Source organism: Benincasa hispida, chromosome 7, assembly GCF_027475165.1.
Source record: "Benincasa hispida cultivar pf3 chromosome 7, pf3_genome.v1.1, whole genome shotgun sequence".
NCBI lineage: Eukaryota > Viridiplantae > Streptophyta > Magnoliopsida > Cucurbitales > Cucurbitaceae > Benincasa > Benincasa hispida.
The window spans coordinates 23757174-23829262 of record NC_143484.1 but is presented as its reverse complement, the minus strand read 5'-3'; the positions used below and the strand labels follow the sequence as shown (position 1 = coordinate 23829262).

The window sequence follows — 72089 nt, the reverse complement described above, 5'->3', positions numbered from 1 at the left end:
AGAGTGAGGCCTCATTGTTTAAGACTCAAAATCAACTATTAAGGGAGCAATGCATCTATCTTTTTTGAAGAGGGGAAGGAATGAATTTCATCTTGTGTAGCTGCGTTTCCAGCTCTCAACTCGAACAAATCTCCAAAATGGTAGGCTTATTGAGTCAGCGAAACTGGCCACTCTCACCCATAAAGATCAAAGGATTACCCTCATAGGCGTTCACAGCTCACTTAGGATTAAGATCAAGTCTGCTGGGGTTGATGCCCTAAAGTCTCGTGTCCTGTAGTTTGTAAACAGTTTGTACGAACACTTGTGTTGTTAATATATGATATTTAATTCACATCTTGTATTTTTGCTCAGTTACTTGTTTTATTTGTTTTACCACAAACCAATAAACATAAAATCCCTGGTTATCTATATGTGACTCAAGCATGTATGTGATGACATACAAGTGGATAATGTCTTGAGTGATAACCAAAATGGTCTGTAGTATATGGATATAGGAGGGAAACCTTATCCTGGTAATGCTACAGATGCGCCCGCTTTGTGGAATGGTCACAAGTGTTGTGACTTGTCACAGATGGTCTGATCCTGATCATTCGTGTTGGGGACATGCGAGCAGGGGCGTTCTATACAAAGAGTTTGTATAAAACCTAAACATGAAGTGTTAACGTCTCGTTATATAACACCGTTCATGACAGAGACTTCACTTCACTAGGATAACCATACATAACATGACCTCAATCCTGAGTGGGCTGGGAACTCCTACCATTGAGGGCGGTCCTTTTATTTGTATGGGTACGAGTGGCCAGGTCACCGATTCAAACCTACCATTTTGAGAATTCGTCTGATTTGGGAGCTGGGAACTCAGCTACACAAGATGGAATTCACTTCTTCCCCGAGGCAAGGGTAAGTAAATAGATAACTCCCTTAAGAGTTGATTCCGGAGCTTGAACGATGTGGCGCCACATACCTTCTCTTACCTCGAGAGGTGTTCGCACATAGTTGGACTATGTTGTATTGTTCATTAGAGGAATCAGTGGTATTTAAGGAGTGAGATGTAACTACAGGGGCATAACGGTAATTTGGCTCAACTGTACTTACGAGTATCTGTGAAGGGTCATCGTATTCATGATTGGCTATATCCGATGAACACAGAAATATATCGGTGGTAAGAAGAGTTCAGCTGTTGGTCTTTAGTGGAATACTTGATAGTTAACGGATGGTGGATCTCGTGGCTAAAGAGTTTAGTCAGCTATTCACGGACCGTTAGAGCTTCAAGCCACAGGTCCATTAGGTCCCTTAGGTAGCTTGGATAAAATCGAGAACCAGTATTTGGGTTAATTTGAAATGTTCAAATTGACAAGAGGAAGCTCGATTATATATGATATAATTGGACTGGTTAATTATATATGATATTATTGGCTAAATGTATGAGATACATTATTTTGGAGGAAATTAGATATAAATATGATTTATATCAAGTAGAGGAGAAAATACTATAGTAGATATGTGATATCAAACTATAGGATAAAAATATAATATGATTATATTTATTAATAATTTTATTGATTAATTATATGATAATTAATCCAAAAATCACGTTTGGACGTGGGTTAGTGGGATCCGTCAGTTATTGTAACCGATGAATTAAAATGAAAAATGTTTTCATTTTGAATTACCCGTCGTTCAATCGCCCGAAGAGAAAAAAAGAGCGCACGTTGGAGAATTGTAAACGATCGCTTACGTAAAATGAGAGCCTATACGATAGTCCTCTCCGCCTAAACGATCCTCTACCTCGCGCCTAAACGATTGCATACTGTCGCCTACACGATCGCATAGCTTCTCTAAATGATCGTATAGTGTGCCGATTTTGCTAAACGATCGTATATATTTTCCTAAACGATCGTTCAGTAAATCCTACACGATCATGTATCTTCTCCTAAACGATAAGCAGTCTACTATGCGATAACATCTTTTTCCCTCTCACTTGCTTATCACCTACAAGATTTGTGTTTCCTCCTTCCTCTACCAAATTCACCAAAGACCACCCTTTGGGTTTTCACTCCGAGAATACCCGGGACTCTTTAGTGGTGGTGTCGTCCCCACGGCGTTCGTGTTCGTGCGTTGTTCGTGATGTCGTTGTCGACGCTGCTATTGGGTGTTGGTAGATCGCGTGGAGGTTTCTGCTGCATTGGAGTTCCGAAGTGTTGAAGACTATCTTCAACTGGTATGGAGTTAATTCTCTCCCGTGTTATTTTTGTTGTTCATAACATGCCGTTAATTAAGATTTGTTTGCATAACTGTATGTTGAATGTATATTATTGTATTTCGATCACTGTGAGATTGGAGCGATTCGAACACGCTCATGGAACTCTTTGGTAAGAGATCCTTCAATTGGTATCAGAGCCAGGTTTTGATACTCCAATTTCATCTGTTGCAACGAAATGAGATTTACATTCATGGTGGGTGCATTTCTACACTGATTTAATGGTTAAATTTTTCTGTGGATGTGCGAATTAATGGATGTTTTCGGGATGATTAGCCTTGGTTTGATTTAGATCCTTTACATTTGCGATTGTTTGTAAAGGCCCCTGCGTTTTTGGGCATAATAATCGTTATCGAGTCTGTATTCAAAGTTTGTTTGAAGTTGAGTCATTCGAAGAAGAAGATCTGTGCAAGCGTTGCATAAGAGTGGTACGCGATCTGGGCAAGCATTGCAGTTCTTCGTAGAAGGAGGCGATCTAGGGTTGATCGCATCGTGCAGAAGATGTTCTATGTGATCGCTGTTGATCGCATCATAAAGCTGAAGGAGTAATGCATCGGTTAAACGATAGGGTATGCGATCAAGAGTTGATCGTATCAATTTGACGATCGGGTACGCGATCGTTGAGTATCACTTTGTGTAGATGATGAGATGCTCGCATATCGCTAAATGCGTGTACGCTAGACGATCGTTTAGCATCGCAAGGTAAATCGTTTACCTGGTTGCACACATCGTGTAGACGATGAAATGCTCACGTATCGTTTATATAGGATACCCCCGCTCACATGTCTCCATATGAATGATATGGATCATTTCGTTTGTAACTCTTAAAATTCTTGTAACACTTACAAAGTAGGCCATATCCATAGTGCCACCAGAATAAGGCACCCAACCTTATCCATATACTGCAAACCTTTTAGGTTATTACTTGATCACGATCCACTTGTATGTCTACCACATACTGTTCAAGCTACATTAAATAACCTTGGATCTTAGTTTATTGGATTGAGTTAGTGCAATCTAAATGTTGAATAAAATATTTATTATTTTATTAAATAAATAATTTGTATTTACAAATAACAGACTTTGGGATCTACGAGATTTAGGACACTAAATCCAACAATTTCCCACTTATTCTAAAGCGAGTGTAGTGTACAGAAAAAAATACAATATAAAATAATGAACAAACAGTTTATAGTTCAACTATAAACTAACCCATCTCGGGTCTCCTCATTTTTCAAGACCCGAAATCAGCTACTAAAAGAGCAATTGATCTACTTTCCCTAAAGACAAGAATGAGAAAATTTCATCTTGTGTAGCTATGCTCCCAGCTTTCTACTCTGATGAATCCCCAAAATGGTAAGCTTATTGAGTCGGCAAAACTGGTCACTCTCACTCATAAAAATCAAAGGATTACCTTCATAAACAAGAGTTCACAACTCACTTAGGATTAAGGTCAAGTCACCTATGGTCATCCTGATGAAATGTTATTATCTTCAAGTAACGAAGTTATAAAGAGAAACCAATCATTTTGCGGTCCAATCTTATACAAACTCTTTATACATGATACCCCCCCACTCACATGTCTCCACGTAAATGATTGGATCATATCGCTTGTAACTCTTAGAACTCTTGTAACACTTACAAAGTTGGTTTTTTTTGCAGTGTCACTAGGATAAGGCACCCAACCTCATCCATATATTGCAAACCTTTTAGGTTATTACTTGATCATGATCCACTTGTATGTCTACCACATATTGTTCAAGCTACATTAAATAACCTTGGATCTTAGTTTATTGGATTGAGTTAGTGCAATCTAAATGTCGAATAAAATGCTTCTTATTTTATTAAATAAATCATTTATATTTACGAATAAAAAACTATGAGATCCACAAGATTTAAGACACTAAATCGAACAATCTCCTACTCGTTCTAAAGCGAGTGGGGTGTACAATATAAAATACAATATAAAGTAATGAACAAACAGTTTATAGTCCAACTATAAACAAACCTCTCTCGGGCCAATGGGAGGGTGAGGCTTCATTGTTTAAGACCTGGAATCAACTTTTAAGGTAGCAATTCATCTACTTTCCCTAAAGATGAGAAGGAGGAATTCCATTTTGTGTAGCTGTGTTCCCAACTCTGTACTCAGACAAATCCCCAAAATAGTAGGCTTATTAAGTTGGCGAAACTGGCCACTCTTACCCATAAAAATCAAAGGATTACCTTCAGAGGCAGGAGTTCACAACTCACGTAGGATTAAGGTCAAGTCACCTACGTCATCTTGGTGAAACGTTAATCTCTTTAAGTAATGACGTTATAAAGAGAAACCAATCATTTTGCGGTCCGATCTTATACAAACTCTTTTATACAAGATACTCCCACTCACATGTCTTCACATGAATGATATGGATCATATCGTTTGTAACTCTTACAACTATTGTAACATTTACAAAGTGGATTGTTTCTGCAGTGTCACCAAGATAAAGGCATCCAACCTTATCTATATTTTGCATACCTTTTAAGTTATTACTTGATCTCGATCCACTTGTATGTCTACCACATACTGTTGAAGCTACATTAAATAACCTTGTATCATAGTTTATTAGATTTAGTTAGTGCAATCTAAATGTCTAATATAATACTTCTTATTTTATTAAATAAATAATTTATTTTTACAAATAACAAACTATGAGATCCATGAGATTTAGGACACTAAATCCAATAATCTTCCACTTGTCCTAAAACGAATAGGGTGTATAGTACAAAATACAATATAAAGTAAAGTACACAATATAAAAAAAAAAAAAAAAAAAAAAAAAAAAAAAAAAAAAAAAAAAAAAACTAGAGTATATTCTATACCCCATAATGCTACCACTTGCCCTAGACAAGATCACGCATATCATGTAGACCCAGACTCTTCAAGTGACCCTCAAATACTTTAGCTGTGAGAGCAATGAATCAGCAACATTGTGCTCTAAAGTGATCTTTGTGACAATCACATCTCCATGTTGCACAATCTCCCTAATGAGACGATACTTGCACTCGATACGCTTTCGTCATTTGTGACTCCAAGGCTCCTTGAAGTTTGCCACAACACCACTATTATCACAATAAAGGGTGATGGACATTGATATATTCAAAACAACTTCCGAGTCTGTCAAAAACTTCTTGAGCCAGACAATTTCTTTAGTGGCTTCACAAACAGCTACACACTTTGCCTCCATGGTCACATCAGCAATATAGCCTTACTTGATGCTACGCCATACTATAGCTCCTCCGTTGAAAGTGAACACTGATATGAAGTAGATTTCTTAGAACCCTTAACAATCTGAAAATCAGAGTCAATGTATCCTATAAACGGGCACATAATTCACTCAACTCACACTTCGTGCATTCACTTTACTCCGCATCATTTTATTTTTTGCAATTTACGTTTATTTAGCATCACCAATCACAACCCCCCCCCCCCCCCATTACTTACTATAAAGTTTGAGGTTCAGAAATCTTAACAGCTCTTTGTCGACCGACTGTATACTTTCATTTGCTATACTTAGTGGAGTAAGGCACGAAACATTATTGGCTAAAATCGTAGCATCTTACGATGCCCTATCAACCCCAACCATGATTATGCTAGGATGAACATTTAATTTACAATGGCCTAATTAAAAATCAGTATGTTTTTCCCTAGGTCAATAGGACAATACTTTTCGTTATAGACAACAATTGCAAGCCTATCTAACCTATTCTATCTTAAAGATTGACCAACAATTTCATATCACATATTGTAAGTTAATCATAAGCATTCAATCACAAATCCTAAAGTGGTATGTCAGACAATTAATAGAAAATGCAAAGTAAATAGAGAGAAACCCATAGCCAAGATATAAAATTTACATTCAAACAAAACTCCTAAAATTACATAGAGTTCATCCCAAGATCCTCTAAACTTGAAACCAATAAACCTTACCTTCCCATGGAGATTAAGAAGACAACATCTGGCATTGTCTTTATCAATTATATGAGGAAAAAGGAAGAAACATACAAGTGGAAGAGAGTAAATAGAGAGAACATGGCTAAGAGCCGAATGAGAGGATAAAATCTACCTTAAAATGAAGATTTCGTTTATAAGTCACGGCAGCGCCACACGGGAAAGCGCCACAGCGCTAGGCCATAAAAGGCCTCATTGTCGAAGTACAACATTACACTCCCCAGGAGACAGCGGTGCTGTGTGAGTGCGCACACGTTCTTATTCTCAAGAGCATTGAGGCACTATGCGCTTTGCGCAGCTACTACCTTGCAGCGCCATGCATGGGTGCCGTAATGTTGCACGACCCTTTGGCTTATAGTCCGATTTGCCCGCCTTGCTCTACTTAGCTCTATTTTGCTTGCTAAATGCTCTGCTTAAGTCCGAAGCAGTTCATAATGCCCCAGAATGCATGAATTATTAGAGATCTTACAAATACAATCATATAGGAACTTTAAACAACATAAAACAACTAGATAAAGACACTAAGATAACACATTTTGAGTGTTATAAATCCTTTAGGGGGTTTTTAGGGTAATTAGTGGATTAGTGAGCTTTAAGGAGTTATGAAACTAGAGAGTTGTAAACTCTTGGGGCCCATAGTGTAAGGAGTTGATAAGGTATAAATTTGATGTGTTTTAGTAGTAGGACCCACAAACCCCTTGAGCCAAAATAAGGAGTGGACTTCACAACTTCTACTTTCCAACTAATTGGACCAAATACGCCCTTCAGAGCTCCAATGAGGTATGTATATGTCATGGAAACGATAGTATAGATAAGATTATTTCTGAGCATGAGTTTGTAATGATTATTTGATGTGACGGATGACCCTCCATATTATATTAGTTACTTACCCATTATGTAGGATTGTTATGATTATGTGATTCCAATATGTGAAGGTAATAATGATAGACCGAAACCACATTGAGATCTGACATGAAGCAAGTGAAGGAACATTTGAAGGTCCTTGAGCGGAAGCGTGGAGATTGATCCAAAATTTGTTTTCACAAAATCAAAATTACAGAGTACAAATGTTATGCATAATCATAAATTTACAACATGCAAACAAAAAGGAAATGAGAGAATTAGGATGAGAGAACTAACCCTTGAAGAACCATCTTCTTCGTATATCCTCTTCTCCAAAAATCACAAACTCGAAACCCCACAATGGACACCACCACTTGATTACCTCTGTATTCTCTGGGATGAAAATCCAGAAGTGTGTGGGCTCTGGCTTTTTGGTAAGGAAGAGAATTAAGAGAACTGGGAGATTTTTTGGGAAATGAAAGATAAAACAAATTACAAAACCTTTTCTGTGAAAACCCTTAAAGAGGAAGAAGATCATAAAAACCCAATTCAACCCCTCTGGATTCCCACTAATGTAGTAAAGAGAAAAAAAGGGGACTCCCTCCCTAAAATTATTTTTAAAAAATAAAAATAATGTTAGTAAAAACTTTAATATATATTTATATGATAACTACTTTATCATATAGTATATATTAAACTATATGTTATATCAAATATAACATATAACTATAGTTTAATATTGTATCCAATACTATATAATCTATAGTTTAATTCTCTCAACCAAGATATTTAATATAAATCTCATTTATATAAAAATTTAATTATATGAATCTAATTCACATAATTAATATTTGAATCATATTCAAATATTTATTTCTTCTCAAATAAACTTTCTATTATAGTGTATCAAATACATTATAGTAATTATATTATATATAATTAAATTAAATTAAATTAATTATATCACATATAATTAAATTAAATTAATTATATCACATATAATTAATTCTCTCAATTAATTTGAACAATTCAAATTAATCCAAAATTGATTTTCATAAATCCCCGTTGAGTTACAGAGGGGACCTCATGGTCCTGTAACTTGAAGCTCTAACGGTACTTGAATAATTAATTAAACTCTTTAATTAATTTACTCGACATCCATCAACTGTCGGGCACCCTACTAAAGGACAGCTACACTCTTCGCACCATAGATATTTTTTTGTGTCAATTGGATATAATCAATTAACAGTGCGATAACCCTTCACAAATTGCTCGTAAGTACTAGGCCAAAATTACCGTTTTGCCCCTGTAATTACATGTAAGTACCACTAATCCCTCTAATGAACAAATCATAGTCCAACTATGATTAAACTCCTCTCGGGCCAGGAGAAGGTGTGGCACCACATTGTTCAAGCCCCAGAATTAAACCTTGAGCAATTTATCTACTTACCCCTACTTCAGGGAAGGAGTGAATTTCGCCTTGTATAGTTGTGTTCCCAAGTCCTCAATTAGACGATCTCCAAAATGGTAGGCTTGTTGAGTTGGCGATCTGACCACCCTCACCCATACAAATCAAAGAGCCACCTTCATAGGCAGGAGTTCACAACTCACTCAGGATTTAGGTCATGTCATCTATGGTCATCTTGGTAAAATGTAAGTCTCTATTATGAACGACATTATATAATGAGACTAATCATTTTGTAGTCCAGTCTTATACAAACTTCTTTGTATAGAATATCCTCGCTCACATGTCTCCACATGAATGACCAAGATCGGATCATTTGTAGCACTTACAACAATTATAACATCTATAAAGTGGGTCATACTCGTAGTGTGACCAAGATAATGTATCCAACCTTATACATCTACTACAAACCATTTAGCTTATCACTTAAACTTGATCTACCTGTATATCTTTACATTCTTGTTTAAGCTACAGAAGATAACCTTGGATATTAGTTTATTGGTTTGTGGGTTTAATGCTACAAAATGTTAAATAAAATATCTCATATTTTATTAAATAAATAAAATATTTGTACAATACAATTACAAACTACAGGTCCCTACGAAATTTAGGGCACCAACCTCAACAGCAAGAGCCTTGTCTAGCTTAAAAACATTAAACTCAGCGTTCCTTGAGAGGCAACCCACAATTGAGGGGGAGTGTTAGATGATATATAATTAAATCTACCTTTACTCATGAGCTTAATGTTGGAGTTAATGTCCTAAACCAAGTCTATCTTGTAGTTTGTAAAGACAAATTACATATCTAATAAAATGAGAGGTATTTTATTAATGTTTAGACTGCATTAAATCAATCCAATGAACTAAGATCCAAGGTTATTTTATGAAACTTAAACACGTATGTGGAGACATACAGGTGGATCACGTTTAAGTGATAACCTAAACAATCTGTAGTAGACGGATAAGGTTGGGTATCTTATCTTAGTGACACTACGAATACAACTTGCTTTGTAGATGTTACAATTGTTGTAAAGTGCTACAAATAATCTGATCATGGTCGTTCATGTAGAGATAAGCGAGCAGGGGTATTCTGATAAGAAGCTGACCATCCTAGGAGAACATGAAGTTTTACAAGAGAAAAATGAAGCTCAACAAGCTCAATCGAAGCTCATGCTAAAAATTCTTGGGAGAGCTTCCCAAATCAATCCAATCATGAGGCAATCGTTATGCCTCAAGGACCGATGACAAGAGCTAGAGCTAAAAGATTTTAAGAGAGATTAAATCTTGCTTCCAAGCTAATTTCCAGCCCATCATGAAGAGTTGCAACCCTTAAAGTTTCAAGAGTCACTTGGACACCCAAAAGTCATAATGAATCTGGAAATTCATATTCATCCATAATTTAATGCTTGATGTATTAATTTATTTCAATGTATTTACATTTATTAAGGTTCATGTATGTAGTTGAAGAGTTTTTGTTGAACATAGTCAATTAGGTGAAAAGTTGTGTCCTTTCAAGTTGTCTTTTCGATTAGTTTAAATACCTATGTACTTTTGTCGTTTGAACAACACTTTGAATTTGAATGGAATTTTCTTAGAGTTTATTCTCTGAAGCTTTATGCTTTTTCTTTGTATTCTTGTGTTTAGAATGCATGTTTTAGGACTTTTAATCTAGTTTGATCAATTAGATTGTGAAAAGTTCGAAATCTTAAAGTTAGGAACAAGTTCTCTTTTCTTCTTGATCAGTTGCATATTAATGAGATTAATATAATATGGTTTGTTAGAGAAAAATATTTGAATAAGATTCAAATATTAAATAGATGTATACATATAAATATATGATAATTATATGTTGATTAACTCTATATTAAATATGATTTAGTATAGTCACTTAATTGATTAATTAATAGTTAATTAATTAATTATTTAATTCTTGAGAAGTAGAGATAAATAAACATGTGATGTTTATTTAATATATATATATATATATTAAATTGGATTTAATATATATGATTATTTAATTATTGGACCAATATTATTTAATCAAATTAGAACTAGAGTAGAAATATGAAAGACTAGGAGAAGGGGGTCACCCCTCCTCTCTATAAATAAGTCTTCATGACCCATGTTTGTGACACAATGAATTGAGAATTTTGAATCTTAGTCTCCTACTACTTCTCTCAAAATCTCTCTTCTTTTCTCTACTACTTCTTCTTTCTCTTCCAAGTCTTGGAGACCACACATCTAATTCTTGGGATCTTAGAGAATAACAAAGTTTCACTTACAATGGTGTCCCTTGATCATTGAAGAGACGTTCTGAAGAAGACGCAGATCGAATCGTGAAGAATTTAGGAATCTACAAAGGAAAGTGTTAGCTCTTCACTCTTTTCTTCTCTTACATGCATACTAATCTTGATTGTTTATCAATTATGTTACTATTTTTATACCGTATTTTGTTTATGTGAAAACAAAATTGCAAGGCGATCACACGCTTCCACCTGGGATTCAATCCTTCAATTGGTATTAGAGCCCAATTTGTGCAATTTTTATTTTTAGTTTTTTAGAAACAAAATCAAAATAGAATGGTGTATTGCTTTTAAAATATGTGCATGAGATGTATGTGATTTTAACTGTGGTTTGCGGGTTGACTGTTTAGGCTTTTGGCATTTAGATTTATAGTTTTAGTTGATGAGATCAATGTAAAATCCAGTGTTTATGGGTTTTTTTTTTACTATAAATAGAGTCTATAAGTCCGTGTCTTTTTTGGCAAAAAGTTTCTGTGAAAAGAACCCGGGAAAATAAAGGCAAAACAAGAAAAAACGGAGAGAAACAATGCAGTTAGTTCAATTTTTCAGGGACAACTTTTACAAATTTGTCGACAACTAAAGTTCTAACCGTTGGATCATGCTGAAATTTGGTAAATATGGTACAAACACCTAGGGTCTTGTTTTAAACGGTTGGATCGTCGTTTTGAGTTCTGGTTTATTTGCCGTTACCACTAAATAGAAGTAGTTTTTTTGTCTTTTTTTCCGTTTTCTTTTAGGATTTTTAGAATTTATTTGATTTTTTAGGAATGCCAATAGCTGGTCAACTTAGCTAGTTTGTTAATTTAATTATGTATGAGATGTATGATTTAAATTATTTTTGAATGGTGCATAAAGTATGCCATTTATATTCAAAATCCCACCTTATGATAAACATGTTCATGCATCATGTCAAAATGTAATTGTTATATTTTTGGGATACATGATTAAATTAGCATACTCATTCATCTTAGTATAAATGTTATATAATTTTAGATGTATGGTACATTAAGCATGTTCATGCATCCTACTAGGTTATATTTGTTATAATGTATGATGACATGATGGATATGTGTGCTTAATAATTGTTAGATATAAGTGCTATATTTTTCAATTAAAATAAATTTTGCATTGAGCGTGACATTACTTAGATAAATATAAATGTTATATTTAATCAATGTCTTTGAATGCAATTATAGATTTTATTTTTCATTATTTTATAATGGTTATAACTATAATGAAATTAGAATTAGAATCTATAATTAAGAGTTGCATGCAAATATATGTCAATTTTACTTTTAAATGGTTTAAAATTAATTCACCTAGACTTATGTTAAACACGTTTCTAATGAGATTAGAAATAAGTTAATCTTTTAATTCTTTTAATAGGATTAAAATGAATTTCAATAAGAGATTAAATTTATAAAATAATTCCCCATAAGGGACCTTTGTCTAAGGAAAAATCTGTCTGGGTTGAGGTATTTAAACTGACGAAAATGAAACATCTCTACCTGGGAACCAACTTGGAAGGTGAATTGGGTAAATATTTTATAAGCATACAATAAGTAATTGACTTCCTTAAAAAGTTTAACGAATGAAGTCACATATTGTTGAAATATTCAATATAAGCGTTATATTGAGCAAATTAACAAAGACTTAGTTAATATTAATTAGTCATTATGTTATTATTTTTATACCACATTTTATTATGTAATATCGAAAAGAAAATTGCAAGGCATGCTTCCGCTTGAGATTTGATCCCTTCACTTAAGCTTTTTGGTCATTCGGTGATTTAAGATGATATCAGAGTGGAACCTCTCCCAATAGAATGTGGTTTGGGGACGAACCAAGCGAAAGTTGGTGGACGTGTAATGCCCCTTGAAATAAAAATAAATTTCATGACGCTTTATAAATAAAAATGTTAAACAATAGAACTCTAAGTTCAAACATCAAGACTAGAATTTAAAACATCAAAACATGAAAACATGTGCAGAAGCATCTTTCTGATTCCAATGGCACGATCACGGATTCCTTCTATCATTCACCTGGTGTGTCCTTATCCTACTTAAAAAACATAACATAATAAAGAATGAGTATAAAATACTCAGTAAGTATCCCCACTACTGGGGTCAAGCTATGCATTTTTGTCCAATAAATGCAACTTTCTAATGAGACATGCAAAAACCTCTATTAATCTTTGATGGCCATCTAAGTGAATAGTTTAGCCCGACCTACCGTAGATAAGATGTATCCACAAACCTTTGGTGAAATTCTGAAAGAGATCACTAACCTTTGGTGAATCTCAAAGGAGACATTAACCTCTGGTGAATACCATAGGAAACACAAATCTCTAGTGAAATCTCAAAGGTGGTCACTAACCTCTAGTGAAATTCCGAATGAGATCACTAACCTCCGATGAATCCTGAAGGAAACACAAACCTCTGGTGAACCCTGAAGGAGACACTAACCTCTAGTGAACCTTGTAGGAAACACAAACCTCTGGTGAATCCCGAAGGAAACACAAACCTCTGATTAGTACATGTCTACAGGTAGGGGGTAGCTATCACTAACATAAATATCATGCATCATAAAATAGAGTCCCACACATAAATCATAACATAAAGCTCATTCATCCTCATACATGTCAAATAAGATCTAGATTATGCTCATACATTCTTGTAAAGTATCTTATAAAATAAGATCATGTTCATTCTTATCACATACATCAAACGGGACGATCATATGTTCATATTTTTTCTCTAATCAGGCATCATGATTCATACAGTCTTAGAACCATCAAAATTATCCTTAATTTTATCGCCCGCCACGAAGGCGGTTCCAGTAGTAAAATTACTTACCTCAAATTGAAAAAATTTATCCAAGAAATCAACCTCCAATAGAAACTTGAATTAATGTCTCAAACGTTTTGTTTACTCTAAATTTATTCCAAACTTCACTCAAAGATTCAAATCAATTATGCGCCACAAAGCTTCGAAACTTGTTAAATAGTTCACTAACGACTTTCAAAAACTTGAATTGATGCTCCAAATCTTATGGGTAAATCAAGTTTGGTCCAAAATTCTGTGTGTACTAAAGAATGAATCTTGAAGTATTTTTATTTATTGAGTTCACATCTCAATGAGTGTTAAGAATTTAGAAAAGTACATGTGTCGTTGAATTGTGAAACAAAAAGTTAAGAAAAAAAGCAAAAACGAAAAAACAAAAAGCCTATAAAACTCATAAAAATGCAGGCTTTTTTAGATTACAAAAAAAAAACTAAATAAGATATCCATGACTTAAATCTAACTATACAATTCAATAATACCTACATACTATTATTACCGATTCAACTCAACCTAACTCTCGAGAGTATCCCATTATTATTATTATTCTCTTCTTCTCATCATCGGTCCATGACAAAATTACCCGCGCAAATGTGGTCCTCTCTTCCCCATTATCAATTCTCAAACCGACTTTACCTGGACCTGAGGCCAAGAAGAAAGCAGAAGAAAGGCGTTCTTGAAAGCAAACTTTTTATTTATCACTTGTTCATTCTTATTTCTCACAGTCGAACCCTTCACCAGTCCTCGCCCTTCAATTCTCTCTGAATCTCCCTTGCTCTCTGCTCGCTTTTCAGTTCCCCTTCGCCCTCAATTTCTCTTTATTTCTCTCTCAGACAGGCAATATATTCGTCAGTTTTCGGCATTTCCACAGTTGGAATTACTCATCCACCGCTGGCAAGGTGATTTTCTCTTCACTTTCTAGATTCTTCATGTTCAAATAGGTCTAAATTTGCATTTATCATGATTCACAAGGTCTTGCTTGTATTCATACTCATACACGCGCATTATTTGTATTTGCAGACTCGTACAATCGCAATTCTACTTTATCTGCACAGTCAAGTAAGTCATTTGGGTTGATGTATATACTGAATTTGTATAGACCCTCTTTCGGGCATCTCTGGCAATGCTGTGGACATAAGGAATTGCGGGGCTGTTCTAGAGGGTTAACATACATTCCAATCTCTACTGCTCGCGGCTTAGGTTCCAGGTATTTGCATGGTGTCCTGGAGTCATCATGTATGTTGCAAAAGAATTTCTACTTGGCTTATGCAATTTGGGATAAGAAAAAGAAAGGGTTTAAGACGGAATGGGAAACTCAACCGTTATGGGTTGGCCTAGTAGTCAAAACGGGCCATGGGTTTAATAAAAGGGCTTGGAGGGAATGAGTTTAATACAAGGTGGCCACCTACCTATGATTTAATATTTTACGATTTTCTTTTAGTAATTTAAATTTTGTACGGTTAGTTAGGTTTTCCTGTGAGATTAATCAAGGTGTGCGTAAGCTGGTCCAAATACTCACATATGCAAAAAAAAAAAAAAAAAAAGAAAAAGAAATTCAATGCATGTTAAGTACATTCTATAATGAGGATGTTTTTTTTTCAAAACCAATATAATAAGGAAAACGTTAGGAACTAAAGGAAAAGTTGGCTTCTGTTTGTGTTGATTGTTATTTAGTTTGGATGATATTAACATGTACACTCATGTGTTTTTTGAATGATTACTAGTTAATATTTTTTTATAAGAAACAAAGGTGTATATTCATCAAGAGAACCAAAAGAACAACCTAAGGGTAGGGGGTAGAGGGAACCCCCTCCCGCAAGACTAAACAAGAAGAGTCCCCCACTTGTTAATAATCATGAGAAGGCTATGATTAAAAAAGAATTTTTTGTAATTTGTCCACCGTCAAGACACTTATTCTGAACAAGATCCCAAAAAGAATCAAAAGACATAAACACATCTTCAAACAACCTACTATTCCTTTCTTTCCAAAGGCACCACAAAGGTGCACGAGTAGCATATCTCCAAAGGATTTTTCCTTTTCCGCAAAAGCTCCTACAATCAAGACCCTCCATCATGCAATCATCAATCTTCTTGGGGAGACAACTAGCCACCCCAAAAGTACTAAAAGGAAAACGCCACCCTTTAGAAGCAAACTCACAATGCATATATCTTAGAATGTAAGATCGTTGACATGTGTTCAACCTCAATCTCAATTACTGTTGATGGTGTATCAAACATTAGAAGAGTTTGTCAAAACTCCTGATCCACTTTTTAGTACTCTCTTATTCATACTAATACAATAACGAGTTAAAAGAAGTAAGATTTCTTAGTTTGGCCCAACTTTTAATTGGTTTTATATCTTAGCTAGGCCCAACTTCCATGTCTCAGACATTAAAAGAGTTTGTCAAACTTGTTTTTATGGGTGAAAGGAACGGAAGAATTTTTAATGATACGTGTTCTTCTAATGCTCGATTTTTAGAACTTGTTTTGTCTACTGCTTTTTCTTGGTGTAAATTAAAGCACCCTTTCACTCACTTCAGTTGATCTTTTTTAGTTAGTAATTGGAGATATTTATTGTAATATCTTTGCTTGGGGTTCTCCCCTTATACATATCAACAAATTGTTTCTTTTACCCAAAAAAGAAGAAGAGTTTGTCAAACTTGTGATCCACTTTTAGTACTATCTTGTTTGTAATGATGTAATGAAGCACTTTATGTCAAGAAAATTTGACGTCCTGTAAAATTTTCATGTAATGGTTCTTTTATTATAATGTAGAACTGATCTGTTTGTGCTGTAAAGATTTATGGTGACTTGTTAGCTTTTCCATTTGTTAATGACTCAACAACTTCAGAAAAATTATCGCAATGTCTACATCTGTATCAAAAGATTCTGGGATATCAGTTGCATCAGTAGCAATCCAGCCTCCATCTCACCCTACCTATGATTTGCGTGGCATCATCAAGTTAGCCCTTGCAGAAGATTCTGCTGATTTTGGTATAATAGATTACTTGATATTAACTTTTTGAAAGATTCTATGGTGATGTTTGGGATTACCTCCTATTCATTTTGATGCAAATTGCACCTGAAGAATATAAAAAATGAAAAAAAAAAAAAAAATGAACTAGTTGCTGAAATTTTCATTTGCCAAGTAACCCCTAGCATAGTTTTTGCTTCCTAGGTATGCTTTCGATTTTAAGTCCTATTTTGGTTGGATAAGAAGTTTACGGAAGCATTCAAATCATCAATGTGAGCTTCTGTGACTGAGGTCCAGCAAGACAATAAAATTCTAAGCAATTTCCATTCAAGTATCTCCTAGCCAATGCTTGTAGATCCAAGTCTTAGCATGATATTCTACTATTTTCTTTATCACTTTTCTATTGTTTCCTTTATGAATACCATTCTCAAATCTGATTTTAGATCAATCTCTAATTCCCAACAACCATTCTAATGGGCCAACTTCCAATGACATAGACCTAGCCGCCTGCGTCAGATTGATTACATCTCCTGCATGTTATGTCATGCCTGGGATGCTCTTTTAAGATCCAATTCCTGAGGCATCACATTTGTATCAGTTTTACAGGAACCACAGAATTGAAATAGAAACCAAAGAGTTAAAATAGAAATTGTATTGATATCTTGAAGTATATGGAAATACGGAAAAAATAACACCCCCAAATTTAAGCAAACTCAAGCACAAACAACTAATTAATTGCTTACCTTCACCCCTTCCCACTCAGTCCTTTTGTAATCATTTTCTACTGATAGACTCCCTAACCAATGACTAACATATCAATCCTTAGTATCCTTTTAATATTTCTAACATTTATCCTGATAGTATTCTCAACACAATTGTAGGTGATGTAACATCTCTAGCAACCATTCCCTCTGACATGGTAGTGGATGCTTTCTTTTTGGCCAAAGAGGATGGCGTTGTCGCTGGTATTGCTCTTGCTGACATGGTGTTCCAGGAGGTTGATCCTTCAATTAGGGTAATGTTGATGTTCTTTCTCATCCCTCCCTCCCCTTCTTTTTTTTGGTTCTTATCGAGTTATTTATGAGATGGATGTGTTCCCATTCATCCGAATCCACATTTTGTCTTCAGGTGGAATGGTCTCAAAAGGATGGAGATTATATTCATAAAGGACTGCAATTTGGAAAAGTTTCTGGTAAGAATAGAAACTCTCTAGGAAGCCTAACAAAACTCTGTTGTTGGGCATAGTGTTGTTATGGGATACTCCAAGCACATGATTTGAAGTGCTCGATTTTTTATATTTAATTTTTTATTTTTAATTTATTATTACTTTTATATATGTTTGGACATGCTCATGAAAAAGGGTTGGGTGGCTGTTTGGCTTGGTTAGCTTTACAAGGCACTTCTTCTTTGACACTTTATGTAGGAATTTCCCCAACACTTCATCCTTATCCAAGTTTTTCAATGGGGAAGATTGAATATAGGGGATCTAGCTAGTAGGATCCTCTTCCTTTATGGAAAAATTTATGTGGTGCTCTTAGAGCCTAATATTTTGTGGCATTGCAAAATATGATCTAATATGTTTGTTAGTGTGCTGAGTGGGCTTTGACCTTTGTGACTAAAGACACAATCAAGGGACCTTGGTAATATCAATAACTTTATTAGGTTTTTCGTTGGAAAAGTCTCACGTTTGTTTTTAGAAGGACCATTAGATTGGTATAAAATCCCTAATTTGTTTTCCACACTCTTAATTTTCCTCCTCCAAAGCGTTTATTATCTTCATGTCAGTGTTTGAAGGATGATTTTCCTTTCCCTTTCCACCATTTCCATTTCAGAGGACTGCTTTTGAAAGCAAAGCAATGATTCACTCATTCTAGCTTATCTTTTTTAGCTAGTAATTAGCGCTTGCTTTTGTAATCACTTTGTGATGTTTGGGGTTCACCCTGTTTTCATATATTGATGAAATGTTTCTTTGGACTTATTCATTTTGCCCTTCTTGCCACATAGAGTTTGTCTCTTTCTCTACTTTTTAGACTCGAGTCTTCGCCCACATCCTCTTATTTTTTTTGAAAAGGAAACACCACTTTTCATTGATGAAATGAAAAGAAACTAATACTCAAATTACAAGAAACTACTAAAAATAAGAACTAGGGATCAGTAGATGCACCTGGCTATCTCAATTAGGTTGACGCACCTATAGCATCCTCATCATACCCCAACACGAATATTTCAAATACAATAGAAAACCGTGTGTCTAAAAATACTATGTAGAATGAATGAAAGCATTCCAATTAAGACATATCTTGAACTGAATAATTCGAAAAATTCTTGGATAGTGAACACCAAGAAGAAGCTTTAACTCTTGCAATCTCATAACGGTCAAACCATTGAAGAGACTTTTCTTGAAAAATATACTGATTTCTCTCAATCCAAATTTCTGTCAAAACTGCTTTAATTGCATTAATCCATAACTGAAGTGAGTGAGCTTTTAAAAAAGGACCGATGATAAGCTGAGCCACATTCTTCTTGAAAACATTGCTGAAAACCCGGTGAAGATTGAATGTTGCAAACAATTTCCTCCATAATTCCAAAGAATAATGACATTCAAAGAAGATATGTTGTCTGTCTTCAAAATTCCAAATTATAATATTTATTTTCCTTGGACAGCTTGATTTCCATAAGTTTTTGTACAACAGACTATCTATTGGTGAAGATGATTTCAAATGCTTGAATAATGATTTCACCGAAAAAGTATCTGAAGCATCTAAAGACCAAGATCTACAATTTTGCACATCAGCTATCCTCTTACCTTCTAATAACAGTAAAAGATTTTAAAAATCCTGAATTTCATTATCTTTTAGTAATCTTTTGAAAGTAATTGACCATGATAAAGTAGTTGAATCCCAATGTTAAAAAACTGAACTTTCAGAAGACAAGGTAATTCTATATAATTTTGGAAACAAAGAACTCAGGGGAGAGGAACACAACCAATAATGCTGCCAAAAAGAAATTTTAATGCCATTACCAAGTTTAAAGGATGCAAATGATGCAACTTTTTCCAAATTTGGGAAATAGTAATCCAAGGACTTCTAACGCTTCTCCCTTCTTTTCCAGCTGTGTGCCATTCAAATGAATCACTACCATGAATACTTTTTACTACCTTACACACCAAGGAGCTTCTTTCTCATGTATAGACCTCCAAGCCCATTTTGCCAAGAGAGCCACATTTTGGTTCTCTAGATCACCAAAACCAAGGCCTCCATGTTTTTGTTGTTTGGAAACTAACTCCCATCTGATAAGGTGATTAATCTTGCATCCATCTAAACCTTCCCAAAAGAACTTTCTCATAATCTTCTCTAGTTCTGAGATCACTTTCGAAGGCATTGCAAAAGAAGACAAGTATTAAATTGGAATACTTGAGAGAACTGCCTTGATCAAAGTGTGTTTACCCCCCCTTGACAAATTAAAACGGCTCCATCTGTCCATCTTTTTCTGAATTTTATCAAATTATTGGCTGCCAAAAAGAAACATTTTTTGGATACCCTCCAAGAGGGAGACCAAGATAAAGAAAAGGTAATGTTTTGTTTTGCAATTCAAACTAGAAGCAGTGACCAGCACCCTTTTTCATCAATATTAACTCCACATAAAGCAGAGTTTTCCTAATTAACCTTTTGGCGCGAACACCATTGAAATAAATCAATGGCATTAATTAATGCATTCAAACTTTTGTCATCATCATTGCAAAATAGTAATGTATCATCAGCATATTGGAGGATTGGAACATGAACTTTTTCCTTGCCAACTAAAAAGCCTTTATAATCCCCTTTCTCATGTATTACATCAACAAGGATACTCAACAGTTCGTTAACCAAAAGGAAAAGGAAATAAATCTCTCTTTGCCCAGTTGATTGCTAACCTACCTTTTCATGCACCATTTTCTTTGTCAATCTTTTGAAGGATGTCGTCCAAAGATAAGATTTTTCTCTTGATTTGTCACTTGAGAGGATTAACATTATGAGTTTTGTCCAAAGATCTTCATCTATTGCTTTGGCTCAGTATGTTTTGTGAAAGAGGGCATTGAAAAATATGGATTGTGTATTAGGGGGAAGATTTCACATTCACTTTTCAGCTTGCAATGAAAACTGGGATATATCTCTTAAAATATTTGATGGTAGTTTGGCTTCCAATGGAGATTATCAGGACATTATGGAAGAGGTGCTTATTCATCCTCCCCTTTGTCATAGGGGTTGGTTCCTTTGCTAGGCGGCTTTCTTGGTGATTTAATGGATCTTATGTTCTTTCTGTGGTACTCTCTTTTGTATTTTCTTCTCCTGACTTAATTTTTGTTAAATTATTATTATTATTATTATTATTATGTTTTTTTAAAAAAAAGACTTCATAAGACCCAAGTGTGATGAATCATGTTTAAGACTTAATCTTTTCCGCCGTCTACTTTTTTGTGATTCTTAATGGGAGGCCCCATGGAAAAATCTTTGGAGCAAGAGAGTTGAAGGAGACTCTTTTAGCTGTTTGGTAAATTATTGTTGTGATAGGAGAATTTTGAAAGGTTTTTCAGTGGGTGAGTAAGTAGTGGTTGTTTCATGACCTTGTGCCAGATAAAAGATGCCTTTCCAATTGGTGGTTGATTATTTTCCTCTTTCTTTATGGGCCAGGGTCAACCCTGTTAAACAATCCTTGTTGGCATCAGAGTAAGAAACAAAAAGATGAGAACTTTTACACCAGGAAATAGCATAATAAATAACAAGGTCAAAGAACGTTTTGAATGGATGGTCCTTCGCCATTAAGATTCTTTGGTTTCTTTCCTTCCATAGAACCCAAAAATAGGTGCAAACTATATGGAAGCACAAAAGAGCTTTGACATTTCTGAAAGGGTGACCCAGGAGAATGGAGCTAGGGTGAGTATCTCTTGGGAGCACCAAAGACCAATTAAAAGCAATGCATAGTTTACTCCAAAATTTCCGAGCAAATGAGCGATGAAGGAAGAGGTGGTCTTGAGTTTCATCATTTGTCCTACACATAGAACACCATCCGGGAGATAATGCCATATTCAACATTCGTTTTTGGAGGGTATCTTTAGTGTTTATGCCCTTGTGAGCTAACTCCAAAAGGAAACATTTGATCTTCTTGGGTTATTTGTCTTTCCATATACCATGAGCCAAAGAAGACTCCAAAAAAGTGGTTCTATCACCCATATCTGCTAAGAGAGATTTAGTGGAGTGAACAAAATAGATTTGGTGCAGCTTGGAGGGGGACCGGACAAAGTGGCTTGGTCCTTTGATTTTTTTGAGCAGTTTTTCCTCCATGTCAGGCTTCCCAAAACTTACAGAAACTATGCCCTAGTTGAAATCTCCCCATGTTAACTAGATACAGAAGTTTAACATTCCTAAGAAAGTGAAGGTCTTCCTTTGATCTCTTTCTCGTGGAAGACTAAACACCCATGGGAAGATCTTAAAAGGATGTAGCCATTGCGTGGTTTTTCATCTTCATTCCACCTTTGTTATAAGAGGGTGAATCCTTAAACCGCTTATTTTTTCACTGTTCTTTTGCCTATGAGGGTGGGGCCTTTGTTCACAAGGAATTAGGTTTCTTAGCCTGCCTGCCTAAACATGTAGATGTGTGCTTGTTAGGATTCTAAAAGGATGGCACTTGAAAGAAAAAGCTGAGATTCTAATGAATTGTGTTGCTATGGTGCTTTCGTGGGGCATTTGGTTGGAAAGGAACCAAAGAGCATTTGAAGTAAAGCATCTTCGTTTGTCTTGGAAATTCGTTTGTGGGGCATGTGGTTCGTTTTTCTTGGTGTAAAGATCACCTCTTCATCATAGTGCTACAGACATAGGAAATTCTTATAATTAAACTTTTCCATGATCATTCGAGATTGGAAAGCGCTTCTTGATGTGTCTGCATGACTTAAGTGGAAAATGGTAAACTATCATATCCATATCATGGGTTTGTTTTTGTGATATTAGGAGAATACAAAGGAAAAAAATATTCTTATCAATTAAAAATTCCTAATTTTTTTTATACGCAGGGCAAGCACAAAGCATCCTTGTAGCCGAACGGGTGGCACTAAACTTTATGCAGAGAATGAGTGGAATTGCAACTTTAACTAAGGTTCTCTTGTTTCCCTTGCGATATGATGCAATCATGAAGTAGCTTGATTGTATCGATTTCTTCCATGTCATATATAAACTATCTCATCTTATAGTTTGCTCTATTATGTTTACTTGTAATCTGAGCTTTTGACTATTTTCATTATATCAATGGAGATTTTCCCTTTTCAAAAGAAAAATAATAATAATAATAAATAAATATAAGGACACAATGGGGTGAGGCAGCCAATGGCATCAGACGCTGACTGTGCTATGCACACTATGTGTGTTCCAACCACATGTTGTGCTTGCATGGGCTGTGCCTATGTGCGCTTGACATTGTTGGGGCCTCACCCCACCTACGTCCCGTAGTGGTGACTTTCCAATGGACCCTGATGTATTAAGCAGCCCTACTCAACTTTTGAAAGTTTTATATTATTAATTTGAAAGTTCATTACACTTACGAAAATTGCTTTTTTGCATGGTGGCTCATGCGCCTTAGCCCGCCCCCTGAAAGGGTTGTGGATTTGAGCCTCTAAAACACCACTTGGGTGAATACTTTTCTTCTTTTTTTTGTGTAATATTCAAAAAAAAAAAAAAAAAAAAAGGAACGATGACGTATTATATTTTTAAAATGTAAGTACTTAAAATATATCTTCAATATTTTTTTCCTTTCCAAATGGTAGATGTATATTCATTGGATCAAGCCTCCTCAATCTGTATGTGGTAGTGACCACAAAATTTGTAGTTTGAATCCTCCCAGCCCCTATTGTACTCAAAGATATGATTGACAAGATACATAATGTGAGTCTTATAGTAGGAAACCAAAATTTGCTTGATAAGATAGATAATAAAGTCACAAGCAGCGATTTTATAAAATGAAAATTTGTAGTGGAAAATTCAAATTTATTGTTCAATTTTATAAATGAAAATTTTGGATTGTTTACTGGTAGATTATTTTCAACGAAATTTTAAGTGAAGCTCTCTGGAATGAAAATTCTAGATTTGGCATAGATCCTTATGTGCATGCCTTTGGCACATGCACACGTGTGTTGCCTTGCATGATTGTGGCCATCTTGCCCGTGTGTGGTTGCTTATCATCTTCTATGTGCACTCTTAGACTCAAACAAGCCCATGGAACACACGCTTGTTTCCCATCTTGTCTTGTGAAAGCTTTGTCAGATCAGCCCTTAATTTTTAGTACACTTGGATTTTGTGTTATTTTGCATTAAAAAAAATTACCTGCTATAAATTATAATTGTTCATTTGCTGCAATGTAACTGATTCTTTATATAATGATTTTAAACTGATCGCTGTGACCATTTTCTTAAAAGATCATGAAAGCATTGTCAGACTAGCCCTTAATTTTTAGTACACTTGGATTTTATGTTATTTTGCCTATTTCTCATGTTAGGTAGTATTAATAAGTACATGTCACTGGGAATTTTGCAGGCAATGGCAGATGCTGCAAGCCCTGCATGCATTCTGGAAACAAGAAAAACTGCCCCAGGTTTACGTTTGGTGGATAAGTGGGCGGTGTATATCACTTCCTTGGTTCACTTTTTACAGTAACTTTTTTGACCTTCTACACTTATTCTTTACTGATGTTTTTACAGGTATTAATTGGTGGAGGTCAAAACCACAGGATGGGTTTATTTGATATGGTGTTGATAAAAGATAATCATATATCAGCAGCTGGAGGCATCTCAAATGCCATTAAATCTGTCGACTTGTATCTGCAACAAAGAAATCTTAAAATGAACGTTGAGGTACTTTCCCAAATTTTAAGTTTTTTTTTTTTTAATAAGTCCAATAAATTGTTTTTTTTAGCTATTCTGAGTCCTTTTTGTTAGTTTATCTTTTGTACATGATATTTGTGCTCAATAGTTTTAGAGAGAATAATGATCTTATTCCATTAATCAGGCTTGAAGATACATACACATACACACACATATATATAGGCAATTAAGAAACCCTAATCTAGGAGATATAAAATTACAATAAAGGGCAACTCATTATAATTACAATATAAATATATATTATAACACTCCCCCTCAAGCTGGAGCAAATATGTCATTCATGCCCAGCTTGTTACACAGATAGCTTATTATTGCTCTGTTTACTGCTTTAGTAAGACTATCTCTCAATTGTTCTCCAGTCTTCACATATCCTGTAAATATCAAACCTTCTTGTATTTTCTCGCAAATAAAATGACAGTCCACTTCAATATGTTTAGTTCGTTCATAAAATAATGGGTTGGATGCAATATGGAGAACAACTTGATTATCACACCATAGTTTAGCTGGCACAATAACACTGAAGCCCATCTCAGACAGAAGTTGATGTATCCACACTATTTCACACACAGATTGTGTCATAGCTCTATATTCTGACTCAGCACTCGAACGGGAAACTACATTCTGTTTCTTACTTTTCCACGACACCAAGTTTCCTCCTACAAAAACACAATATCCAGAGGTCGATCTCCTATCTTTTCGAGATCCAACCCAATCAACATCTAAAAAACATTCAACCCTTGTATGACCATGATCTTTATATAAGATCCCACGTCCAGGTGCAACTTTTAAATAACATAGGATTTGTTCAACTGTAGCCCAATGATTTACAGTCGGGGAAGACATAAACTGACTCACAATACTCACAGAATAAGCAATGTTAGGTCTTATCACTGTTAAATAGTTCAATTTTCCAATTAATCTTCTATATCTCTCAAGATCTTTAAACAATTCTCCTTCATTAGCAAGTTGCAAATTTGGTATCATCGGAGTACTACATGGGTTTGACTCCTAGTTTACTTGTCTCAGACAACAAATCAAGTACGTATTTTCGTTGGGACAGGTAAATACCTTTCTTGCTTCTCATTACTTCAATACCCAAGAAATACTTCAATGGCCCCAAATCTTTGGTATGAAATTGACCTGGAGAAAAGTCTTGAGAGAGGATATACCCAATACATCATTTCTAGTGATAACATATCATCAACATATACAACAAGCAAAGTAATACCATTGTCAGATCGTCGATAGAAAACAGAATGATCAGACTTACTTTTCTTCATACCAAAACATTCGAGTGCTTAGACTAAACTTAACAAACCATGTACAAGGACTTTGTTTCAGTCCATACAAAGATTTTCGAAGGCGACACACCTTATCATTCTCCCCCTGAGCAACAAACCCAAGTGGTTGCTCCATATAGACTTCCTCTTAAAGATAACCATGAAGAAAAGCATTCTTAATATCAAGTTGATGCAAAGGCCAATTGTTAGTAGCAGCCATCAATATAGAGAATTGAATGGAAGTTAATTTAACAACAGGAGAAAATGTATCAGAATAATCAGTTTGTAGATTTGGGCATAACCTTTGGCAACAAGATAAGCTTTCAACTGAGCCACTATTCCATCGGGATTGACCTTTACAATGAACACCCATTTAAACCCAATAGCCTTCTTTCCACCTAGATGCGAAACGAGATCCCAAGTACCATTATCATCCAAAGCAGTCATCTCTCAATCATTGCACTACACCACCCGGGATGAGATAAAGCTTCATTAACAGAGTTAGGGATAGAGGTGGAATCAAGCGATGTAATAAAGGAATAAGTGGGAGAAGACAATTGGTCATAAGAAACAAACGAAAAAATAGGGTAAGTACAAGTGCATTTACCTTTTCGAAAGGCAATGGGAAGATCATCACTCCGTTTCGGATCAAATGTCGAAGAAGTCAGTGGTGGAGGACATGGGTTTGAAGGTGGTTGTGGAGGACGCCTGGAGTAGACTCGAGTAATCGGAGGGTCAAAAAGAAGAGACACAGAGGAAGGTGGGGGAGAAGATGATGTAAAAGATGTAATCTCATAGATAAAAAGATCTTCATCCTCCCTCTGACACAGACTCAATGGTGATAGACTAAAGAGTATATCTTCGAAAAATGTAACATCAAGAGATACGAGAAACCTGTTCAGAGTAGGACAATAACAACGATAACCATTTTGAACACGCGAATAGCCTAAGAAATTTCATTTCAAAGATTTCGGATCTAATTTGATACGATTTGGATGAATATGCTGAACAAAACAAACACAACCAAAGATCTTAGGAGCAACAAGAAATAAAGATTTTGTAGGAAAAAGAGTATGATAAGGAATCTCTCTATTGAGGATAGAGGAAGGCATTCTATTAATCAAGAAGCAAGCAATAGACACAGCATCAATCCAAAATTGCTTTGGAACATGCATTTGAAAGGATAAGGCGCGGGCTGCTTCAAGGAGGTGTCTGTTCTTTCTTTTAGAAACTCCATTTTGAGATGGAGTGTCTGTGCAAGAGGATTGATGAATGATGCTATGACCACATAAGTAAGATCCAAGTACATGAGAGAAATATTCACCAACATTATCAGTTCGCAAGGTTTTGATAGAGGCATTAAATTGATTTCGAATCTCAGCATAAAAAGCATAAAAATGAGACAATAACTCGGAACAATTTTTTATTAAGTATAATCAAGTCACACGAGAATAATTATCAACAAAAGTAACAAAGTAACAAAAACCTGTTTGGGACACGACTAGACAAGGACCCCAAATATCATAATGGACTAACTCAAAAGGAGCACTAGCTTGTTTATGAACTCTACGACTAGAATTAAGACGATGAAATTTAGAAAACTGACATGAATCACAATTCAAAGACGATAAGGATTGAAATTCTAGATAAAGTTTCTTCAACACAAACAACGATGGATGACCCAAACGATAATGGACTTCAAACGGGGATGTAACACCAGAGCAAGCCCCAACTTTTGATATTTGATGGTCAAAAATGTAAAGACTCCCCGACTCATGTCCTCTACTAATAATCTTCTTCGTCATACGATCCTGAAACAAACAATAACCAGAAAAAAAACGAGACAAAACAATTAAGGTCACGAGTAAGCTGGCTAATAGAAATTAAATTAAAAAACAATTGATGCAAATGTAATACAGAGGACAAGAAAGTAATGGAGTGAGAGAAATGGTGTCGGATCCAATAACAGAGGAGGTTGATCTATCTGCCAAAATGACAAACGGAGATGAGACAGGAGACAAAGGCATAGAAAATAAGTTAGAATTACCTATCATATGAGTGGTGGCACCAGAGTCTATGACCCATTTGGTAGATGATGTAAGAAGACATTTCATATTACCTATCTTGGCAATGGTGGCGATAGGATTTGATGAAGAAGATGCCTGCAAGGATTCCTTGAATACTTGAAATTTAGCAAAGTCATCAACAGACAACAGATAAGGTAACAGACTTCTCAGCCATATCATTGGTGGAAGCTATTGAGCATGTTGAGATTGTTGAGTCTTATACAACTTTCAACAATCATGTTTCATATGTCCTAGCTTATGACAATAGTGACAAACGATCTCCTGAAAATCTGATCTTCGATTATCATAACTAGGCTTCTGTTGTTAGTCATCCCTAAAGTAACGTGGGAGTTATTATTATTCTTACTCATAAGAACACTGTTAGGTTGAGAAACAGACGAACTAGATTGAGAACTCTCAATACGAAGAACACGACTAAAGGCTTCTTCTAAATGACGGAATTTCAAAATCAGAAAGAATTTGTGTTATAGCCATTCCAAACTCAGGTAAAAGTCCATTAAAAAATATCATAACAACCATCTTTTCTCATTGAGGTTATCGAACTTTGATATCGGGACTAAATGACAATAGTAAAGCAAGTTCAGCAACTGTCTTCTTAAGTCTCATAAAGTAACTTGTAACAGATTTTGCTTTCTGTTCAACTCGAAAGAATGGCATACAAACATCAAATATCCTATGAACGTATTTTTTTTCAGAGTATAGAAATTCTAAGAATTCTAAGAGTTCTTTCACAAAATCACAATGATCTACCAAACCAACAACCTCACTTTCAATAGAATTCTTTTCATCTTTTGGTGGCTCCTCAGTCACATAATCATCCATATCTATACTATGCAAATAAAATTGAATCGTCTGACGCCAATCATAGTAATTTGATCCGTTTAACTTGTGTTCATGGGTTGGGTTGGGTTGGGTTGAAAGACTTTTTAGACCCAACCCAATTGTTCGGGTTATAAATTTCTTCAACCCAAATAACCCTACTTCAACCCAATTGTTCGGATTGGTTTGGGTTAATCGGGTCATTTATTTAAAATTTTGTTCTAAAAAGAAGCAAAACATAAATATGTAAAAATCTAATTTAATTATTTTCATATATTGAATTAAGATTAACAACTCAATTTCAATTTAAGTGAAAATTTTCTTTCTAAAGTGCAAAAAAAACTACTTTTAAGAGTTGTTGAAGAGTAAATTATTAAAAAAATATTGGAATTAAATAAAATTAAAATCAATATATGTATAAATAATTGTGTTATAAGTAATAAAAAAAATATATATTAAAGTTAATAATAAATTCGGGTTGGTTCGGGTTATATTAGTTGAACCCATGAACCAACCCAACCCAACCAGGATTGGGTTGGGTTGATCGGTTTTTTCGGGTCATCGGGTTTTTTTAACACCCCTAGTGTTCAATTATCTTCGATGCTAGGGGAATTACATTAGATACTACCATATGCTTAACTTCATCCATTGTGAGCTAATAAACATGCTAAAAAAACATTATTTTTTCTCTTATTAATCTTCAGAGGAAAGAGTTTCTTAAATAGAAGAAATACTCAATTACAAATAAGAAAAGAATAAAATAATTACAAATAAGGAAAGAATAAAATACTGCAAATATAATACAATAAGTACAATATAAAATTTCATAATAAAGGAAATAATCAACAAAACAATTTGTAGATCTCACGAGCGGAGAGAACAAACTAGAATTGAAATCAAAGGTGAACCAAAAGAACAAAACAACTCCAAATTGAACAAAACAGCACCAAATCCTAAGCAAAAAGGGTATTTTTCCCAAATAACTCAACCGAGTAGATTTCAATGGAACCAAATGCACAGAACAATCAGAAAAGATGAGCCGAGAAGAACCCAACTGACAGAACGTGGAGAAGTGGTCCCACACACCGGCGCATGGCGACGGAGCAGAGTTAGAGTGGCAGCACATAAGCTTCACGCACGGACGTTTCCGATGGCTGACGACGGCAGACTTGATCAAACGACGACGCGCTTCTCCTGGGATGGGTGGTGTTGACAAACGGCCATTCAAACTTGATGAAATCAACTCAAATCCTAACCTTGTGATAAGCGTAAACCCTATTGTAACCGTCAAACGAAAATTCTAAATCCTAGACTGCTCTGATACCATGTACTCAATAGTTTTAGAGAAAATTCTAATCCTATTCCATTAATCAGGCTGAAGATACACACACATATATAGGCAGCTAAGAAACCCTAATCTCCGAGATATAAAATTACAATAAACGACAACTAATTATAATTACAATATAAATATATATTATAGCAATATCTTACTAGCAAAGTTTTCCAATTTGTTAGGAGTTCCTTCTGACTAGTTGATGCTCCAAGTACTGCTCTTTTCTTGATAAGGAACACAAATACACTTCATTGAAGAATTTTAAAAGAGCAAACAAAGATAACATATCCACCCTAACAAGGGAAGGAGGTCATATAAACACTTCTCCTTAAAGATCCTCCTACTTCTTTTCCATCTTTCATGCCAAACCTTCCAAATTACCTATTAATGAACTAGTCCATGAACTTGTCCTTGGTCTTTCAAGGGGTTGACATATCAATCTTAGAAAAAAAGCAACGTGAAATCCATCTTTTCTTACAAGAGTTATAAACAGATTAACAGAGAAAGTAGAAAGCCTGCTGGAGAAGAATTATAATAGCGTAATTTATATAAATCTATCACCGCTTGGACGACATCCTATCTTTTGCTGGCCATATTGGTTTCAGTATAAGACGAAAATTACCTTGTCCTCTTTCAATCTCCTTTACTAATTACACTCCTTTTGTTATTAATTTGGGGGGGTTTCTTGTAGGGTTTTTTTTTTTTTTTTTTTTTTTTGGGTGAGTTTGTATCTGTTCAGTTGAAGAATGTGAGCAATTGCAATATTTTATACCTATAAGCTGCATGTAAGAATAATTAGCCAGCATACTTCCCACTTCAATTATCCTTCACTAATTAGCATTTTTTTAACCTTTTTTTTTTAATACAAAACATATGGGTATATAACTGGAAAAAAGGGGACAACCTGAGGTCAGGGGAAGAGAGAATCCCCTCCCAAGAAGCTGCTTACAAAAAAGTTCCCATCCCTGAAAAATAATAGAGATAGGGTAATTGCAAAAGAATTTTGAATTGGTATGGCACCACCAAGAAGCATCATACTGTACAATGCTTACAAAAATTGCTAAAAGATTTTTAACTTTGGTTTCTTTCAATCTGGCACCCCCATAATAATGCCCTTGAAGTACCCCCCTAGAATTTTGGCCTTCTTAAGTTTCCACCTACCAACCAGTCCTCTATTCCTCAAAGGAATACATATAGAAAACCCAAACAACTTCAGAAGCTCCAGTCAATCTCAATGAAGAAACAAGTGGCCTGACTTTTCCTCATAAATAGAGGGAGGGCACCCGGCCTTCACACTTGTTATGCATTTTCTCCGAAGTACTGAGACCCCTATGGGCAAGGGCCACAAAAAAAAAAAAACTTATACCTTCTTAGGGACTTCGAATTTCCAAATGGCATTGATTAAAGGTGTTTTAAGAAGGGATCTTGTCTCCACCAAGTTTAGGAAGGCTGACGTGGCTGTAAACTTCCCTGACTGGTCAAGGAGCCACACCACACAATTCTCAACGTCTCCTTACTGAAACATGTCGATGACCTCTACCAACTCAGCCCAATCTGACAACTCTATCAAATAAGCCTCTGCGGAGGTGAAGGTCCCAGTTCTTTTGTTCTTCACTCAGCACTCAGCTATAGACTCATTTCTTTTTGAAGGAAATGGCAAAAATATCAGGAAATCTCTGTTCAAGAGTGAAATTACCAGCGCATTTATTCTTCCAAAAACTGATCCTCTCCCCCTTGCTAACTTTATACTTGGTGAACTTTGCAAATGTCGAAGAGTTTCTGACGTCAAACCAAGTTCTGCCTGAAGCATATGCATTAGTAGGAGTACTCCAAGAATAAGGCTCCACCCCGTAGATACTCACAATTACCTTTTGCAACCGACTGTCCTCTTGCCCAAATCTCCAGAGCCATTATAAAAGCAGGGCACTCTTTCTATGCTTGAAAGACCCTATGCCGAGGCCACCATACTGAACTCCAAGAGATGCCCACTCCCATTAACAAGGTCAGGACACTGTCTGAGTTCTCCTCCATCCCAGAAGCAATCCCTCACTATTTTTTCCATGTATTTTGTAATGTTGACAGGGGCATTAAAAAAGAGTGATTTTTTAAAATAAGATTCTGCATTTTTTTATTTTACTTTAATGTACAGATTTCATATATAGTAAGCAAATATTTGGTTTAAATATTTTGTAAAACAAATTGCAACAAGTCCTACATATTAGAACCATCAATCCTTTTCCTGGACATCTGAATACCTGACATTTTTTTTCCGGTAATATTAGTTCCCAAGCATCCATGGTAATGATCTTAAAATGAACACCCTTTAAAGAGTCAAGTATAGTGGCCTTCATGGAGTTCCATTTTTTTACATTAGAAATAAAATTTACCAAGATTTCCATTTAGAAGATACAGAAGTTAACAAGGCAGTAACATACATCTCAAAAATGTATATAGTAGATTTAGTTTTTTTCCTTGTTGTCTCATGGTTTCTTTTCCTTTTGGCTGATGACAGATATAAGCTTTCATGAAACTTAGCAAAGCTTTATAATGCAAAACAAATCCCGTGAAACTTTTTTAGACATCGCTTTTCTCTCAACAGTTTGCTTAAACTAATGCTCTGGCATTGGAAGCAGTGGTGATCCTACCTTTCTTGATCAAGAGCAATAAATTAATCAATTGCAAAAACAAACAAATAAATAAATAAAATTGTTGAAAATAGGGTTATTAACCTAGGGGCGTTTATGTAATTGTGTAGACCCCTAGGGTTGTCTACTGTCTATTTGTACAGTGTGTCCCTGTGTATTCAGTGTATCAGATTTAAAAAAATAAGAAAAAGTCTTCATATCGTGGTTTTTCTCCATGTACTAGGGTTTCTACGTAATCTTGTTCTTCTCTTCCCTATTTTTTATTTTTAACATGGTATAAGGTGACGAAACCCTGGCCGTTATAGAAGAGAATCAACCCCAATCTTCTTCTACTGATGGGTCTTCGAGTTTTGACATAAAAACGGCTATCCGAGCAGCTGTAAAGGAGTGTTTTCAGGCAGCCTTACTTGAGTTACTTTCTGCCGTCCAGTTTCAGTCATCGAAGAGTCGCCGTCAGTGGGAGCCACCGCATCAGACTGCGCCAATCGGGCTTCTCCACATAGAAACGAGCCGAACCCGCGAACGACAGATGGATCGTTCGGTCGCGATCGGAGCTGGCCGTGAAGAGCAGACGAACAATGATCTGGGAAGAATCGACCAGCAGATGGATCGTCCGGCGCGATCGGAGCTAGCCGCGAAGAACCGACGAACTACGACCTGGGTAGAGTCGACCACGATCTGGGCAGAGTCGGCGACTTTGGCTGCGAAGAACAGGCTCATCGGTCTAATCTGAGCAGAATTGGTACTGATCTGGAGCAAACCAGGTCATTTCGGGTTGAACAAGGGTAGATCCGCGATGGACAGACCCGACCCTTCGACTTCCGCCCCAATCCAGTGGGTTTTGCGCCGGCCAACCCTTCCACGACAAGGCCTTCGCTTCTGCAAGGAATGACGTCGGGCGGAGAATGAGCTGGCTATCTTGAACATCCCAGCCGACCGGCAACCTCCTTCCAGTCAACAGTGACAGCACCGTTCCCAGCCGCTTGTAGTTCAACCCATTACCTAGACGATGTGAGATAACGGTTGGCTTACCTATAACAACAGATTTTTGATTTGGATACAATGTTCGATGCAAATGCCCAACCAGTTTATTCAGAAAATCCGGTAAACTCGTTACCTATTTTGCCTAATGTTTCCTACTTATCTGGTTCGATGGGTAATTCTGCAGGATTTATTGTAGGGGAAAAATTAAATAGCCAGAATTATTTCTCCTGGTCCCAATCAATCTGAATGACCTTGGAAGGGCGTCACAAGTTTGGATACTTGACAGGGGAAATTCCAAAGTCGGCCCCAGGTGATCTACAAGAACGAATTTGGAAAGGAGAAGACTCGTTACGTTCTGTTTTGGTGAATAGTATGGAACCCCAGATAGGAAGACCACTGCTATATGCTGCAACCGCCAAGGATATCTGGGAGGCAGCGTAAGATCTATACTCTAAAAGACAGAATGCCTCTCGGCTATATACGCTCCACAAACAGGTCCATGAATGCAAACAAGGGTCCATGGATATTACTTCTTATTTTAACAAACTATTAATATTGTGGCAAGAGACGGACTTGTGTAGAGAGATTGTCTGGAACTGTCCACAGGATGGGGCCCAATACTTGAAGATTGAGGAGACAGATCGTGTTTACGTGTTCTTGGCTAGATTGAACCCTAAATTTGATGGTATCCGTAGTAGGATATTGGGCCAGCGGCCGACTCCTTCACTTAGAGAAGTCTGCTCTGAAATACGGCTGGAAGAGGATCGGTCGTGTGCCATGAATAATCCCATTCCTACTACTGACGCAGCTGCCTTCGTCGCCAAGTCGTCCAGTGCTGATGGTGATAAAAAACCCCCCACCTGTTTGTGAACATTGTAAGAAGCTTTGGCATACAAAGGACTAGTGTTGGAAATTGCACGAGAAGCCCCCAAACAGCAGGCGACGATAGTCTCATGACAAATCTAATACTAGTTGTGCTCTGGTAAGTGACTCAGTAGATGAACAGACTCAGAAGCAATCTTCCGGTGACAGTAAGCACAACTTGAGTACAGTTGGGTTGAGTGCGATTGCACAGTCAGGTAATTTCCCTTCTTTTGGCCTGATTAGTATAAATGGGAAAAAACCATGGATTGTGGATTCAGGGGCCACCGATCATCTTACGAGTTCCTCAGAGTTATTTATGTCATATAACCCAAGTGCTGGTAATGAGCGTATTCGTATTGCAGACGGGTCTTTTGCCCATATTGCGGGAAAAGGCAATATCTCTCCATTTAATGGTTTAATTCTGCGTGATACCTTACATGTGCCTAAAATATCGTATAATTTGTTATCTGTCAGTAAAATAACAAGAGATTTGAAGTGTAAGGCGATTTTCTCACCAGATTCCGTTTTGTTTTAGGATCTGAAATCGGAGATGACGATTGTCACTGCCCGACACGATAGGGGACTATACTTCCTTTCTGACGAAGCTTCCTCTAGGAATGATCATCAAACTGGGTTTATATCTTTAAATTTCTTTGTTTCTGAACATGATGTTATGTTATGGCATTTCCGTTTAGGACATCCGAATTTTCAATATGTGAAATATTTATTTCCACATTTATTTCGCAATGTTAATACTTCTTCTTTTAATTGTGACGTATGTATTCGTGCCAAGCAACATCGTGTTTCTTTCCGTTCTCAGCCTTACAAACCCTCGAGTCCGTTTTCTCTTGTTTATAGTGATGTATGGGGTCTCTCACCGATTACTACTTCCACTGGAAAACGGTGGTTTGTCACATTTATAGATGATCACACCCGCCTTACCTGGATTTTTCTTCTTACTGACAAATCTGAAGTATCATCTGTTTTCCAACAGTTTTATACAACTGTCAAAACTTAGTTTAAAACAAAGATTGGGATTTTACGAAGTGATAATGGGCGAGAATTTTTTAATGCCTCCTTCAGGGATTTCCTTGTTTCTAAGGGTATTGTCCACCAGAGCTCGTGTGCTTATACTCCGCAACAAAATGGAGTAGCTGAGTGTAAAAATCGGCATCTGGTTGAAGTAGCCCAGTCTCTTATGTTATTTGCTACTCTTCCGTCATACCTTTGGGGAGATGCAGTTCTCACTACTGCCTACCTCATTAATCGGATGCCCTATCGTATTCTTAATCTTCATACTCCTTTAGAATTGTTTAAAGAGTCCTTTCCAACTACTCGATTGATCTCTGATGTTTCTTTCGGGTTTTTGGTTGTGTTGCTTTTGTTCACTCCCATGGTCCAAACTGCACGAAATTTACTCCTCGTGCTCAGAAGTGTGTCTTTGTTGGATATCCATTCCATCAACGTGGATACAAATGCTATCACCCGTCGTCTCGTAAATACTATGTCTCCATGGATGTCACCTTTCTCGAGGATCAATCGTTTTTTTCTGTTAGTCATCTTCAAGGGGAGAACATAAATGAAGAGACTAACTGGTCATCTTATGCTATTCCTTTAGAGTCAGCGTCCATTCAAACCTTGTCTAACCCTAGTCCTGAGCATGATAGTCTGGTCCTTCCTACCAATCAAGTTCCTTGGAAACCTTACTACTAAAAGAATCTCAGAAAGGAAGTAGTGTCACTTGTTGAACCAGAACTTCCGGCTCCAGTGCAAGAGTCAGACCCGCCATCAGGTCCAGGTATGTATATTCCTTAAATTAATGATGTTGATATATGTATGGAGACTGATGAAGGCAAGCAAGACAAGGGAGAAGGAAGCAGTAATACTAAAAGAGTAACAGAAGGGGAAACTGTAGAGGATGAAATGATTAAAACTGCAGAGAATGAAATGATTCTTGCCAATGATGATGTGGAAGATACTACTAAAGTTTCTGATACACAGATAGTCGATCATGGTGAGGAGCCTGGAGAGGTGAAAGAACGTGATGCATCGCTTGATCTTCCTATAGCTCTGAGGAAAGGTACTCATTCATGTACTAAATACCCTATGCATAGTTACATGACGTATAGTAATCTGGCATCCGAGTTCAAAGCATTCACTACTAGTTTGGACACTGAGGTGGTTCCAGATGACATAAGTGTTGCAATGAAAAAAACCAGAATGGCGGTTTGCTGTTATGGAAGAAATAAGAGCTCTAGAAAAGAATAGAACCTGGGAACCAGTGGCTTTGCCTGAAAGGCACAAGACAGTTGGATGTAAATGGGTGTTTACTATAAAGTACAAGTCAGATGGGACGATTGACCGGTACAAGGCTAGACTTGTTGCAAGAGGGTTCTTATTTGTACAAATGGTACTTCGAACTTGGAACGAGCATGAAGAAATTAACGATCCTCCTAGCCATTATCCGACTGCAATAATTCTTGCTAAGAAGAACGCCCATGTTGTGGCAATTCCACCCAGAAGGTAATGGGTTACTCCTACAGCACGTCCTTGGACAATGCTCAAGGCTCAGGAAGTTTTATTTTCCCAGAATGTATCCTAATTTTTGGCCTAATTCTTCTTCTGATGATCGATTCAATCAGATTATTCTGAAACTTTTTCACCTGTGGCTAAATTTAACACTATCCGAGTGCTCTGATCAGTCGCTGTGAATAAAGATTGGCCTCTACACCAACTTGATGTTAAAATGCTTTTTTGAATGGGGAACTTGAGGAGGAAGTCTATATGAGTCCCCCTCCTGGGTTCGAGAGTCAATTAAAAAACAAGGTGTGTAGATTGAAGAAGTCACTATATGGATTAAAACAGTCTCCAAGGGCCTGGTTTGACAGGTTCACAACTTTTGTGAAAGTACAGAGGTATGTTCAGGGGCATTCTGATCACACTCTTTTTATAAAAAGATCAATATCAGGGAAGATAGTTGTTCTTATTGTCTACGTTGATGACATTGTTTTATCTGGGGATGATGATGTAGAGATCATGAGGCTCAAAACAGAGATGGCTAGAGAGTTTAAATTAAAGACCTCGGGAAGCTATGATACTTTCTGGGAATGGAAGTGACTCGCTCAAAAGAAAGTATATTAGTTTCTCAACGAAAATATACTCTGGACTTGCTAAAAGAAACAGGTATGACTGGGTATAAACCTGTTGACACACCAGTAGAATATAATGTGAAACTCGGTGATAAGAATGATAGAATTCCTGTTAATAAAGAAAGGTATCAGCGGTTAGTCGGGAAGTTGATATACTTGTCTCACACAAGACCTGATATTTCTTATGCAGTAAGTGCTGTGAGTCAGTTTATGCAAGCTCCTTGTGAAGATCATATGACAGCAGTTGAACGTATTCTTCGGTATCTAAAAGGAACTCCTGGTAAAGGCTTAATGTTCAGGAAAACCAATAAACGATCTGTTGAAGCCTACACTGATTTTGACTGGGTAGAGTCTGTTATTGATAGAAAATCGACGTCTGGGTATTGTACGTTTGTCTGGGGAAATCTAGTCACCTGGAGAAGTAAGAAACAAGAAGTTGTTGCTAGAAGTAGTGCTGAGGTTGAGTATCGGGCCATGAGTTTAGGGATTTGTGAAGAAACCTGGTTGAAGAAAGTTTTATCAGATCTCAAGCAAGATAATGAGCTTCCGATGAAATTGTTTTGTGATAATAAAGTTGCCATCAGTATTGCAAACAACCTAGTTCAACACGACAGAACTAAACATGTAGAGGTAGACAAACACTACATTAAGGAGAGGTTGGATTGTGGAAACATATGCATCCCTTATATTCCTTCAAATCAACAAGTTGCTGATATACTTACAAAAGGGTTACTGAGACAAAGTTTTGATTATTGTGTAAGCAAGTTGGGCCTTGTCGATATTTATGCTCCAACTTGAGGGGGAGTGTTAAAAATAGGGTTATTAACCTAGGGGCGTTTATGTAATTGTGTAGACCCCTAGGGTTGTCTACTGTCTATTTATACAGTGTGTCCTGTGTATTCAGTGTATCAGATTTAAAAGAATAAGAAAAAGTCTTTATATCGTGGTTTTTCTCCCTGTACTAGGGTTTCTACGTAATCTTGTTTTTCTCTTCCCTATTCTTTATTTTTAACAAAAATCAGCAGAGAAAATAATAGAATTAGACTTTATATAAGTTTATCGTAACTTTTATTGCTCCTTTATCTATCTTTTGCAGAATTTGCAGTCTGCAGAATCCATTGTTAAGATGTAGACAACAGAAAAACAACGTAGAACTTCAAACAATCTCTCACAATTATGCTCCACCTCAAGAATCCTTTAGGGGACATTTGAGGCAAGAAGTGGCATTGTGAACTCTAGGAAGTTCTAAAGTCTAGGGAGTTGTGAAGTTGTGGGTCCACAGAAGTGTTATCAAATGATTTCCTGAAGTTCTATATAAAATGCATTGGACTTTATCTTTCTTTTGGTTGGTGTAAGGAGTTAATAAAGCATAAAACTCATGTTTTTTAGTCGTATGGTCTACAAACTCCTTGAATCAAAAAAGGTATGGAGTTCATAACTCCAACTCCCGATGCCAAACACCCCTTTAATGATCTCTTCCAATCTACTCAAAATACCCCTCTATTTTCCCATTGTTTGTCTTGCGCCTGTACAAAAATATGAATAAAGAATAAATTATTCTTTCCTTTTCCTTCGGGTTTTGTCACACTTTGACTAATCAAGAAGTGATATATGTCATCTCTCTCTGTTGTCGTTTGGGGGAGTTTAACTTTAGGCATGGGAGAAAGAATTTGTGTGTCTGGAATCCCAATCCTGTGGGAGGATTTTCCTAATTTCCTTTTTTGTTTGTTGGATCCTTATCCGTCTAGTAAATCTGTCTTTTCAGTCCTTTTGGGGATTGAGATTCTTTATTTAGAAAGTTCTATATCGACGTGTGAACACTCTGGATAGACTCTCGAGGAGGTTGTCGTCATTACTATTAGTGGGTCTTTTTTGTTGTATTCTCTATCAAAAGGCGGAGGAAGGCCTAGATCACATCCTTTGGAGATGCGAGTTTGCACACTCTATCTGAAATTTGTTCGTCCAAATGTTTGGTTTGATGTTTGCCCGTCAAATGGACATTAATGTTATGATTGGAGAGTTCCTCCTCCATCTGCGTTTCCATGAGAAAGGCCATTTCTTGTGGTTGACAAGGGTGTGTGCTATCATGTGAAATCTTTAGGGAGAAAGGAACAATAGTGTTTAGAGGGTTGGAAAAGGAGCCTAGTGATATTTGGGCCCTTATTAGGTTAGTTTCTCATTGGCTTCTGCTTTGAAGTTTTTTTATAAGTATTCTTTAGGCACTATTTTGTTTGATTGGACCCCTTTTCTTTAGCCATGTTCCCTTTTTGGGTTTTTTTTTTTTTTTTTTTTTTGTCTTGGTATTCTTTCATTTTATTTTATTTTTTAAATTTAGTGGTTGCTTTATCCAAAAAATACATATATGTACCTTCCTAGGAAAGGGAAGCCTGCCTGTATATTTTGGTGTTTGCTTCTACGATTGCAGGTGCCAACACATTGCGGTGGGTGCTCTTGTACTGACTTGAATTTTTGCTTAAAACTCATTTCTTATATGCGCATCACAAATCCCAAGACCTTTCACCATGGTGCTCAATGAAAAATTTAGGATTCTATGCAATTAATTTGGTTCTACAACCTAACAAATACATTACATTTGTGGAAACCTAATGTTTGTTTATCTTGTGTGGTTTTATACTCATCGGTATGCTTATATCTCTTTAACATAGGCTTAAAAGTTAAAACATGGTGTCCAGGATATTAAAATCCTATGGGGCAGTTTGTTTCAAGGGTTTGGATTGGATGAGTTAGGCATCCTAAGTCCAACCTTTGTTTAGGGCATGGATATAGGAAGCCTTGGCTTCCTACATCCTTTTTCCATGGGTTTGAATAGTGTTTACTATTCAAACCTATGGGTTACCCCTGTTTTTTTTCCCTTTTTTTCCTAATTTAATCTAGGAAGTACGTCAACCAACCTTTGGATACCACCTTCGGTGACCACCATGGCCAACTCCGGCTACCTCCCTCCAACGATCGCCGCCAGCCAACTCCGGCGACCGTCGGCAGCCAACTTCGGCACCACGCCACCTCTGGCAACCGTCGCCGACCAACTCCGGCCGCCACTTCCGGCGATCGTCATCGGCCAACTTCGGTCACCACCTCCTATGACCGTCATCGACCAACTCTGGCCGCCAACTCCGGCCACCACCTCAATGACCGTCGTCGGCCAACCTCCAGTCGCCATTGGCCAATTCCGACCACTATTGATCAACCTCTGGCAACCCCCCTTCCCCCCACAATGGCAAAATTTCGACCACCAACTCTGTTGGCCACCTCCAGTGACCGCCACCAACCAACCTCGAAAAACATTAATAAAAATACTCTTAGTATATAACAAATTAGACAAATTTGTATATAAAAACACTTTTAAGAAAGAATTGCAATACATATATGTTTTCTTATTTTAATGAGTTTTTATCAAAAGTGTTTACTTAAAAATGAATTTTTGAAAGATATTTTTTTTCTAAGTCATTCTAAACATGCCAATAGACTGCAATTGTATAATTATATTTATTTAGGTTATATGTGTAAAACTATATATGTTTGAAAGCTCTAATTTAATTTAATAACATTTTAATTGTTTTTGTTAGTCAATTTAACTAGCTCGAAGACTTGAATCATTTTCTAAACGTGAAGATTTAAAATGTTTAAAACAACTTAGTGACCAAATAAAAACTAAAACTTAAAATTTATGATTTTTTGTTCCTCAAATGTAATTTGATAAGAAAAAAAAAAATATAGTTTTTTCAATCATTGGATTTAATATTAAAATACTAGTTTATTTCAATTTTAAGTCAACGTGTTATGGTAAAAAAATTGATCATTTTCAAATTAGTTAAAATGACAAAAGTTTGAAATTTTATTTCAAAATCTAGTAAGATTAAAATATCAAATTATTAAAACAATAGATTAAATAAAATTATAATTTTAGTCAAAATCTCTATTTCAAATTTTTTTTTAAAAAAATATTCTTCTAATTTTTTTAGTTTATTTTAAACTTAACTATATTAAAATAATTAAGATGACAAATTTAAACTAATCTAAAATCTAACTGGTGATTAAATACAAGAAAATATTTCACAAACTAAATATTTATAAATATGTACTTTATTCTCAGGCTACTTAAGCCTGCACTCCAAACACAGGTTTCTTAAACTCAAATTTCTAAAACTTGCACTCCAAACACAGTTTTCTTAAATCCAGGCTACCTAAACCTCCCGGTCTAATCCCCTTGGCTTAACATTTTCAAGTTTAAGATTCTAGATGGTGCTCACCAAATGCCCCCTATGAGTTTCCTAGTAATTAAACATTATAGGGTTAAATAATGGTTCCTTAAGATAAGTCGAGGTGTTTGTAAACTGAACTCTTGTGGATATAAAAAAAATGTGTGCACACTCATGTATGTATATGCACTTGTAACTCCGATTTTGTTCCAAGTGAAATTAAATTGTCATATATTACAACTTGGTTGAACCCAAATGTTCTAGATTTATTATTTCTTAAATGTTTAAGAATTAAGATTCTCTTCTTGATATGGCTCAACATGTTAATTTTTGTTTCTATATTGAATACCTTTGGATGGAACTTTTTTTTTTTAATTATGTTTTATCGATTTTTAGGTTGAGACCAGGACTCTTGAGGAAGTTCATGAGGTACTACACTATGCAACTCAAAACAAGACATCCTTAACTAGGATGATGTTGGATAATATGGTAGTTCCACTCCCAAGTGGCGATGTTGATGTGTCCATGCTTAAGGAGGCTGTAGACATCATCAATGGGAGATTTGAGACTGAGGTAATGTTTAATATCAGCATAGCTTACTGTATAAAATTTGGATGATTGAGCTGATTGCTTTTATCAGAAAGTAGATAAGGCATGGTTAATCCAATGTTTGATTTAGATTATTTCTTTGTAATATAAGTAGTAAAATTGTTTAAGAAGTTTTCTAGTAATATTACTTTGCTTGGGGAAGAAAAAGGACTTTCATTGGACTTTAGGTGTCGGGAATTTAAAGTCTACTGATGGCCTTTAGTTTTGCATATAGATAGTATATTTCGCTCACATGGATGCCTATAAGTAAGGATATTTTTTTTTTATCTTAGGCTGACTAATACATTGAGTTATTAATGGATTTTGTTTACTCACAGGTGAAGGTGATAAATAGTTGTGTATTAGGTTTTGCCCTTTTGAAGCGTTTTAGTTTTGGTTCACGTAGCATTTAAGTTTGATAGATATTTGATAATGTGATATGCCTACACTTAACCCACCTTATACTAGAGTGTCTGGTTTATAATTTTGCATGAACATTATTTAAAAAATGATTGACAAAAATATTGGATTATTCTTCTTAAACACATATTCTTATGGACATAATACAAATTTGGTTTAAAATTATATTTTAATCTTAAAATATTGAAAACTGTCAATGTTTAATCAACCACACCTTGATGACAAAATGTGTTCGAGGAACAAAGTAAAATTAGAAATACTATTGAGATATTAGAATTATTTTAGGCATTAGCTAATGGGGTTTGTCAGAGAAGTGGTGATAGATTCAACAGTTTGGGGGGTACAAAGGCAGGTAGATTCTTAATTAAATTTTGGATTTTGACATCTTCTTTACTCGTTTTTAGCTTGAATTTGCATCTAGGAGGATGCCCTATCCTGTAAATGCTCTGTAGTTATATATATATATATATATATATATATATATATAATTACTTCTATCCATTTTGGAAAAAAAATGATATCAGATTTTGATTCGCCTATTTTCTGGTGGCAGGCTTCAGGAAACGTTACTCTGGAAACTATACAGAAAATTGGACAAACTGGGGTTACTTACATATCCAGGTATAGGGGTTACTATATTATGCCAGCTATATTTTTTGACACATTAATGACCTTATATGGGGAAATATTTCTTCATTGCGATGTATTCCGTATATTGAAGCCGTATCTCCTTCACAATATCCTCCCTCATAGCATTTAGTGTTGGCTTGTATCTTGCATTTCACTTCATAACATTTTACTGTTGGTCTAGTAGTGGAATTCTTGAACTCACCTTCACCTTCTCCCTAAGGTACCATAATATCCACACATCATTGAAGTTCCAAATCCATGTTTATAGTGCAAACACTCTATGATGCTGTTTTCAGTAATTTCGGCTCCAACCAGCTTAAAACAAAACAGTGCATCTTATATTTGATGGAGACATGAATGTGACATAGATACTGTTACCAATTGGTTCGAGATCAAATCATAGACATTGTTAATTTTGTTATCCGAGTATCGAGTCTAGTGATGAAGAATGTTGGTCTCTGCCAGTTCTGCTCCATGTAACACAGAGCAAAAGTAGTCTGGGAAACACTAAACTGCTGGAATGCCATTCAAACAGAGAAACAATGTCTTGAGTTAAAATATACTGTCAAGGAAAATTTAAACATTTTAAGTAACTTTCATTTCTATTTAGAAAAAGATGAAGCAAAAAAATAGTTCTAAAACAGTGGGAATTTGGTTTGAACAGGGAAAACTTTGAAAACCTGCCACACAAGTAAGAAGAGAACCTTTTTGTTTTACTGATTGCCTTATGTTCATATGATTCCATCTCATCTCATATTCTCATCACAGGATGGTATGTTTGTGCTATTATCTCTTTCTTTATTGCAAGGAAAGAACATTTTTTTAGCAAAGCCTAGTGAAAATGGGGATCATGCTATAGAAACTAGGGGGAGTCTTTTTGTTATATTTTCCAATAATCTTTTATGACTTTATATATACATAATGGTCTTTGCAGTGGTGCGCTGACACATTCTGTGAAAGCACTTGATATCTCTCTGAAGATAGACACAGAGTTGGCCCTTCAAGTTGGAAGACGTACAAAACGAGCCTGATTCTGAATCCCCACGGATTTGGTAAATATTTATCCACTCAATCTTTTTAGAACCGTCTCTTATTTTTTTTTTATTTTTTTATTTTTTTTGAAAAAATAAAAATTTCATCGAATTAGACTTGGTTAAATGTTGCAACTTCTGCTGACTATTCAATTTTTATACAAATTTGAGTTTGATTAATGCACTAATTAATCATCGAACAACTTTTTCAAAACTTGCAAATTTTGACAAAAAAAAAAAAAAAAAGCTATTATGTTTGTTTCCACCCTTATTGATTTTGTATCATGCATATGTTTTATAGTTTAATGAAAAAAAAATATGAGAATATTATTTTTAATGCAATTTTATAATCAGTAAAAATAGCAACACTTTTTCCAGTTTAGTTAAGATGTAATACTTATCTAAGTTTGTATAATTTGATGAAGGGTAATACTTGGGTGCATCTAGGGCATCGCTCATCTTTATGTATTCCTTTTCACCACTTACATCTAAAAAGTATTAAAAATATTTCAAAAAAGAAACCAACAAAATTTATCACATGACAAGTTGTGATTGGACAATTTGGTAGGATTTATAGAGATAGGAAAAGGCAAAATTTATTTCAAAATATTAAAATATTTCAAAAAAAGGAAAAGACAAGATTTACCACATGATAAGTTATGATTGGATAATTTGGTAGGATTCACAGAGGTAGGTGATGCTCGGGATGCACTCAAGTTTTTTCTTTTCTTTTCTTTTTATTTTTTTTTTTTGGTAAAATTGAAAGTTGAGTAAAAAATTAGGGATGAAAGTTTGATTTTTTTTCCCCAAAAATTTTTTAAATACTATTTTCAAGGAAAATAGTACTTACATTGCTGAAATCTGAACTTATCTACGCATATTGATTTGATGGTATGAGAAGTCCGAAGAATTGTCTTTTTTTCTTTCTTTTGTTTGACAAATTTTTTTCAGTATACGCACCTGATTCACATTTAGGGTAAGTTTGGCATAATTTTTGGTTTAAACACTTTTTTCTTTAACTACTTTCAACAAAATTTCTTTCAATAACAAATTTTATTGGTTAAGTATTGATTATAAATATTTCTTGGAATTATCTTCGGTAGTCTTTTTCCAATATTCTTCTCTCCATTATTTCTTCAAATAATGTTTGTCAATCAATTTGAATACTTAAAATGCTTTTTACTTGCAACCAAACTTTGTAGATTTTTCTAAAATACACTTTAGCCATCTAAAATCACTCAGGAAGCCTAAACACACCTCAAATTAGTAATTCTTCCAAAATTGCTTATGGAAAAAAAAATGGATTTAGTTAAAAAGTACTTGTTTTAAGTCATTTCAAACATACCCTCACTCTTTGATATCGAACAAAAAAAAGAATGATGTTTCCATGATCCTAACCTAGTTGGATATCTGTAGCTTCTTAATTCGTGTTAGTTATATCAAACATTTAAGCTGAACCAAGATGTCTTTGTGTGGAAGCAATGTCTTCTTTTACAATTTTTTTTGGGTATCATCTAAGGGGACGTTTGAGGCAAGGAGTAGGTTATAATAGTTTGTGTTTGGGGTATAGATTATTTTAATTTTGATTGTAATAGTATGTGTTTGAGGGGTAAACTATTTTAATTTGAGAAGGAAGTAGTAAATACTGTAGCAATGAATAAAAAAAAATGATGAATGTAAAATAGTAAAAATTGTAGCAAATAGTAAATACGGTAGCAAATGGGGGTTTTGAAATAATGTTGACTGTAGCTAATTGAAAATACAAAATAGTATTTACTATAGAAAAAGGTGGTTATTATAGTCTTAGGATAGTCTTCGTCCCAAACACATCTTAAATGTTCTGGTTGTAGCCTGAAATAATCTTTTAAAGTGTTAGAAATTCTATTTTGGTCCTTGAAATTTCATACTTATTCCGTTTTAGTCCCTAAATTTGTAGAAATTTTGTTTATGTTTCATTACCAATAGTTTTAGTATTTTTCACAATCATATATATATAGATGTGTGTAATAAACAAACAAGGGCCAAGCCCAACCCGAAGGACCAAAATATTATTTAACCTTCTTTTAAATTTGTGTATTAGCTGAAAAGATTGTTGACTGGAATATATACCTCTTTCATCTTGTCAAATAGTAATTGAGAACACACAAACACATCTGAATGAAAATTTTCGAGTACTATAATGGTATGCTTTTTTATATATACACCATCTTTGTTGATTGTTTGTCGCAAGAGTAGAAACGCCACGAATTAAAATAATATATGATATAATGATATGTGAAATTGTAAATATAAGTAGTTACTCATGTAATATTACAAATTAAGGGGTTGTTTTGGCCTTCAACTTCAAGTAGGTGGAGTAGGCTATTAGCTGCAAGTGGGTGGTGTGAGCCCTCTCCATATTTGGAACTCCAATTATTATAATGGGTAGTTCCAACTATTATAACCTACAAGTAACTATAGTATTATTATTAGTATTTTTTTTTTTTTTTGTTATACCATTTGTTACACTATGTCTTGCTCATCCCCTGTCTCTCGTTTGTTACACTATTTCTTGCTCATCCTCTCTCTCTTTCTTACAGTATTTACTATTTCCTACAAGCACAAACTATTATAACATACCAACTATTATAATCTACTAACTATAGTAACTAACTCAACGTCTCAAATAATAATTTTCTAACATTGATCTCCATGGATTTCAGTGCTTCTTGGAAGTTACTTTATGGAACTTATGAATTGTCCAAATCATATGGTTGCGTGTAGTGTATGGCTGTAGAAAAAAAGTCCTTAATATATTTCTCTCTCTTGCAGGGATCAACCAGCCAAGTGAGATGGCTTTGCTTTGGCTGAAACTCACTTTATTACCCGTGAATCACTCATTTCCTTGATGCCAAACAATAAATAAATAAAAAGTGAGTGTTTTACTTTTCAGTCCTTAGAGATAGTTTTTCTTTCTACAAAACCCCTCTTGTGATGTTGTAGCAGCCAACCTTAAACTTTATATCATCTTATCTATTATTTATTTCCAGCAAAAAGCTGTTTCCTTTTTGCCACCCCCTCCCTATCAATACTTCCTCTTTGTATTTTTTTTTTTTTTTTTTCTTTCTTTCTTTTGTGATTCTTTCCGACCATGCTCCTTTAATGCTTTCTCTCTATCTTTTCCCCCACCTTGTTTTCTTGTTGTCAAAACGTTAGAAGGCTGAGACACGAGTGTCTTGCTTTTGTGTAGGATGCTTGACCCTTAAATTTTTATATGAATAAGATGTTGACTCCCATTTTCTAGGTTTTCTTTTGGGTTTAGGAATGCTTGTAAACAATTTGCAAAAGTACCTTTCTGTTTCATTTTTAATAAATTACTGATATTAATAGGTAGCTTATCAATGTGGCAAAATGCTGATTTGGGTTGTGTTAATCTATTGGTGATGGACTTGTTCATTAGATATGATAATTTTAGAATCTGTTTGACTGGTATGTATTTTAAGTGGAATAGGCTGCTTTTAAGATCGGGAAAAATACTTTCTTGGTTCCTAGATTTTGGGTTTAGTTTTTATTTAATCTTTAGATTTCAAAATGTTACACTTTTAATCTTTAAATTTTGAGTAGGTTTTATAATATACTTTGTCATTTTTGTTTCGGTTTTGTTCTTAAGTTTAGAGATTTCACTAAATACTACAAATATCAATTTATACTCTTGAAGCTTGGGGTTGTATCAATTTAAATCATAAATTAATAATTATAACTATTTAAACCCTGAAATTTCACAAATGTATTAATTTAAACTTTTAATTATGTTTTGTTAGGATAAACATCATGTGAGACTTATAATTTTACAAATAAATCTCTAAGCTTACCTAAGCAAATTAATTTAAACTCAATTAAGACTTTTTTAAAGTTATAATCATCTATTTTATTGAATCAACATTTGAAGTTTACATATATGTAAAAATTGATGCATTAACGATTTTTAAATATGACAATTTAGAAGTTTAATTTTGAAAAAAAAATGGCTCACACAATAAAACTAAATCTGAAATGTGTAAATTGATACACTTATAAAATTTTATGATTTAAATTAATATAATTATTAATTTTATATTTGAATTGATACAATCCGAAAGTTAAGGAATATAAATTGAAATTTTTTCTCTAAGAGTAATTATGAATTGAAATTTTAAAACTAATTTTAATAGCAATGGAAAAATAGTAAAACTTAATCAATAATATTTTAAGCATTAAACTAAAGATGGAAAGTGGATATTCAATGAAAAATCAACGTTAAAATTGTTAATCTTAAAATTTGTAGACCCAATTGAAACAAAATTCATGTTCAAGGATAAAATTATAACATTTTGAAACTAAATTGAAATCTAACGAAAATCTTAAGAACTAAAAGTGTGTACATTTTGAAACATAGAGACTAAATAAAAATTAAACTTAAAATTTATCAACCAAAAAGATATTTTTTCCGTTAAAGTTTTAAGGTGAAATTCCACACAAATTTGATCCTAAAACTTTTAAGGCTCTCTAGGGTTGTTAATTTTAGTCCTTTTAACACCCAGTTCAATATTTATTGGACATAACACAATGGAAGTACATTATTAGAAGAAAGCAAATAAATGCACAATAAATAAAATGAACTTGGTAAGTAGTTCAAAACGAGGGCATATTAAATATACCACATGATTTTGATCGAATGTATATTTTGTTTCACCATCGTCATCTATATTCCAAATTCACATTGTATCGAAGGCTTAATTTATACCTACAATACATTTTTAAAAATAAAGAGATTTTTGTTCGAATGACTCAATCTCAATAGTTTTAATGTTGAATGACCCAATTCTAAAAATTCAATAAAAAGTAACTTTTTAAGCACCCACCACTTCAATATCGCATTAAGGATGTCTCACTCATTGCAAAATCGTTAGAGGTCTAACGCGGTTATCATTTTTAATCATTAATTGTTCGAATATTGATTTTAAAAAAACGATGTTTGATCTTTAGAAAAAATATCAAGATTGAAATAAATATCGCGTTAGCGCTCTTGATTATTTCACGATAGGGGAGACGTCTCTAACACAATAGTGTTCTATGACATCAACAAAAGGTTAGTTTTTATTTGTTTTTTAAAATTAAGTCATTAACGATTCTAGAATTGGTCATCAATGAACATACAAAATAATAATAATAAATAATAAATAAATAAAGGTGTAGATTACAAGCTTGGTTGGTTTGTGTAAATATGAAGAGGGTGGTGAATTGAAAGTTGAAAGCAGAATCTGTCATCATCTTTGTTGTTGTGTTGTTGTGTCTGTGGGAGGTTCCAACCAACCAACCCCTTGCTTTTATAATGCATTTGATCAGAGCATAACATGTTATTTTATTCCATAAAAGCACCAACCCTCTCATCTTAGGGTTCCCCCAAGTTATTCTCCACTCAAGGGTCACTCATGCCCTTCGTCACCACGTGTCATTCTCCAATTGCTCCATGCAGAAGAATCACTCACCTACTACCTCGGATTCTGTCAAGAAATTTCTTTTATATATATGCTCAAGTCCGGACACACCTCGACTAATCACACAAGTTAACCTATTTGATCCTACAACATTTGGGGTGTCAAAAAAATTCTTAAAATATAAGATGATTGATTTTCACATAAAATTCATAAAATTTGGGTGTCAACATTTGGATGGTTCCACATATGGGCTAGAGAAAATTTAAGATTTAAATTTTGAGTTTTTCCACAGAGAGAAAATTCTTCCCTTGTTCCTTTAAACAATTGTTACTTTCTCTCTCTACACTTTTCTTCCAAAGAAAAAAAAAATCTCTCTTTTTCTCTCCAATGCTCTCCTTTCACTGAAAAAAAAGCCTCCCTTCCTCTCTTTCTCTGACTCTAATAAGGATTCTCACTCTAAAGATATTCCATCACTTTTTGTTTTCTCCAAATATGAAGGTAGATGTGAACAAAGAGAGTTTATAGTCCTAAACTAAAGTTATCAATTAAAATTCTAATAATGGTATTGATTAACCCTTAACTTCAGCAAGTGTTTCAATTTACACCTTCAATTATATTTCATTTAGATCAACATACTATGAGACTTATAATTGTATTAATTAAATTTCGAAATTTTCACATGTGTATCAATTTAAATAAGATATCTTTTAAGAATCGCCCATGCATCAATTCTTACTTGTGGCGTAGGCTTCTTTAAATGTAAGATAAACAAATGGACTATTGTAATTGATGCATAGTTATTTTTAAAAGAAATCCGAATTGCGAGTCTAAATTGATTCTTTTATGAAAGTTTAGAGGTTTAAGTGATAAAATTATATGTTTCACAAAATATTTATCCAAATGAAACATAATAGAGGGTATAAATTGATACAATCAAGACACGGAAAATTCAGGATTTAAATTGATATAATTAATGGTTAAGAATTTTAATTGATACAACTTCAAAGTTAAGGAATATAGATTGATATTTTTCTTGAAAACATTAAGAGTAAGCCTAGTCTGAACTAGGCCCAAATAAAAGCTTCGTTGCTAATGGTTGAAGCTCATGCCCACGGTTAAACCATTATAAATCCAAAAGCTAAGCTAATGGATTGCATTAAATTTAATAATATCAAAATACTTTAATACTCTCTCTCACTTGGAGACTTAAAAATCTGTAGAAGGCACAACAAATAGAAATCAATTCTACTTAGAGAGAAAAAGATACTATAGGAGTTCGTATATACGACCTCTAAATTAGGTACCATGTTAAATCACCACTAAACCCAAAAAGTTTAAGTTGATGGGTTAAGGTAAACTTAATTGTATCAATATTAACATTCTTCACAAGCTGCCAAGTGGTCCATAGTTGATACTTTGATCACACAAAAACACAAAAGCACAAAAGCAAAAATCCATATTGATTAGAAGCTCTATGTTATATTGTTATTCCTATTTAAAACTTTTCTTCTCTCCATCAATAATGAAAGCAACTTTTTCCAAATCACAGTGATCAAAAGGAGGAGGGTTTAGGCCATCTGTTTAAGCTTATAGACAAAATAAAGCTACATCTTTGTAATTGGTAACAGAAAGAGCACTACTTAACAAAGAAACTTGTGGCAAGTGGGGATTATGCCAAGTCATGTCATTTGGGGTTTTCTAGCCGACCAAGCCCCAAAAATTTACATGAATTTGATGGTCTCTCTTTTTTCCTCTAAGTTATCATTATGATGAAACCATAGTACTAAAGTTTATTTGACAATTTTGGAAGATACCTTTCCTAGATGATATCATCATAATTAATAAAAAAGTGCTTGACTTTTTGGTTTAGAGGCTAATTTTGTTCTAAAGTGGAGGAGAGAATATCAATTTTTATTCTATTATTAGAGATTGATCCAAACCTCAATCCCACATGGGTTTATATTTGTTATTTGTTAAAGGATTTTAGTCACTAGAATGGTAGAGGTTAATATTTGGGAGTAACACAATGGGAAAAAAGTCAAAAGTACCTCTTAAATGCTTTGGAAGAAAAGACTTTTTAAAGTGGTTTTAACCCAAGTCCTTCAATGAAGAGCACTAAAAAACTATGTTAAGAGTATATAACTAAACATTTGGGTGAATTGTTATTAATCTTTACTATAATTATAATGAAGGTACTTTTGCGGCAGACAGGAAAAAGAAGAAAGAAAAACTATGTTTTTAAAAAAGGTATTTGAGATGACTATTAAGAGTATCATTTCAATGTGAAATATTTTTTTTTGTATTAATATTAATTAACTGTTTCACTTAAAAGCACCTTAAAATGCTTTTTAAGAAATTTCAAATTCCTTTCTGATCATGTGACCACACATCGCGAAAATTTTAACAAGTTCTTTTAATTAGTAAATTGGAAAGACAAAAAAAAAGAAAAAAAAAAAAAAAAAAGAAGTTACATTTCCTTATTTAAAAAAAGAAAAAAGAACCAAAAAAAAATGCATAATAACTAGTCAAAATACAAGAAAAAGTAAATTTAATGGGTCAAGATCACAATCAGATGAAGAAAAACAATATGTGGGCATCCAAAATTGCAAAATCCATTGAAAACACATTAAATAACTCAAAAATAATTTTCAAGAAAATCCCAAAGTCTAAAAAAGGCAGGGTCATGGTATGAACTAAGGTAAGGGCCCAAAGTGGTTGCCATCCTCATTTTCCAGACAAACACTATCCAAATCATATATTGACTTTAGCTACCACATCTATAAATATATATAAACATGTATACACACACATACATGTCATATGGAAGGGAATCTAACATAAACAAATGAAGAGGGCAAAGGATCATAAATGGTGGGACCAGAGTAGCTCTAATTTGACAAAGAATTCACAATAGAAAAATAAAACATGCACAGTTTTGAATATAAATTCCCCATCAAAAAGCAGTGATTCAAAGGAAAAAAATAACATACCCTTCGTGTATAATGTGGAGATGAGTCAGGGTAGATGACTAATCCGCCCATGGGCGGCGCTGGCAGTACGTTTTTTTCCCCCTGCCCGCCCAACCAACGCCATATGCATATAAAAATGACGCAAACATTTTCACAAACACTTGGTGTGCATTTTGGACCATTCGCTTTGTCTATTCATATTCCTTCAAAAAAAAAAAAAAAAAAAAAAAAAAAAAACCCATTAAGAATCAAATCCAAACGATGTATTTTAAACTAATGAATAATGGATTTGCTGCTGAAAAATGCCAAGGAGATAACGCAATTGAACGAGGGGAAAAAATCAATGGATTCCCAATTGAATAATAATTGTTTGAAAAGAAAGAAAAAAAGTAGAGGGGCTTCTTATCTTTCGGCGAAGCTTGTCAGCACATACGTCCTTCTCTTGAGTCTGAAGACGTTGTTGTCTCACCAAACTAACGCCAAAATCCACTCTCTATGCTTATGTTTGTCGCCCGTCGCCCATTGCCCATTGGCCCTCGCTTTCGTTTCTTCTCTTTTGGTCTCCATCTCACATTTTTTTGGATTTGTTTTCTTTTTTTTTTTCTAATCATCATTTTGGGTAATGGTTCATTTTACATCATAAACTTTATTATTATTTTTCTCAATAAGTTATAGAAAATACCTTTTAACTAACGTTGTGCTTTGTTTCAAAAATATTTCTAAACTTTCAAAAGTTTTAATAATACATTTGAATCTACAGAAAAATGTTCAAAAATACCTTTATTGTTAGTATGTGGACAAATACTGCTAGTATCTCGTTTAAAAAAACACCTCTAAATTTTCAAAAGTTACACTTAGGCCATGTTTACTAATCCGTAGTCAAATTGCACCAATCGTAATAGTTTTTACATTCATGTATCAATTATAATGAACCTCAATCACAAAAGGAATGAGATTCTTTTGATTGTGTTTACTACACAATTGATGCAGTCGTAATAAAAAAAATTCATTGGTATGTTTACTCTGATAACGTAATAAAAATGGTAAATAATGAAAAGTTAGTAAAAAAGAGGATGTGGGTCCTACGTAATAATAAAATATAATTGGATTGATTACCCTCTCTGGCACAATAGGATTACGTTTTTCGATTTCAAATTTCATAGTAGGGTCGACATTTCATTACAATACAGGACACTGGTAAACGTAATCAAATAGGACCTATTTTTCAAATTACCATTGATGAATTACGTTTACAAGGTAGTAAACATGGCCTTATTATGCCTTAACCTTTTTAAAAAAAAGTTAACAATACTTGTACTATTAGTACGTGGATGGAAATCATTCATGTACATTAATCACCTCCCTCTTCTATTTCTTTTTTTCTCCTCCTATTCAATTATGGTCTAACACTGCTCTATTTTCTCTCTTTTATTTTTCTTTCTTCTTCGCTACTCTCTTACTCCTCTTCTTTCATTCCTCAATATCTAAACTATCCCCTTCAATTAAGTTATAGGTTAGCAAGAAGAAAGAGTACAATGGAATCACCAAAAGACCTTAAAACTTGAATGTTTTGATTATGTTCTACATTAGTAGTTGAAGATGTGTTAATACATCATTTGAGTTTAATATACAAAAAGAGAGATCTGTTGAAAATTTGGGTCATAATTTTGAGAACAACCAATATGATGAAATAGAAAAAATGACTAGTCAGAAAGTTCCCCATGATCAAAGATGATATTCTTTGTTAGTTCTTTTTGCATTTGACATCATTTTGTTGAGTTTTGAGGAGGGATTTTGATTTTGGGACTTTGTGGAATTTTATGCTTTAACGTCGCTTGAAGTTTTGGGTTCTGTTTAGTTTGTGAGAAAATTGAGAATTGGACAAATGAAGAAAAAATAAAAATTTTCTATATGACAAAAAAATTGATTATATTAACGATAAAAACATTTTAAAACTTTTTTTAAGGGTTTAGAGAACTAATGCATCTTTTGAAAGTTTAGAGATATATTTTTAAATGGGGTACTAATCGATGTCAAAAAGAGCATGTTTTTACCATCTATTTTAGTACTTTTCTTTAGCAAAAATAGTACTTTATATGATATTTTGACCTCGGGTTGTCCTAAATTAGACAAAATGACCAATCACATGTCTTTGAATTGTCTAAAGTGTGGTCTTAATGATTTGGGTTGATTATATGAGCTTTTAGACAGATTTCTTTTACTATTTTGTAGACTTTGACTTCACTGCTTTCACATCACCAGATTCCCTGTGGCCGCATCAGAAAACCCTAATTTTTCAGATTCGCACTTGATAACTTGTAGAAATACAAGTTATTTTACCTTTTTTATCTATAACAATTAGGAAAAAAAGCTCTGAAAATGCAACAGCTATGATGAGAAATTCATAAAAATAATTATATCATATGATCACACACGCACAAAGTCTCTATCTACGAAAGTTATAAAAAAACATATTTTTTGGGTACAAGAAATCTACTTATGCAATCGCAAGGAATTCTCAACGGCAACATTGGAATCACATAGTTGAACAAGTTGGTAGCCTTATGCAATAAAGGATGACATGACGCATGGACGATGGAAGTCAAATTAGAGACCAAGTTGGTAGTTGACAAGAAAACTTCACGGCAGAGCCAATGAACTTTTGATGTGGAGCAGACGACACATTAGGATATGGAATTTAATGCACCTTATCAACATAATCATTAGTAAGAGAAGAAAAAGTTGCTCTTTGATGGCTATAAATATCCAACGAGATTTCCATGCATCATAAGAACGAAGACATTTGAGAAAAACTCTGCCCAAATTCTTACTTCAAAAACACTTCCCCTTCGAGCCCTCGTGAAATCTAAAGTGAAGGCTTAGGATTCCTCTCTAGAAGTAAAAAAGGAACCTTATCTTCAACACACTCTTTGTGAAGCAGTCGTCTATAGAGCCAGAGGGAGCAAGAAATTGCATACCACGGCTTGACTTTCTATCTCTATCTCTTTCTTCTATAGTTGTTATTTGTATAGTGTAAACGTTGAAAGACTTCTTTTTTTCAATATGAATGCATTTACAGTTTATCTCTTATCTATCTCCTCAATCTTTACCATGAGCAACTAATTTCTTTATGGGTTGAGAAACATTGCAGCTAACATGAACTAAGTAAGGCTTAATCATGCAACTTATTTTATGTATGCTTTATAAACTATTGTAATAAGTTGAAAGATTATTCTAAGTAGATTAAATCTAGGTTTGAAAAGACCAAGGATTTAGACCTCATAAAACAATAAGAAGGCATCTTTAGAAATAAAGAAACATTTTTTATGTCAAATACTCATCGCATGCATCCTAAAGATATAATGTTGTGACTAAATACACTGTGTAGGTTGTAATTTTTTAGTAGTTTGCTTGAAAGCATGATTTATGCTTTTACTTAGGAATATTGGTGAATATTTTTCTCAACCCTACCTTCATCCATTTGAATCTTGTATTTCTCACATAGGCTATTTCGCTCTCAAGTTTGATTTCTATCGCATTCATCACTCTTTATTTTAGCAATAGAATAGGATCAAAATTATCGCATATTTAGTAAACAACCCGCGCCAAGATTGAAACAATATTTACCATCGCATATATAGAACACAATCCCTGAGTTTGACCCTAGATTCACCAGGACTCTAATTAGACTTATACTTAGGTTTAACTAGATAAAGAAATGCATTAATAAGACATCACATAGCATTTATTCCATTACATATTTAAAATGCATCAATTTTTTGGCGTCGTTGTTGGAGATTGCGGTAACTATGTATATTAAGATTATTGTTTCTGATTTTCGCAGACCTTGGTTTTTTGCGTATTGTACCCTTATCTGTGAGAAAGGTGCAAATGTTTTATGTGTGAGGGATCTACACCTGAGCTTGTGTACGACCTAGAGATCGAGAGGACCTTTCGCAGAAGAAGAAATACAAATAAAAAAAGAAGACAAAGGAATAGAGCTCAGAGGATGGCTGGTCAATGAGATGATCCAAGAGAGTCGCATGCAGTAATCAATGATAATGTGGATGCTCTTACCAACCTCATTCTTCTAGCTAATAATCGCAATAAACCCATCAGGGACTATGTTTCACCAATCCTATATGATTTCTCACCTGGGATCATGCGACCAACAATAGATAGTTCCAAGTTTGAAATGAAACCTATTATGCTCCAGATGATTCAGACAGCTAGTCAATTTGAAGGAAGAAGAGACGAAGATCCTCATGCTTATTTGAGGAGTTTCATCAAAATCTGCAGTGCATTTGTATTCCCCAACATTATTTCTGCAAAAGTTAGGCTCAACTTGTTTCCATTTTCACTATGTGACGACGCCAAAAAGTGGGCCTATTCACTTAAACCCATCAGGGACTATGCTTCACCAATCCTATATGATTTCTCACCTGGGATCATGCGACCAACAATAGATAGTTCCAAGTTTGAAATGAAACCTATTATGCTCCAGATGATTCAGACAGCTAGTCAATTTGAAGGAAGAAGAGACGAAGATCCTCATGCTTATTTGAGGAGTTTCATCAAAATCTGCAGTGCATTTGTATTCCCCAACATTATTTCTGCAAAAGTTAGGCTCAACTTGTTTCCATTTTCACTATGTGACGACGCCAAAAAGTGGGCCTATTCACTTAAACCCATCAGGGACTATGCTTCACCAATCCTATATGATTTCTCACCTGGGATCATGCGACCAACAATAGATAGTTCCAAGTTTGAAATGAAACCTATTATGCTCCAGATGATTCAGACAGCTAGTCAATTTGAAGGAAGAAGAGACGAAGATCTTCATGCTTATTTGAGGAGTTTCATCGAAATCTGCAATGCATTTGTATTCCCCAACATTATTTCTGCAAAAGTTAGGCTCAACTTGTTTCCATTTTCACTATGTGACGATGCCAAAAAGTGGGCCTATTCACTTAAACCTGATGAAATCACATCGTGGGAACAAGTTATGGAGAATTTTATGAAGAAATACTTTCCACCTACAGAAAACACAAAAAGAAGAAGGTTGATCACAAATTTTCAATAGAAGAAAATGAAAAACTAAGTGATGCGTGGGCAAGGTTCAAAAGGCTAGTCAGAGATTGTCCATACAATGGACTCCCTGATTGTTTACCAATGGAGATTTTCTATTATGACTTCAATTTAGCATCTTAAAAAGTTGTGAACGTTATCGCAACAAGCTGGACAATACTTATGTTGAAGCTAAAAACATCCTCGATCATATCTCAAAAAACTGTGAGTATTGAAAGGAAAGCGAATATGGTTCAATAACAAACGAGAGAGGGCACAGCAACCATGCTATCGCATTACTTCAGACGCAGGTGAATGCAATGATGAGTTTGTTGTCAGGATGACTATGACAAAAACTGGCATCAGAAATGGGTAGGTGAATACGGTCACCTAGATGGCCAATGAGAATTGCATTCTCTACAAAGAACCTCACTCATTTAAGGTATGCCCACGTAACCCACAATCTGTCTGCTTTGTCAAAAATAATCCATTTTCAAATACTTACAACTCTGGCTAGCGAAACCATCCAAATTTTTCATGGGGAGGAAATCAACAAGCACACGTAAACCATCACAGTGCCTTTAGAGATAGACCACCTAGATTCCATCAAAGATAGAATGGGCACCAACAAGCATTAAACTCATCGCAACAACTAGCAACTTCACCTTTAGAAAATCTGTTAAAAGAATACATAGAGAAAAATGAGGCGATTCTACAAAATCAAGCGACGTCCATTCAAAATCTTGAAATTCAAATGGGATAGATCGTTGAAGAGTTGAAAAACATACCACAAGGCTCACTACCAAGTAACACTGAAGTTCCTCACAATGTAGACGTTCAGGCAAAGAACAATGTCACGCAGTGACATTAGGAAGTGTTCGCATCATGAAAGAAGATCTGAAGGAAAAACCAAGTAAGCCTACCAATGAGGCATAGAAATATTCTTTTGATGAACACACTGACACACAATCAATACAGGAACCACAAGTACCATTGCATGAAAACCAAGAGGAACGCAGAGATTCATCTACAATAGCTTCTACTTCGAAGGCATCAAATGAGGTGCAACTACCTCCATACCCACAAAGATTGAGAAAGAAGAATGATGAAGGCCAATTCCAACGCTTCCTCGGAGTGTTAAAGCAATTTATATTAACATTCCACTTATCAAGGCATTAGAGCAGATATCATCTTATGCCAAATTTTTAAAATATATCATATTAAAGAAAAGAAAGCTGGAAAATTACGAGACCGTCGCATTAACACAAGATTGTAGCACCATTATTCCTCCCAAAATGCGAGATCTAAGGAGTTTCACTATTCACTGTTCCATTAGAGGAGTTTATATAGGGTAAGCCCTATACGACCTTGGAGCCAACATCAATCTTATGCCTATATCAATCTTCAAGCAACTGCATCTACCACAGTTACATTGCAACTGGTGGACCGTTCCTTGGTACACCCAGAAGGAAAACTAGAAGATGTACTCGTGAAAGTGGAAAAATTCATCCTGCTAGTTGATTTCATTATTTTAGACTACAAAGCAGATAAAGATATACCCATCATTTAGGGAAGACCCTTCCTATCCATAGGAAGAACCCAAATTGATGTGCACAAGGGAGAAATCACCATGCAAGTTAATGAATAGAAGATGAAGTTCAACATTCTTAAGGCAATGGAATATCCGGATGAGATCAACGCATGTGAAATGGCTGACTTGGAAGAGGTTTGGCCTTGTAGGCTAGAATTTGAAATCAATAAAGAAATGAATTGAAGGATGAGGCAATCGCAATATTTGAATCCTATTATGCGATAAAATATATAAAAGGAATGTTGAACCCTTGGGTTTAGAAGATCGAGAAGGAAAAAATCAAGCCTTTGCTCGAACAATTGCTCGTTTTAGAATTGAAAGCACTCCCTATCCACTTGAAATATGCGTTCCTTGGTAAGAATGGTACTTTACCTATCATTATTTTAGCAACACTCTCAGAAGAGAAGAAATATGCTCTCTTGAAGGTTTTGAAGAAATATATCAAGGCGATAAGGTGGACCCTAGCTGATATCAAGGGAATTAGTCCATCCTATTACATGCATAAAATCATACTCGAGGATGGAAAAGAAGGTTTTGTTGAACACTAGCACAGACTCAACCCTACGATAAAGGAAGTTGTCAAGAAGGAAATTGTTAAATGGTTGGATGCGAGAATTATTTTTCCTATTTCAGATAGCACGTGGATTAGTCTCGTGCAATACATCCTGAAAAAGGAAAAATGACTGTAGTTCCCAACCAAAACCACGAACTAATTTCAATGTGTACGGTTACAAATTGCAGAATATGTATGGACTATAAGAAGCTCAATGCAGCTACTAAGAAGGATCACTTTTCCCTACCATTTATTGATCAGATGTTGGACGAATTAGTAGGGAACAACTTCTTTTGCTTCCTAGATGGCTATGCGGGGTACAACCAGATCATGATCGCACCTAAGGACCAAGAAAAAAACAACTTTCACCTGCCCCTATGGATTATTTGCCTTCTGGCGCATGCCCTTCGGGTTATGTAATGCCCTAAGCACCTTTTAGAGGGGCATGATGGCATCGTCTATGATTATCTTGAAGATTCAATTGAAATTTGTATGGATAACTTCTCAATATATGGCAAGACATATGAAATATGTCTAGTAAATCTTGAGAAGATTTTGAAGAGACGCGAAGACACTAACCTGGTTTTGAATTGGGAGAAATGTTATTTCCTCGTAACTGAGGGAATTGTGCTTGGACACAAGGTGTCTAAATTTGAACTGGAAGTTGACAAAGCTAAAATTGAGGCATAGAAAAATTGCTATGACCTACCAACGTGAAAACATTTTGAAGCTTCTTTGGACATGTTGAATTCTACTGCAAATTTGTTAAGGATTTCTCTAAAATTGGAAACCCATAGAATTTTCTATTGGAAGTAGATAAACCTTTCAAATTTGATCCTAACTACTCAAGAGCATTTGAAACATTAAAAGAATCGCTAATCACAGCTCCTAATCACACCTGATTGGTCAAGACCATTTGAATTGATGTGGGATGCAAGTAATTATGCAATGAGTGCAACTTTAGCCCACGCAAGGACAAAGTTCTTCATCCAATCGCATATGCAAACAAAACTATTGATAGTACACAGGAGTATCATACAACAACCGAGAAGGAATTGCTTGCAATGGTGTTCGTTATGGAAAAATTTAGACTATATTTGTTGGGATCGAAGGTAATCATTCATACGGATCATTTAACCATCAAATACCTTATGACCAAGAAGGATGCCAAGTCGCGATTAATCAGATGGGTATTACTCTTGTAAGAATTTGATACTGAAATTATTGATCGCAAGGGATCAAAAAATAAAGTTGCAAGTCATCTGTCGTGCCTTGAGAATGTTGAGTGTGATCGCTGCCAGCCAGAAGTGAACGCTTCTTTTCCTAATAAAACAACATTAAAAGTTGATGAATTCTTGCCTTGGTATGCAGACATTATTAATTTTATGGTCTACAAGCAATTCCTAGAGGAATATTCTTCACAATAAAAGAAGAAACTTATGCATAAATGTAAGTTTTACTACTGGGACGAGCCACATCTTTATAAAAGAGGCCCAGATCATATACTAAGGCAATGTGTTCTAGAAACTTCCTTTCATCGCATCTTATATCAATGTCATAAGTCACCATTCGGTGGCAATTTTGGAAGTCAGCGCAAAGTAACAAAAGGACTTCAGAGTGGGTACTATTGGCCCACATTGTTTAAAGATGCCAAAGACTATGTTATGAAGTGCGACAACTGCCAACGCATAGGGAACATTTTCGGAAGAAATGAGATATCGTTGAACATTATCCTAGAAGTTGAATTGTTTGATGTATAGGGAATCGACTTCATAGGCCCATTCCCGCCCTCCAATGGCCACGGCTACATTCTGGTAGCTATTATTTATGTTTCAAAATGGGTCGAAGCAATTTCATGCGCTACAAATGATACAGAAACTGTCTCGAAATTCCTATAGAAAAATATTTTCACTCGCTTTGGCACCCCACATGCCATCATAAGCGACAAAGGAACTCATTTCATCAATCTCATCGTCAGCAAGCTTTTGGTTAAATATAATATTCATCACAAAATCACTACAACTTACCATCATCAAACAAATGGTCAAGCTGATGTGTCCAACCGGTAAATCAAATCAATACTTGAAAAGGTTGTCAATACAACATGAAGAGATTGGGCACAAAAGCTGGATAAGGCGCTATGAGCCTATCGCACAGCATATAAAAAGCCCATCAGAATGTCTCCATATGCACTGATTTTTTGTAAAGCTTGCCATTTGCCTTTGGAACTTGAACATAAAGCATTATGGGCCACCTAGAAGCTCAACTTTAATATGGAAGCCTCGGGAGAAGCAAGAAAGTTGTAGTTGCTAGAGCTAGATGAATGGAGATTACAAGCATACGAAAATGCCAAGATCTACAAAGAGCGCATGAAGCATTGGCATGACCAATGCATTACTAAGAAAACTTTTGAAGTTGGTCAAAAAGTCTTGTTATTCAACTAATGTCTACGTTTGTTTCTAGGTAAATTGAAATTGTGCTGGTCGGGACCCTTTATTATTAAGGAGATCTACCCTCATAAAGAGGTAGAGCTAACGCATGAAGATGCGGAAAATGTATTCAAAGTTAATGGCCAAAAGATCAAGCCATATTTTAGAGGTGATTTTGATCGTGAAAAAGCCTCCATCGATCTACGAAATCATGAATAATCACGATTGAAAAGTCCCTGCCTGAGAAAGTTGACATCTTTTCAGGGACGCATCATATCCTTTTATGCTTTTCTTTTATTTCGCTTATTTCTTAATTGATTACTTTCTTGAATTTTTTGTGAAATATGATTGCTTCATAAGATTGGATCGGTGTGAGTCATGAATAAGGTTTAAAAGCGTTGAGTGTTGTGCTGAGTCGTGGAATACGTTGGAATCATAACTCAACGCATCTCAGTCAAACTCGTCATAGGCGAGGGAACCTCGAATGACAAAAGCTGACCGTTAGGATAGTGAAAAGACGCTATCAGAAGCACCACCTGACATTCTTTCACATCTTATTTATTGCACATGCATCATGATGACATCAATCCTTGAGCGAGCAACCGATCGTTTCCCCTTCCTTCATGCACTTATTTAAACCCTATTTCTTCCCCTTTTTTTCCTACGCTTTTCAAAGAACCCTAAGATTTTTCGATTTTCAACAAGCCCCTTATCTAACGATCATCACCTTTTTTCCCTTCACCAAGCCTTCCGATCACCGATATTTCCTTTCTACACCAATGGCCCACCAAAAGGTCACCTCTTCCACACAAGCTGCCACATCCTCTTTTTCCTACAAGGTGGTCACACCATCGGCCACCTTCCAACCCATAACCTTCCCAATCACCCCCACGTCGATATACGCTCCACCACCAAATATGGTGGCTCCTCCACCATTCAGTCCTAACCTCATTAGGACCACCTCCCTAATTCGACTTGAACCCCCATCATCACGTTCATCATCCCCACAAGAACGTGTTCAACCACAAACTTCTAATGCCACTGAAGCAAGGTGAAGGGACAAGTGAGAGGTATACGGAAAGATTCTAAAAAATTTGAAGTTGCTTGAATCCCTCAAAGATGAAGGCATTGGGGTTAGATCTGAAGTCTCACCGCATGGTTCTGGGCATACAGTAAGTGGCCCTGAGGTGCTAGCATCTAATGCGCCAAGCCCTATAAGTATCAAGGAAGGGCCCCTCAAAAAGATGTTCGCCGCATTCGAGCAAAAGAATGCGAAGAAACAAGGTGACAAGAAGGCGAAGACTCAATGCATTGATCTTCTAGATGAAGAGGAAGATCCCCTTCAACGAAAGAAAGCGGAGGAGAGTCGAAGAAGAAATGAAGAAGAAGTAATAGTCTTGTTCGCATCCTCTGTTGAACGATTGGCTGAAAAATTGGCCACTAAGGCTAAGATGGTTAAGAAGGGCTTTCATGAGTTGAGAAAGGAAGCCAAAATCTTCATCATCGTGATGGAGCTTCATCATGAACTATGCGATGAGGATATTGAAAGAGTTGGGTCTTGTCGCAAGTAAGGCTGAACTAGTCGATGGATAGTACGGAGCGTGCCACACTAGAGTTTGAAAAAGAATGGAGGGAAGAAACCGACGAGGAAAAGAGAGCCTGCAGGGAGAAGGCTCAATGCATCAAGCATAATTTGAAGAAAATTCAAGAAGAAAAAAGGATCTTGAAGGAGAAGGAACAAAAGAAAAAAGCAACAAGCAAGAAGTAGCAGCCGGTGAAGGAAGTGGCAAAAGCCATAAAGAAGGAAGCGATGTTGGGAAAAGTGGCATCCAAGAGGGAAGAGAAGGGCAAAGCACCCATAGTCGAGGAGAAGAGAGCGCCAAAGAATAGACCACTAATCTTACTTGAGATGGGATTTTTCCCAGAGAATACACCACTTCCTACCTTCATCACAAACGTGGTACACGCGATGGGGTGGAGAGATTTTTATGAGGGAACCAAAATGGTCAAGCCATAGTGGTTCGTGCAATTTATGATGGGATGCCATATTCAGATAGATCTCTTGAGGATTTGTCCCAAGATCTCTTGAGTTGTATTTCCAGGATTATTTAATGTATTTTCTTGTAATTTTCTATTTCTTTTGTTTATTCGTTGAACATCATCTTGTAGCTATGATTTTGATGTAATGAATTTCATTCTTTTATAGTTAGTCATGAGCTAAATGCTCTAAGGGGTTCAGTTATATGGATAACCCTAGGGTTTTATGGCTTGAGCAATGCTTATATTTCATACCTCTGACTTTTGCATTTTCTTTGTTGACTTTATGGATAAATATTTTTAAGTTAGACTAATAACTTAATTTAACAATCTAGTGGAGTCTTAATGCTGAGAATGTTAGGATATAAACTGACTTCACAAAGAAATATAGGACTAAGAGCCTAGAAATAGGATTGTCACGTCGCCTTAGAAATAAGGGATACCATAGGTAAAGGAATTGCATGTAATTAATCTAAGATCTAGCTAACCATAGAAATATAGGCGTTAGCTACTTAGAACTCCTAAAGGAACTTGACACAAGACCAAATAGAAGGAATTTCCTACCCACAACTAAGTCACTATCTTGGTATGATGTGGTCGCATTGCCCAAAGCATATTGCTTTTTTGATTGAAACATAAGTGTATCCCTATTCAACACTCTTCTTTATTGCTTTTATCAACATTCAACCTCAAAATCACTTATTTATCTACTACCCCTTAGTTTACATTGAAAAACTCTTTCTTAGAAAAATTGAATTGCATAAAAGTGTCTTGAGATTCATACTCTTGGAATACTCCAAGATTTATTACTTCATTGATAATGTATATTTGCACTTAGACCATATTTGTTCTCATTTTATCCTTCATACACATTTGGTCGATCATGTAGTAACGAATTTTGTCCACATACTGACAATAAGGGTATTTTTTTAACCATTTTTAAAGTTTAAAGGTATTATCAAAGCTTTAGAAAGTTCAGAAGTATTGATAAGTCTCAATTACGAGACTTATTTGGCTATAAAAATATAAGTTGTTGGATTGTTTTAGATCTTGGTCTAGTGTATGCTAGCGCTGCAACATTTAAAGGGAAAAAAGGCATAGCACTGCAACGCCTCTCGAGGGTTTTCTTTATTTATGTGTGCTTCATCGTCAATCAAAAGAAGTTCGAGGGGTTTCCACAGAGGCTAGGAGATTGTGGTACAAAGGAGTTTCAAAGCTTTATCGCGTGGATTGGCTAGACCAAGATCGAGAGTGTGACGTTGATGCAGTGCTTGCAACAGATCGAGATCGATGATTAATCTTTCATTTTCTCTATTTCTTTTTTTAGTATTCTCTACAGCATGATTGTGATGTATTCATTGAACATGAGTGGCTAATTTTTCTTGCAGGTCTAGGATTAGATTGAATTCTTTAGGATGTGGATGTTTATTATAAACTTTTTGGATTATATTTATGACAATGGCTTTTTAGAATGTTTGTGCTTCATCACCAATGGATTGTTATCAACTCGCATGCTAGACTAGTGTTGGATTGGGCATGAGAATGACATGAAAACATTAGAGGTCGACCATGAAGAGTCTTAATGTTCCACCTAATTTATTGATAACATGAAAATAGGATTAATGGTTAGGTTAGAAAGGGTTGAGCTCGAGAGAGAAAACATGAATATTAAACTTTTAGACAAGTTAATGTTGAAATTGATCGCGAAAATTATTTTATTCCACATGCCTTTTGAATGGAATTGAAATCCTATGACGTCTTAGTTAATTATTATCCCTATTAAACTTTTTTACTTGCTTTTTTAGTTTACAATTAAATCATCATCATGTTCCGAGTCCCTAAATGAAACTAGAACGATTTCCTAGTAGCTAGAAGGATTGAATTACTAATTCATTAAGGATGATACTTGGTCTTTTGATTATTTTAACTATATTATTATTCAACATGTACACTTGTACGTGTCAAGTCCTTGGCACCATTGTCGGGGAATTAATCTTATTTAATTTATTTAATATTAAGAAAATTTTACTGATCTTAACCTAACGTGTAGTCTTTTTGGATATATATATATATATATATATATTTGTTTAGTTCATGTGACAAAGTTGCCAAACTGACCTTCCTTTTGATGTAGAGATTGATTGGACTTTTAGACAAAATGTTACAAAAAGACTCGAAATCAAGAAGAAGAACATCGCAGCTAGCAGTTAAACTATTGTCGATCTCTTTCTGTTAAGTGTTGTAACCACCAAAGCTTCATCGTTGACTGAATCGCCTGCACATATATAAAGGAAAATGAATGTGAGATTAATGTAAAAGTGAATAAGAAAACGAGAGAGCAAGACATTCTTTCTGTAATACTTTAAAGAGTAATAAAAGAGAACCTCCCAATTTGTGCAGTGGACGTAGGTCTTTGGCCAGACCACTTAAACTCATGTGTCGTTTCTTCTTACCTCTACGATCGTTTAGATTTGCTAAATAATCGTTTACACAATCTTGTAGTTTTTATCGCATTGTGTACATGATTGTTTAGCTCTGTGTCCAATCGTCTATACGATGGTTTAGCTCCTCATTTGTCATCTATACGATCGTCTAGCTTCAGTCAACTGTCGTCTACATGATCGTCTAACGCTTCCTCTAATCGTTTACTGAATTGAACTATCGTTTAATTTTTGGTGCATCATCTACACGATCGTGTAGCCATTTGGTAAACGACAGAAAGATTTTCAAGCTTCAACATTCTACCTCCCCAAACTCTTGAATTATTATCGACCATTATATCTAAGTGTTTTGTGATTGTTAACGTGAAGATCTTGTCATCTGGGACAACAAGTGGTATTAGAGCTCAGTGAACAGTTCAAGACAGCTCCAAGATTTGAATTCCTTATTCAGAATAGTCAATCTTAAAGACCAATAATGGCATCTACCAGATATGAGATTGAGAAATTTAAGGGCAAGATAGACTTTGAATTGTGGAAAGCAAAGATTAAAGCAGTCTTGGGGCAGCAGAAGGCTCTCTTGACCATTACGAACCTTGCAAAGTACACTGAAACACTCTCTGAGGTAGACAAAAAAAACTATTGAATTAAATGCATATGAAACCATTGTTCTCATTGTCACAGATAGTGTTTTGAGACAGATTGTTGACCAGCCTACTGTCTATGCCCTGTGGAATAAGTTGAATGGGATATATCTCAACAAAGATCTGCCCAACAAAGCTTTCTTGGGGGAAAGATTCTTCACTTACAAGATAGATGCAGCAAAGTCCCTCACAGATAATCTAAATAAGTTCAAAAGACTGTCTTTTGAATTCAGATCAATTGGAGATAATATTGGAGAAGAGAATGAGGCATTCATACTATTGAATTCTCTATCAGAATCTTTCAAAGATGTGAAGACTGCATTAAAATACGGTAGAGAAAGGATTACCATAGAAGCTATCATATCAGTTGTGAGAGTCAGAGAACTTGAATTTCAAATGACAAAGAAGGATCAACCAGGAGGTGAAGGCTTGTTCTCGAAGGGGAAAAACAAGAACAATGGGAAGGGGAAAAAGAACAGTGGTGATAAGTTCAAGTTAAAGTGCCATTTTTGTCACAAAATGGGGCACATGAAAAAAGACTGCTATGCCTTGAAGAAAAAATTGAACCAACAGAACAAGGGGGGTAAACAGACCAAGGCTACTGTAGGAGAGAATTCCCTAGTTTATTCAGATGCTTTAGCTGCTACTAAAGAAGGTGGAGACCAGAATACTATGGAGACTCAAGATTGGGTATTAGATTCTGGTTGCTCAGTCCACATGACACCATCCAAGGAATGGTTTTGCACTTATAAGAGTGGGATGGTGAGCTGATCTATATGGGAAACAATAACACTTGTAGAGTTGTGGGAATAGAGCCTGTGTCCTTGAACATGCAGGATGGTTCAGTCAAATTGATAAGGAACGTGAGGCATGTTCCTACTTTGAAGAGAAATCTCCTTTCATTGGGGATGTTTGATGCCATAGGCTGTGAATATAGGGGTGTGGGAGGCCCCTTTGAAATTATTAAGGATTTTAAAGTGGTTTTTGTGGCAACCAAGGTAAATGGATTATATGTCATCAAGGATGTGCAAATGGCACACTCGGCTTTGCTAGCAACTGATGAAGAACCTATTGAAGATGAGTTGTGGCACAAAAGGCTTTCTTATATCAGTATGAGGGGTACAAGTGATATCTAAACAGGGGATTCTTCCAAGGGGTGTTGAAGATAGCCTTAAATTCTATGAAAACTATATATTGGGCAAAGCAACAAGACAACAATTCCCCAAAGGACAGCACACTTCAAAGGAAATCCTTGAATATGTGCATTCAGACTTGTGGAGGCCAACTCACTCTCCATCTCTTAGTGGATCAAGGTACTTTCTTTCATTTGTAGATGATTACTCAAGGAAGAGTTGGGTTTACTTTTTAAAATCCAAAGATGAAGTATTTAGTAAATTTAAAGAATGGAAGACCTTGATTGAGAAGCATACCTTCAAACAAATTAAACATTTGAGAACTGATAACGATTTAGAGTTTTTCGGAAAGGAATTCAATTTTTTTTGCAGGGAACATGGCATACTAAGGCATAGAACCGTGAGGTACGCACCTCAACAAAATGGAGTAGCTGAAAGATTAAATAGAACAGTGCTAGAAAGAGTAAGATGTCAGTTGTCCAATGCCTTGCTGCCTGAAAAATATTGGGCTGAAACTGTCTCCTACACCATATACACTCTTAGTAGATGCCCTCATCAATTTATAGAGCTGAAGACTCCTGAAGAGAGGTGGATAGGACAGCCACCTAAGGTGGAACACTTAAAAGTGTTTGGTTATGTTGGCTACATGCACCAAAGACAAGGGAAGTTGAAACCAAGGGTCGTAAAGTGCATGTTCTTAGACTTTACACCAGGAGTAAAAGGCTTTAGGTTATGGCATCCAGTTGAAAAAAGGTGTATGAACAGTAAAGATGTGGTTTTTAGAGAAAAAAAGATGTTCATGATGTCAGAACAACCATCTTCTACAGTTACAAAGACTAGTAGTACTAGATTTCTGGTGGAGCCTCAAAATGATCATGGAATTTCTACTTCCTCTCAAAATCAAGAGTTAGAAGGTGATGAGGCTGCTGAAACCAGTGAACATATGTCAAGTGATCAAATTGAGACACGTGGGGACTTACACAACTATTCATTGACAAGAGATAGACCTAGAAGAACAATTGTACCACCAACAAGATACCAAAAGTCTAATTTTGCTAGTGTAGCATTGAGTTCTGCCATTTGTTTGAGTAATAATGAACCTGCTAGCTTTTAAGAAGCAACAAACAGCCCAGATGCTAGGCAATAGATTGAGGCAATGAATGATGAAATGAAGTTCCTAATCAAAATGACATTTGGAGAATAGTACCTTTACCTAAAGGGTACAAACCTATCTGATGCAAATGGATTTATAAATTTAGAGAAAAGATTCCAGGTGTGCAAAAGTCTAGGTTCAAGGCTAGGCTTGTTGCTAAGGGGTTCACTCAAAAGGAAGGCATTGAATACAATAAGATGTTTTCTCCAGTTGTGAAGCATACTTCCATCCGACTTCTCCTTTCCTTAGTTGTGCAAAAGAATTTGGAGCTAGACTAGTTGGATGTAAAGACAGCCTTCCTACATGGGCTGTTGAATGAGACAATTTACATGAGGCAACCTCAAGGCTATGTGAAAAGTGGAGAAGAAGACCTAATGTGTTTGAAGAACAAGTCCATATATGACCTCAAACAGTCATCGAGATGCTAGTATGAGAGGTTTGATGAGGTGATCTTCAAGATGGGTTTCAAAAGGAGCTCATATGATTGGTGTGTCTATACAAATTCTAGTAGTTTCAAAGAACCTGTCTATCTACTTCTCTATGTAGATAACATGTTGCTAGCCGGGAGATCCAAATAGAAATTGAGGCAAGTGAAAATACTTCTTAAGAGAGAATTTGTTATGAAAGACCTAGAGGAGTCAAGGAGGATCCTAGGCATTGAGATAGAAAGAGACAGAAAACAGGGCAGATTGCTTGTTAATCAGTCTTAATACTGTTCAAAGATATTGCAAAGGTTCAAGATGGAGAGTGCTAAGCCAGTAGGTACTTTTCTTGTACCTCACTTTAAGCTTTCAGCTGCCAATAGTCCAAAGAGCTCAGATGAAGAGTGTTTGAACCATATGAAGGTTATCCCTTATTCCCAAGCAGTGGGATCTCTTATGTATCTTATGACTTCTACAAGACCAGACATGTCCTATGCAACAAGTATGGTCAGTAGGTACATGGCAAACCTTGGTAGAAGACAATGGGAGGCAGTCAAGTGGATATTAAGGTATCTATATATTGGGAATGTTCTAGAACTTGCAGTTCGTGTTAAACATTCTATTTATCAATAATAATGACTTGTTGATTTTGTATTTTATTATGAAAATCCAATAAACGTATCATTGGCTATAGTCTGAATACTGTAACTTTATGTAGTGATATAAACAGGATCAAGTTGACAATATATATCTCAAATGGTCTAATAAGCATATGGATAAAATTGGGTATCTCATCTTAGTAACACTATTAGATGCGACCCACTCTGTAATTGTTACAAGAAGTTGTAAAGTACTACAAACGATGTGATCCACAAATCGTTCATGTTGAGACATGTAAGTGGAGGCATCCTATGCAATGAGTTTACATATAGACTGGACCACGAAAATAGTCACTTTTCTTTATAACGATCGTTTACTGTTAAAACTGACTATTTCTTTTATCATATAACCTAGATTAACTAGATCTTAATCCTGAGCTAGCTATGACTCCTATTTGTTCGGGATTATCCTTTGATTTGCAAACGGTGAGAGTAGCCTAATAGCACTACTCAATAAGCTTACCATTTTGGGGATAAGTCCGGATGAATAGCTAGGGACATAGCTTTGCAAGATGGAATTCACTCCTACCTTTTTTAGGGTTAGCAGATAGGTTGTTCTCTTAAGTACTGATTCCAGATCTTGAACAATCGGGGCCCCGCCTTCTCATGATAGAGAAAATATTTGAGTCATAGAGATTATGAATCAGAATTGTTCATTAGAGGGTCAGTAGGAACTTAAGGAACAAGATATATTCACAGGGGTAAAACGGTAATTTTGACCTAGCTGTGATTACGAACAACCTGTGAAGGATCGACTTACTGATTGTGGTTATTAAGTGGACATAATATATCTACAGTGAGAGGAGTTCATCTATAGGCTATAATGGAGTGTCGCATTAGTTAACAAATGGGGGTTAGATCGAACTAATGAGTTTAGCCGATTAATCTTGAATCGTTGGAGCCCATG

The 72089-nt window shown here is 35.3% G+C and overlaps 1 protein-coding gene and 1 long non-coding RNA gene across 4 annotated transcripts; one reads left to right on the top strand and one right to left on the bottom strand.

Annotated features, from left to right (window-relative positions):
* The first annotated feature begins 14203 nt into the window (after positions 1–14203).
* QPT (quinolinate phoshoribosyltransferase) lies at positions 14204–47666 on the top strand. 3 transcript variants are annotated; one of them, XM_039036309.2, is made up of 12 exons: positions 14204–14597; positions 14719–14905; positions 16550–16692; positions 17554–17687; positions 17801–17864; positions 22719–22801; positions 24232–24315; positions 24396–24548; positions 42359–42535; positions 43524–43591; positions 44535–44652; positions 47443–47666. In XM_039036309.2, the coding sequence occupies exons 2-11, from the start codon at positions 14775–14777 to the stop codon at positions 44629–44631; spliced, it is 1134 nt and encodes a 377-aa protein (XP_038892237.2). In that variant the 5' UTR covers positions 14204–14597; positions 14719–14774; the 3' UTR covers positions 44632–44652; positions 47443–47666. The 3 variants fall into 3 exon arrangements, with proteins under 3 accessions (XP_038892237.2, XP_038892238.2, XP_038892239.2); XM_039036311.2 differs by having other exon boundaries at positions 14343–14597; positions 14798–14905; XM_039036310.2 differs by lacking the exons at positions 44535–44652; positions 47443–47666 and adding an exon at positions 44265–44330.
* A 2131-nt stretch (positions 47667–49797) lies between these two features.
* Positions 49798–53689, bottom strand: LOC120081232 (uncharacterized). The gene is made up of 2 exons (XR_005482728.2): positions 53078–53689; positions 49798–50153 (listed from the first exon to the last, which is right to left on the bottom strand). It is a non-coding gene; the product is annotated as an uncharacterized LOC120081232 (long non-coding RNA).
* Between the last annotated feature and the right edge of the window lie 18400 nt (positions 53690–72089).

Bases quoted from the DNA above. Each gene is read 5' to 3' on its own strand.
- QPT (XM_039036309.2), top strand. From the start codon at position 14,775: ATGTATATACTGAATTTGTATAGACCCTCTTTCGGGCATCTCTGGCAA. The intron at 17,865-22,718 runs GTAAGAATAGAA...TTTTATACGCAG, and splicing joins GCAATTTGGAAAAGTTTCTG to GGCAAGCACAAAGCATCCTT. The intron at 43,592-44,534 runs GTATAGGGGTTA...TGGTCTTTGCAG, and splicing joins GGGGTTACTTACATATCCAG to TGGTGCGCTGACACATTCTG.